Genomic DNA, 72089 nt, shown 5'->3' with positions numbered 1-72089 from the left:
AATTTTTGGGATCTTACAATGAAAGAGTGAAAAAGAATGTTTTAGAAAATGCTCCAAAAAATGCTAAGTATACTTCAAATGATGTCCAAAAAGAAATTCTACATATTCTTGCTACTAAGGTGAGAAATTCAATTAGAGAAGAGATTGGAGATGCCAAATTTTGTATTATTGTTGATGAAGCTAGAGATGAATCTAAAAAGGAGCAAATGGCCATTGTTTTGAGATTTGTTACTCTAGATAATTTTGTTAAAGAGAGATTCTTTGATCTTGTGCATGTCACTGATACTTGTGCAACAACTTTAAAGAAAGAATTGAGTTCTGTCCTTTCTCATTATAATCTCCAAGTAGAAAATATTAGGAGTCAAGGGTATGATGGTGCTAGCAACATGCGGGGTGAGTGGAATGGTTTGCAAGCTTTGTTTCTTAAAGATTCTCCACAAGCATACTATGTGCATTGTTTTGCTCATAGGTTATAATTAGCATTGGTAGCAGCTTCAAGAGAGGTACTTTAAATTCATGAATTTTTTACTCAATTAAACTCTATTATCACTATTGTTAGTGCTTCTTCAAAAAGACATGATCAATTACAAGAAGCTCAAGCAATTGAAAATGCAAACTTGGTTGCTCAAAATGAATTAGAAACAGGCAAAGGTGTGAATCAAATATGCACTTTATAAAGAGCTGGGAATACTCGATGGAGCTCTCACTTTAATTCTATTTGCAGTTTGGTAAAAATGTTTACTACTACTGTTCGTACCCTGGGTCGAGGTGTCCGACCCGAGATGTTCGACAGACAAAGCGACCGACCTCTTCAGGTCAGGACAACCCGACCTCTAACCAAAGAGCTCGGTCAAGTCCCCAGGAAAGCCCAAAGAAGGGCCCAAATAAAGGAACACGCCCCAAATCCTAAGGCAGCCCAAGCCTACAGAGAGAAGGGCGGTTCCCTTGAAGATAAGATGACCTCACTTAAAGATAAGATAACTAACTTATCTTATGCACAGAAGGCCATATCTCACCATTATAAATACACTGGAGCACCCAGGTATAACTCATACTCTGATTCTACTCAATACCTGCTTAATACCCTTGCTAACTTAAGCATCGGAGTCCCTTGCAGGTACCCCCCACCCTCCGGGGATGAAGGATCAGCACCACCAACAAGTCCAACAAGTCGGACACGGCGGCCCCAGCCACCATCATCAAGTTGGACACAACAGTTCTGACCAGCACAGAAGATCTCGTCCGAGATCGACCTACAGTTTCAGGTAACCCTCGGGACATTGGCGCCGTTGTCGTGGAGCCTGGAAGTCATCACAACACCATGGCGGACAACCATGACAACGACCATGACTCAGGTTTGGAGGATAGAACGCCACACAAGAACACGGATCCTATACTTAAAGATACTCCGGAACCCAATGGAGACAAAAATTCATCAAATCCAGGGGTGATAGAAGCACTTCAAAATCGATTAAAGCAACTTGAGAAAGAAGCCCAACATCAACGCGAAAAAGAAGAGGATCTACATCGGGAGATAAGGCGGTGCCGAGAATTAGAAGATAAGCTTATGAAACTCGAAGCCGATCTCAAAACTAAAGCTACACGACCCTCCACAGAGGATAGCTTTTAGAAAGATCAAGATCCATTCACCAGGGAAATTATGAAGACCAAAATCCCAAAAGATTTCAAACTTCCGAATATGACTCTATATGACGGCACCTCGGACCCCAACCACCATCTCAGCAACTTCAGAAGTAGAATGTACCTCACTGACGCCTCAGATGCAGTTCACTGCAAAGCCTTTCCAACAACTCTTACCAAGACAGCCATTAGATGGTTCGACAACCTACCTCCAAAATCCATCTCGAGTTTCGACGACCTGGCCAAAAAGTTCCTGACCTGATTTTCCATACAAAAGGACAAAGCCAAACACGCACCCAGCCTACTAGGGATCAAGCAAGGAGATCGGGAGAGTCTTCGCAACTACATGGAAAGATTCAACAAAACATGCATGGATATAAAAAATCTACCAACAGAAGTTGCTATCATGGGTCTCATAAATGGCCTACGAGAAGGACCATTTAACCAATCTATATCAAAGAGGTACCCGACATCCCTAGACGAAGTACAAGAACGGGCACAGAAGTACATCAACATGGAGGAGAATTCTCGACTTGGGAAAGCCTCGAGGTTCGGCTCTGCCTACCGAGATAAAGATAAAGAATCCAGGAAAAAAGAAGATCACTTCGGAGAGAAAATCAAAAAATATCATAACTACACCTCTCTTAGGGTATCCCTGGTAGATATTTACAAAGAAGTCTGCTATACGGAAAAAATACCCCCAGCTCGGCTACTTAAAGGCAAAAGGGAAGGAGGAAATCGGAACGAATACTGTGACTACCATCGAGTCCGAGGACATTCCACCAACAAATACTTTGACTTGAAAAACGTCATAGAGAAATTAGTTAGGGAAGGAAAACTAGATCGGTTCCTGGCCAACCGGGACGAAGAACCAAGAAAAAGAAGAAGGGATGAAGATGTCAGACGATCTGAACGATCACCCCGCACACCGGAAAGACATATCCACGTGATACACGGTGGATTTGCTGGAGGAGGAATCTCCAAATCATCCCGCAAGCGACACCTCAAAGAAGTGTATCATGTCGAAGGCAAGAAAGAGGTGCCAGACATCCCAGCAATCACGTTTACCAAAGAAGATGCATCCGAAATCATCTCAGGACACGATAACCCCATGGTCATCACAATCATATTGGCAAATGCCAACCTCCACCGCACATTAATTGACCAAGGAAGCTCCGCCAACATCTTATTCAAAACTGCCTTCGACAAGCTCGGCTTAGAAGAAAAAGAGCTAAGAGCATACCCGAACAGCCTGTTCGGACTTGGGGATATCCCAGTACAGCCACTGGGATACGTATCGTTACATACAACCTTCGGAAAGGGGAACCAATCCAGAACACTTAAGATAGATTATATCGTGGTTGACGTAAGCTCCGCCTACAATGCCTTAACAGGTCGGACAACGTTAAATCAACTCGGAGCAATAGTTTCAACTCCACATCTATGTATGAAATTCCCAACTACAGAAGGGATAGCTACAATAAAAGCAGATCAAAAGATGGCGCGTCGCTGTTATAACGAAACTCTAAATCTCCGAGGCGAAGGAAGAGAGTTCCACACAGTCGAACTTGGCGGAAATCATAGACGAGAAGAACTCCGCCCACGACCCGAAGGGGAAATAGAAAGAGTCCAGATCAGAGATACCTCGGACAAAACAACTAATATTGGCACGATCCTGAAAGGAGACGCAAAAGAATCGCTAATACGGTTTCTATGAGATAATATTGATCTCTTCGCATGGAAAGCTACCGACATGCCAGGCATAGATCCCGAACTAATGAGTCACAAGCTGGCAGTCTACCCGGGATCCCGGCCGGTACAACAAAGACGAAGAAAACTCGGGCCAGACCGGTCTCAAGTTGTAGAAGAACAAGTACAAGCACTACTAGAGGCAGGGTTCATAAGAGAAGTTAAATACCCACTATGGCTAGCAAACATCGTCTTGGTGAAAAAGTCAAATGGGAAGTGGCGAATGTGCACCGACTACACCGACCTCAACAAAGCCTGCCCAAAAGACCCTTATCCACTCCCAAGCATCGATGCTCTAGTCGATGCCTCATCAGGATATAGGTATCTCTCGTTCATGGACGCATACTCAGGCTACAACCAGATTCCAATGTATCCACCGGATCAAGAAAAGACCTCGTTTCTCACACCAAAAGCAAATTATTGCTATATCGTAATGCCTTTCGGCCTTAAGAATACGGGAGCCACTTATCAAAGGCTAATGAATAAAGTCTTTTCAGACCACATCAGAAAAAACATGGAGGTCTATGTGGACGACATGTTGATAAAGACACAAAGTGAAGAAACATTACTAACCGACTTGGTTCAAGTGTTCAACACCATACAGAAGCACGACATGCGACTCAACCCGGCTAAATGCACCTTCGCAGTAGAGGTAGGAAAATTCCTGGGCTTCATGCTCACACAAAGAGGAATTGAGGCAAATCCAGATAAATGTCAGGCCATACTCAACATGAAAAGCCCGACCTGCGTCAAAGAAGTCCAACAACTCAATGGGAGACTGGCGGCCTTGTCCAGATTCCTAGCAAGGTCAGCAATAAGATCCCTCCCCTTTTACGCTACCTTAAGGAAGGGAAAAAACTTCGAGTGGACAACGGAATGTGAACAAGCCTTCCGAGACTTTAAAGAATTCCTGGGACAGCCCCCCATCCTATCTCGACCACGAGAGGGAGAACCACTCATACTATACCTCACCGTAGGAAGTCGGGCAATAGCCTCAGCACTAATTAGAGAAGATGAAGGGGGACAACAACCCGTCTACTTCATTAGTAAAGCACTACAAGGGTCAGAGCTTAACTACCAAAAAATAGAGAAGTTTGCCTACGCTTTGATACTCACATCCCGACGACTTCGCGCATACTTCCAAGCGCACACCATCAAAGTTCGGACCAACCAGCCCATAAAAGGGACACTGCAGAAAACAGATCTAGCAGGAAGAATCCTATAGTGGACAATCGAGTTGTCCGAGTTCGACCTCCAATACGAGGCACGGACAGCCATCAAATCACAATACCTAGCCGACTTCATTGCAGAATTCACAGACACCACAGAAATCCCCATAGAGTGGAACATATACGTGGACAGTTCCTCAAATAAAGCCGGAAGCGGTGCAGGTGTGATAATCGAAAGCAACCAAGGAACCCAACTTGAGCTTTTCCTGAAATTCGGATTCCCAGCCTCAAACAACCAGGCGGAATATGAAGCGTTATTAGCTGGTTTGAAGCTGGCTAGGGAAGTTAAAGCTCAGAAACTCAACATCTACAGTGAATTACAAGTTGTTACCTCGCAAATAACGGGAAGCTACCAAACCAAAGATCCTACCATGAAAAAATATTTGGATAAAACCAAAGAACAGCTCGGACAACTTGGAGAATATAGGATCTGCCACATACCCCGCGAGCAAAAAATGCCCGAGCTGACGCGCTCTTAAAGCTAGCCAGCACCAAACTAGGGGGCAACAATAGAAGCCTCATCCAGGAAATACTGCAGAACCCATCAATATCGAAAGAAGAAAAAATCCTAGCCATAACAGGTCGGGATCAAGGATGGATGACCCCCATAATTAACTACCTCAAAACAGAAGTGCTTCCCACAGATGAAAAAGGAGGCAAAAAGGTTAAAAAGGGAGGCATAGTACTACACTATCATAAACAACATCATATACAAAAGAGGGATCTCAACACCATTGTTAAAATGCGTCCCGACATCCAATACAAAGGAAGTCTTGGAAGAAGTACACAGCGGCATTTGTGGCAATCATCTCGGAGCACAAGCTCTCACCAAAAAGGTACTCCGGGCAGGATTCTATTGGCCAACTCTATGAAAGGAAGCTATAGAATTTGTAAAGACATGTCCACCATGTCAGAAGCATGCCAACTTTCACATCGCCCCGCCAGAAAAACTCATTAGCGTGACCTCACCCTAGCCATTTGCAAAATGGGGACTCGATCTTCTCAGACCCTTCCCACAGGGATCGGGACAAGTAAAATTCCTCATAGTAGGAGTAGACTATTTCACGAAATGGATCGAGGCAGAACCCCTAGCCAATGCCACTGCTCAAAGAAGCCAAAAATTCCTATATAGGAACATCGTTACAAGGTTTGGGGTCCCATACTCCATTACCACAGACAATGGCACCCAATTCACAGATGCAGGCTTCAGAAAGTTAGTGGCCGACTTGAATATAAAACACCAGTTCACCTCCGTCGAACATCCCCAAGCCAATGGACAAGCCGAAACGGCCAACAAAGTCATATTGGTCGGGTTAAAGCGTAGACTGCAAGAAGCAAATGGGGGCTTGGGCCGAGGAACTTCCACAAGTCCTATGGGCGTATCGGACGACCCCCCATTCTACCACGAACGAATCACCATTCCGACTAGCATACAGAGTGGAGGCAATGATTCCAATAGAGGTCGAGGAAGGATCTCCCTGAGTAGTCCACTACAATGAACAAACCAATTCTCAACTCCAAAGAGAAGAGCTCGACCTACTTCCAAAAATCCAAGAAAGAGCTCGGAACAGAGAAGAAGCACTAAAGTGGCGAATGGCTTCCAGGTATAATCAGAGGGTAGTGCCAAGAGATTTTTCACGGAGAACGATCTCATCTTAATCCGAAATGATATTGGAACAACTCGACCTGGAGAAGGAAAGCTGGCAGCTAATTGGAAAGGACCCTACCGAGTCACAGAAGTACTTGGGAAGGGCTACTACAGACTGTCCGAACTCGAGGGATGAGAACTCCCCAGATCATGGCACGCCTGTAACCTAAGAAGGTACTATAGTTAGATAAAGGTCTCATCCCAAGACGCACTCTTTTTCCTGAAAAGGTTTTTTAACGAGGCGTCAAGATTGAGATTTAATCTGACTTAAGGGTATGAAAAACTCCCGCCTGTATATATTTGCACTTTCTTTAAATAAAAATACATTTCAAATATTCTACAAGTGCTCAAGACGCTTTAATCTGAAGCATTCATCGTCCGATTATAAAGCAACAGATTGAACAAGAAGTAAAGAATAGATTCACTATACGATCTTGATAGGAATAATCGACCGACAAAGGTGAAAACGTGATTCACCTAAAGGTCGATTAAACCCGGACAGAAACCACAATCTACAAATCGGCAAAAGATGAACACAGAATAATGCAAGAAGTTATCGAAAGTGATCCCAAAAAAGAACCTGACGAGGTCTTATGGATTGCTATATAATAACTTAAAAAAGACTGGCCGAACATTAAAAAGTCGGACCAAGCCAGTCCAAGTTATCAGCAAATCCCTGGAAAGAGGTCTGGCCAACCCTATTAAAGAAGAATTGCTATAACTTAGAAGAGACCGACCTATCGAAGTTGGTTTCCTACAAAACAAGTTGTAAAAGTAATCCTTGAAAGAGACCTAACAAAGGTCCAAGAAAGAGGATTACAAAAATAACTTAGAAGAGATCGACCTAACGAAGTCAGTTTCCTACAAAACAAGTTGTAAAATTAATCCCTGAAAGAGACCTAACAAAGGTCCAATAAAGAGGATTACAAAAACAACTTAGAAGAGATCGACCTAACGAAGTCGGTTTCCTACAAAACATGTTGTAAAAGTAATCCCTGAAAGAGACCTAACAAAGGTCCAAGAAAGAGGATTATAAAAACAACTTAGAAGAGATCGACCTAACGAAGTCGGTTTCCTACAAAACAAGTTGTAAAAGTAATCCCTGAAAGAGACCTAACAAAGGTCCAAGAAAGAGGATTACAAAAACAACTAGGAAAAGATCAACCTAACGAAGTCGGTCTCCTACAAAGATAAGTTATAAAAGTAATCCCTTAAAGAGACCTGGCAAAGGCCCAGAAAAGAGGATTGCAAAAATAACTTAGAAGGAGACCAACATAAAGAAATCGGTTATAAGGCGCTAAAAATACAAAACAAAAGCGAGGAAACCGAAAAACAAGTTGGACCCCCCACAAGTCACGACCTCAAAAGGATCCTAGCTACAAACAAAAGTACGAAAGCAATCTAAAGAGGTCAAGCAGCAAGATTCCAACAAACACCCTGCTAAAGCACGATGAAAGCATAGTATGATAAAGCTTCAAAGAGGCCACCGAAATCAACCTCAGAGAAACCATTTTGTTTTCAAAATAAAGTTGCTAAAAATTAGCAACTAGAGTATCAATAGTCAATAAAACATCATTCACTAAAACAAGTTCAAAAGCCCACAAATCGGGCTATATACACAAATATTCAGAAAAAATATCAGCTAAGATCGGGAGCCTTCCCGGCAGCATCAGTACGGGGAGAAGGAGGGCGAGTCTGAAGGGGCACAGCATCTATAGTTCCATCATCCCGGTTCAGAATCTGGCAATCCAGATCAGGCGTAACGGGAGGAACTGAGGAGGTCGACACCTTAAGAGAAGGCACTGGGGGAGGGTCAGCATCATCATCATCCTGGTCATCAGGGACAATTTTACCATCCCTCACAACATTGTCCAGGCTGACAAGAGTCAAGTCGGCATCAGGGACAACAATTCAGAACTGCTCCATTAGGTTCTCGGAGGCAGCAGTTACGATGCCCACAAGGTGACCCTGAAGCTCGCCATAATTAGCCCGAGCAGTTTCCAACTCATCCCGGAGGCGCATTAATTCCCTATAAGCTGAGACATAGCTATCCTTATGCTCCAGGGCCATGTCCTCAGCCAACTTCAAAGAAGCAACCAGGGCAATAGAGCTTGCCTTCTCACCCTCCAGCTCCTTCTCTACCTTCGCCAACTTCACCTCCAACTCCTCCTTCAGACCCTTGATTCGATCAAATTCCGACTTGGCCTCCTTCATGAAGGATTTTGTGGCATGAATCGAAATCCCCTGAACTGTTCGAAAAATAGCCGCACCCATATAAGCCATCTTCACACTACTTTTGGTGATAAAATCCAGATGCTGAAGAAGAGACACGTCGTCCATGGAAAGCCCACGATAAGGGGCAATTTGTTGGTCAACAAACTCGATAGCATCAAAGTCCGGGGCATCCAGGTTGAAGGGCTCGGATATCTTTTGCTTTTTTAAGGGAGGGACACCAGAAGCAACGGCAGAAGTCTGAGGAGGATCGACCTGATGAAACCGAGGAGTAGGAATTACTTTCCTCGGCCCAAGGGAACTCGGCACAGGAGGCTTGACTGGGACCTGTGAAGATCCCTCGCCGGCCACCTTGGCCGAGATGTTCAGAGCAGCAGCTGCCTTCTTTGCCCTTTTGAAGGCCTTCATGGAGTCGTTGTTCTTTGACATCTCTACAAATACAGAATTAGCCACAGCAAAGCGTTACGGTCACAAACAAGAGGAGAAAAAATTAAGAAGCAAAGATAAAAGACAAGTCAGACAAATACCCAAAACAGTCCGAACCAAAGATGGGTCATTCAAAAACCTTTTGGTATCAAGATGGGGTGGTTTCCCCCACAGATCCTCAAGAACAACAACAAAAGCACGCTCAACATCATCAAGCATCTCCCAGGTATAGCGAGACACTCTCACATCCCTCTGCCACTCCAGAGGGAAAGAAGGTTCATCATTTTCATCAAGAAAAAAAGGGCGGGCCCCCTCGACAGCACGAACCTTAAAGAAGTAATTCTTGAAGTTCTTAAAGGACTCATCATACATAGCAAAAACTTTGTGGCCCTGGGCGGACCTGAAGGAAACCCAAGAAGCTTTCTTTTTTGAAGAACCGCCAGGCTTGGCGGAAACAAACAAATAAAGGAAAAGAGTCTGGGAAGGTGTTACATCTAATTCACGGCAGAGAAGTTGAAAAATTTTAATAAAACCCCAGGAATTGGGGTGAAGCTAGGATGGAGCAATATTACACGACCACAACAGGTCGGTCTCAAAAGCAGTAAAAGGAAAGGTAACGTTCAACTGGCTGAAGAAGTATTCATAGGCATAGAAGAAGGGACGCTCCCTCTCAATGGAAGTTGGAAAACAAACCCTCTCATCAGAATCAGGAGCAATAAGCTCGTAATCCTCCTCACGGGCATTGATACCACAAATCCTATGGCGCTTCCTCAGCTCTGTGCAAAACTCAGCATCCACAACAAAAACACACAACAAAACAAGGGAGTCCAGCCAATCGGACATCCCCTCGGAAACTCTGGAAGACATCTCTACAATGTTATTGCGAGAAGACATGAGGCCAACTAATCCTACAAGTAAGAAAAGAAGATGGGGTTACTAAAAACATCTCGGACAAGGGAGAAAACAACTCAATACGATACAGGCGAAATGAACAGAAAAGGAAAACCCCAAGACTCAAACCAAAAGCCTTGGGGTATCCTTTGGAGGCAATAATCAAGTAAGGTTTCTAGGAAAATCTACAGCTCCTACCCCAGCATTTCTCAAACAAGAGAAAGACTTCAAATAAGCAAGCATTTTCAGAAGCATAAGTCATCACAGTTTACCAAGCAAAAAGTATTCCCAAACGACAAAACGCGCCAAGTAGAAATCATTAAAGGTACAAACTTTCTCAAAATCAGAAAATAAAAGCAACCAAGCAAAGTGAGGAACAAATGCAGATTCTCTATCAGAAGCAATAACAAAACCCTAGAAAGCCTCGACGGAAATGCCAAAAGAACGCAAGTAAGCCAAGGAAAATACATTTACAGCGACAAACAAACGCAAGATCACGAAAAGGTTCAAACTTTCAAACATGCAAAATCAAAGCTTCACCAAAAAACTAAAAGTGAAGCCGCGAAAGAAACAAGAAAGTTAGTACCAACCTGGAAAAAGCAGCAAGCTTCAAAAGAAAACTGAAGATAGAAGACGGAATCTGGGAATGCCTCCTCACAAGAAAAGGAAAGAACGCGAACAAAGAGTAATGTCGCAGGGAGAAACGCGAAACTCCAGGCAAAAATAGAAGCTCCAGAAACGCCAAATGACGCCACAAAAATAGAAGAGTGGAGAGAGCGGAGAAAAGAAGTTATGAAAAAGGCGAAAGAAGAGAAACCGTTTCTGGGATTTCAAAATCAAAATAAAGAGCCAAAAGGGAAACGGGGCAATTAATGCTAAAATTAAGGAAAGCATTAAACCCTCACACGTTCCCAAAAGCGCCGATATAAAAGCGCGCGCTTTTTAGAGGAAACGTTCTACATTCAAAAGCTGCTACAAAGGAATCGACAAAATGCTTGAGTTCGGCTTCACCAAAAAAGGACCGAAGTCAAGGACTCAACCTCAAAAAGAAGACCGAGCTCAAGCAGGGGCACTGTTCATACCCTGGGTCGGCGTGTCCGACCCGGGATGTTCGACAAACAAAGCGACCGACCTCTTCAGGTCAGGACAACCCGACCTCTTCCCAAAGAGCTCGGTCAAGTCCCCAGGAAAGCCCAGAAAAGGGCCTAAATAAAGGAACACGCCCCAAATCCTAAGGCGGCCCAAGCCTACAGAGAGAAAGGCGGTTCCCTTGAAGATAAGATGACCTCACTTAAAGATAAGATAACTAACTTATCTTATCCACAGAAGGCCACATCTCACCATTATAAATACACTGGAGCACCCAGGTATAACTCATACTCTGATTCTACTCAATACCTGCTTAATACCCTTGCTAACTTAAGCATCGAAGTCCCTTGCAGGTACCCCCCACCCTCCGGGGACGAAGGATCAGCACCACCAACAAGTCCAACAAGTCGGACACGGCGGCTCCAGCCACCATCATCAAGTCGGACACAACAGCTCCGACCAGCACAGAAGATCTCGTCCGAGATCAACCTACAGTTTCAGGTAACCCCCAGAACAGCTTCCAATATTGTTCTCAATAATATCATTGAAGACGGGACAACTTATGCACAAAGAGGTGAGGCTTATGGTGTTAGTAAAATATTATTGTCATTTGAATTTGTTTTAACTTTGCACTTGATGAAAGAGATTATGGAAATCACTAATGTTCTTTGCCAAGCACTGCAACAACAATCTCAAGATATTCTTAATGCAATGCATATTGTTTCTACATCAAAGTTACTTCTTCAACAATTAAGAGATGGTGGATGGTGCAATTTTCTTGCAAATGTTAAAGATTTTTGTGAAAAACATGAAATTGAAGTCCCTAATATGAGTGCACAATATGTTTTTGGAAGAGGTCGATCTCGTCAACCAAGTGTGACAGTTGAGCATCATTATCGAATAGATGTATTATTGGCAACAATTGACTCTCAAATACAAGAGTTGAATAGTAGATTTAATGAGCAAACAATAGAGCTTTTGACTTTGAGTTGTGCTTTGGATCTTAAGGACAATTTCAAATCATTTAATATTGAAGAAATTAGCAAGTTAGCAGAGAAGTTTTATCCCCTTGACTTTCCTTCTAATGAGCTAAATATTTTGAAATCTCAGTTGCAACATTATCAGCATGATATACCAAATCATTTGAAAGGCATTGGTACACTTTCTGAATTGTGCAACAAGTTGTATGAAACGGGAAAATCAAGAACTTATCACATGGTTGATAGATTAATACGTCTTGTTTTGACTCTACCAGTGTCTACAGCAACAATAAAAAGAACTTTTTCAGCAATGAAAATTGTTAAGACAAGACTCCAAAGTAAGATGGCTGATGAATTTCTTGCAGACAATTTGGTCATCTATATAGAAAAAGAATTAGCAGCTATTTTCGACACAAATTCAATTATAAATGATTTTGAAAATAGAAAAAAACGTCGAATAGCCTTTTCATGATACAAAACTGTAAGTAGTAATTTTTATATATTATTGTCTTACTTTGATTGAGATTATATATATATTTTTTTTAATTTTATCAATAAAAATAGTAATATAAAATATAACACCGCCCCCCTCCCCCCAAATAGTTAGCCTAACTCCGCCCCTGTAATTTCTGGTGTTCTTCATCAGCTTCAAATCATCTCAAGTAATCTCAAGCATCAATCCAAAAAATTAATAATACCTAAAAGACTTAAAATAAAAAAAAAAGTTGATCATCCGAAATTTTATTTTGTTAATTATCTCAACCGTTTTAATTATATAAATTATTATTATTAAACTTTTTAATTTAGTAAAAATAAAAATAATGTGATATATAAAATTGTTAGAAATGTATTTGTTTATTTAGTTAATGAATGTGATGTTACTGATGTTAAGAGATATATTCATTGGTTAGTTAGTGTTATGTGAATTTTTTTAAAATAAATTTTGAATATTTTTTGAGCAATTAATATGTTAATTGTTATTATATGAATATATTAGTTAGGTATTTTAATAATTAGTTAATTGTTGTTAGATATTTAATTAGTAAGTAATTAATTGTTGTTAGATAGTTTATTAATACACTTATGGTAATTGTAATTGTAATTTTATTTTTTTTGGATATAATAATTATTGTTATCATTATAATAATAGTAGTTAAGTAGTTAATATATGTTATTGGTAGCCGTACGTGTGTTGTTAAGGAATAATTGAATTTAGTGTAAATTATTTAGTTAATTAATAATTATTAACACTAAATTTGGTATTTTTAATAAGTTATTCATTATTATTAACAAATTTAATATTAAATATTATTATAATGATATTAAAGTTATTTAAATAGTTTTTAATATTTTTAGATTTTAATAATTAATTAATTGTTGTTAAATATTTATTAATATATTTAATGTATTATAATTAAGTTTTTTAAATTTTGAATATATTGTTATAATAATAATAATAATAGTTAAGTAATTAACATATATTATTGGTCTATGTACGTGTGTTGTTAAGGAATAATTAAATTTAGTGTAAATAAATCATTTAGTTAATTAATAGTTATTAATAGGGATAAGTATTTTTTTTGTCCCTAACGTTGAGGGTCATAATCGAAATCGTCTCTATCATAATTTCAGATTTAAAATCATCAAAAATTATATTGGGGATGATTTCGATTTTGACCCGCAACGTTGGGGACTAAAACAATACTTATCCCTTATTAATACTAATTTAGTATTATTTTAATAAGTTATTATTAATAATAATAAATTTATTATAGTGATATTAGAGTTATTCCGATAGATTTTAATATTTCTAATTATATAATTAGTTAATTTTTAAATTTTATTAGTTAATTAATTATGGTCAAACATATAATATATATAAAAAATATATTTATTATAATTAAGTTTTTATGAATATTTTTGTTTGATGTAAAATTTGGCTACATTTTGTAGGGTTTATGAATATTGACGTACAACCACTTATTGTCGTCCGATCCACACAGTTCTATTGTGGAAGGATATTTACGGAAAACTAATTTTTATCACGTTTTTTATATTGGAGTAATTCAATGTCAATCAGCAATAGTTAACGTCCTGATAAAAAGATGGCACCCTGATACGCATACATTTTACTTTCTGGTTGGTGAGTGTGCCGTCACATCGAAAGATGTGGCTATAATATTTGGTCTTCCGACTAATAGTCTTCCAGTGACATGAGTGACCATTAGTAGTTTCAATACCTTAGAAGCTAAATCTTTGGATCAGTTTGGGGTGGCACCTAAGAAGGTAAATTGCAGAAAAAATTTTATAAAGTTTACGTGGCTACAAACTCTGAAAGACCATTTAGTCTTGAATGATGAAATTGGGATTCAGAGGTACGTAAAGTACCACATCATGTTATTATTCGGGATGATCCTTTTTGGAGACAAGTCTGGGGCGGTGATGCATTGAAAATTTTTGCTTTTATTACGCGACTTCGCCAGTATCGCTAAATTTAGTTGGAGATTGGCATACTTAACGCACTTGTACAGAGCCCTTTGTAGGACATTTTGTTTCGACTGCAAGGAGGTCGATGGTCCACTAACATTTTTGCTGCTTAGGCTTGAATCCGTCTACCATTTTTTGCGCCGATTCCTGGCTATCCCCGACTTTTTCTTGCATATTTGGTATGAAATTGAACGAATCCACCAAATACTGATATATGATACTTGTACAAAATACATGACACTCTTCTTGATATTTGATAATTTATCTTCTCACAAATTACACCTTTTATTTCTTCAAATGAGCGTGTGAATAGAATAACAATATCTAACGGATTCTCACATACAAATTTCACTCCTTTAGATGTTTGTACCAAAATCTAACCGTAATAATATACTTTTAACACAATTATATCATCCATTTTTTACTCACATCAAAATGATCTTCACTATAATTTTTTAAAATACAAAGGAGAATATAACGAGAGGAGGAGAGTTCTCCAGAATTAAGTGAAGAAGAAGAGAGATCTGCCAACTGGGGTACGCATCGTATATATATAGACATACAAATTAGTTGGTTCGATTTCTATTTGGGTATTATTTTTTTAAAGCAAATCAGACGGTTCGATTTATTTTTTCTCGAAATAAAAAATAAAAATACTGAAATCGGACCTACCAATTAACGTCATATAGGTTTAAAAAATTTTTTCTCACACAAATTGGACTGTCCAATTTATGTATCAATTTTTACCAACAAAAAATATCAAACAGTCCAATTTTTCCTCCATGAACTTAAACAACGCAGCCATCACATCACCGGCTAACACACTCAAATTCTATAACAATGCACAATACACATACAATCTTCATATCGAAAAAAAAGAGCCAAGAAAAAGAAAAGCTTTAGAAAAGCAAAATTGATTGCAATTTTGTGAGGACTAATGAGAATACTTTTGTTTAGTGATTTAAGGCTACGTTTAATTCTGAGAATAAGAGAAGATAAGATTGAGAACAAGACACAAAAGGCATAGGCACTAAAATTAGTGTTTTTATATTTTGTTTGGTAATAAACTAAAATAAATCATGAAAGTTTAATTTGTTCTCATTTTTTTTATTCAAAAAATTTAGAAAAAAAATATAATAATGAAAAATATAATTATAAAAATTAGCAAGAATAATAAAAAAATAAATAATAAGTTGTATCTCTTGTTAGTGTTTTTTATTGTTTCTATTAGAATAAACGTAAAATACACTAATTCAATGTCTTTAGATATAATATTTCTGTCTATGTCTCATCTGCCAAATACGATTTTATATTTTTGTATCTCTATCGGTCTATTCTAATACTTTGTATCTGTAAATAAACACAGCTTATGAATATGTAAAAGGAAAAAAAAAACTATGTATCACTGTATCCATATACTTAGATTTCATATCGACTTTTGGTGAAACAATAAAGAGAAAATTTTTACTTTTTTTTCCTGTGAGATGCTAAAATGACACTCCCTCTCCTCTATTTGTAAATGTACATTTTTCTCCTTTATAACTTTTAAAAAAATCTCCTCTTTAATCTATTTTAAATTTTTTGTGTTAACTAATATTAACTTTATCCATTTTTTAAGCAAAAAAAGAAATTATTTTTTACAAAAATACCTTGTCATTAAATTTTACTTACCAAAATACTTTTTAATAAATTATTTTTTATTGATTAAATTGTATTTTTTATCAGAATATTTTAAAAAATTTAATAATTAAACTATTTTTTTAAGATACCCTTCAAGAATTTTTAATATTAAATTATGATTTTACCAAAATTTTCATTAACAATTATTTTTATATTTTACTATTATTTTTCTGATATCAATATATATTATTTTAACATTAAATAAAAAATCTTACCACTGTTAATATGTATAACAATTAATATATGAATTATTCTCCACATATAAGCATTTTTTCCATACAAGTCTTTACAAGTCATTTATATTCACGCGTTTCGTACCGTTACTACACATTCTTCTTCTTCTTTATTGTCGTCATGAACACCACCTCTTCCTCCTCCTCCTTTTCCTCCTCATTTTTTTATTGGAATTTCTTTTCCTTCTTTTATTGTTTTGAATCCAATCAAGTGGCTGAGGTGTGGTTCAATTCAGACGAAAAAAATGTAGCATTAGAGGAAATATTTTCCATATTTGCAGCAAATTTGAGTGTGACACGGAGATATTTGGATGTAACACGAATATATTTGGGTTTATTTTAAGAATTTTGGGTGTATTTTTATTCTGATAAGTTCTGTATCAAAACTTTTTCTCTTCCTCCTCTTTATTTTCTACTGCTTCTTTTTTTATCATCATCACCATCTTCTTCTTTTTTTTCTTATTCATCTTTTCTTTTTTGTTTTACCTTCTCAAGTTTCTTCTTATTTTACTCTCTTAACAATAATAAAAATAAAAAATCAAACAAAGAAGAAGAAGAAACGCATAATGCTACAAAATTACTTGGAAGATGATGAACTTATGAAAGAGTATTATTCTCGATTAGGAATTTTCACAAAATAATTCCGTTGCAAGTATAGTTCCTAACCAACAAACAATACTCAATCGAAGTTTCAATATGGTTGTCACAAGTTCAGTAACCGAGAGTATTAGTCCTGGATCGTCTTCTCAAATGAATTGTAGTGAGGTATGCGTGCTATTGGTTATGGTATCCAAAGAGTGGATTGATAAAGAGGCAAGAAAATAAATCAAGCAACTAAAGATAACAACTACTAAAAAGAGGCATTCATGTGACAAGGATTGAGAATTTAGGCTTTCTATCCTAGTGATAAATCATAACACAATAATTATCAAGAATTTATCCTATTTAGTCATCTCCAATGGGAGAAGGTACAATGTCATTTCTAACACTCGAAGAAAGTCAAATAAGACTAGTCAATTTCAATCCAAAAGTCCTAGTCAACTTACTAATTGAATTAGCAAAAGACTAGCGACAATGGAAACAATATTAACTAACAACTCTAGATCATCAATCCAAATTGGATATTCATGACTCAAGATCACCTAATTTCTCTTTTCAAGCCAAGAATGATAAAAAATATACTCTAACATCCAACCAAGCATTTTGTCAAATACTTGGAAGGCATAAAAGAAAAGCATCATAAAAGTGCAAGAAAAGATGAATTCTACAACTACCAATTGCAAGAAAATAACAATAACAACTCAAATCGACAATAAAAGAACATCAAACATGAATTGCATTAAAAAAAATCCAAATCCAACAATAGTTCATAAACATAAAAAGAGACATAAAAAGGAAAATTAACAAGAAGAAACAAGGAAATTAAACTACTAGAGCATGAAAATGTAAAAGAAACAAGATGAAAACAAGAAATTAAACCTAGATCTAAGAGAAAAATAAACCTAAGAACCCTAATTCTAGAGAGAAGAGGGAGCTTCTCTCTCTAGAAAACTACCTAAAGCATGATCCTATGCTAAACTAATTGCTCCCCCTTGTCCCATCTTGAATTCTGCATGAAATAGCCTCAGAAATGAGTTGGATTTGGGCTTGGGAAGCTCAGAAATTGCCCCCAGCAAATTCACTTTAATGAGGTCACGTGATCAGCGTCACGTGTGCGCATGGTCGATGCGTGCACGTCACTGGCAAATTTCCTCCTCACGCGTACACGTGGGTGACGCGTGCGCGTGGCCTTCAATCCTCCAAATGCTCATTTCTTCATGAATTCTCCACTTTACATGCTTTTCTCTTCACCTCTTCCATCCAATACTTGCCTTATAAATCTGAAATCACTCAACAAACATATCAAGGCATCAAATGGAATTAAAGTGAATTAAATTTAGCTATTTTAAGGCCTAAAAAGTATGTTTTCACACTTAATCACAAATTTAGGGAGAATTATAAAACCATGCTATTTCATTGAATAAATGTGAGATAAATTGATAAAATTCCCTAAATTAAGTACAAGATAAACCACAAAATTGGGGTTTATCAAACCTTCCCACACTTAAACTAAGCATTTTCTCATGCTAAACTCAAGAAAGAAACAAAAGGGTATCAATATTTATTCAATGCAAGTAAACTACATATATGCACTCTATCTACAAGCATGCAATTACTTGGTCAAAATAAATCAATTTCTAAGAAAGCATATATGCCAATGAGGGCTAAAGGTATTAACAATCAAGTCAAATCCATAATTGAATTGAGTTAATAAAAATAGTTTACAAACTTGCAAGATGAGAGATGATATTAGGTGAAAACATGTAATTGAACAGTCGAACCCTCATTGGATGTGTATCCGCTCTAGACACTCAAGTGTATAGTATTGATTCACTCAATTCTCTTCTAATCATGCTTTCCAAGATTTATTTTTTATCTAACAATCAACAATCATTCCATGCATGCATACAAATATCATGAGGACTTATACATAAGTTGTAATGGGACTAGGGTCAAAGTAGGATTGTATTTGGTCAAGTGGACTAGAATTTGAATCTTTGATTAACTTAAACTTCCCACCTAACCTATGACAACCTATACAATTTAAATGCTAACCTAACTACCCATTTTTTACTTTTCCACACACACATGCATTCTCTTTTTTTATCACAACCCATATACATTGATTATTATTATTGAATTTCACTTTGGGACATTTTGTCCCCTTTTTATTGCTTTCTTTTTTTCTTCCTTTTTTTCTATTTTTTCTTTATATATATATATATATATATATATATATATATGTTTTTTTTATTTGTCTTTTATTATTTTTTTCTTTTCAAACTATAATATATACAAGAGCATCAATGCATATGATTTAAATATTTAATGCATGAGTATGTACCCAATTTCTAATATTTTTAATAGAAATACAAAAATATGCTTTTATCTCTACCCAATATTCCCAAATCTTCTCAAATTTTCCACAATTGAATGATAAACACTCTCACTAGTCTAAACTAATCAAAGATCCAAATAAGGGACATTTACTTGTTTTTCACTTAGGCTTGTAATGTGCTAAAATTAAGACCAAATAGGTTTAGCATAAGTTCAAAATTGGCTAATAATGCACTACTAGAAAACTAGTTATTACAAACGGATATTTCTGACGGATTTTATCCCACGGAAATACAAAGAGAATTTCAGAGGGATTTTTTGTCGGAAAACAAAAAAAATGAATTAGCATAAATTACAGACGGAAAAGAGAATCTGTCAATAATTCTGTCAGAAAATTTAACTTTTTTTCCATGGAAAAAGGTTACAGACGGAAAATCCATCTGTAATTCAATAGGCAAAACGCTACGTTTTATTAAATTATTACAGATGAAAAATTCATCTGTAATTTAAAATATTCCGTCGGAAAATGTTCATTTAAACCTAACTCTATCTCCCCTCTCTCGAGCTCCATTCACATTATACACAACTAAAATCATCTTCTTCCTCTCTCCGTCCATGAGCTTCTTCCTCTCTCCGTCCACGAGCTTCTTCCGCCACTGCCGTCATTGCTGATGTCGCAGATCTCTCTCTGTCATCCCTTGCGTCGCACGAGCCCCCTCCTTGTGATTCTGTTGCTTAGGGTTCAATTTTTCTGTGCCAATTTTAGGTTTATTAATTTTTCTTTGCAGTTTCTATCTTCTTTTTGTTGTTGATGCTGATTGAGTTTCTTCTTCCTGTTGCAGTTTCTATCACATGCTGGTATCTCGAACCGATGGTAATTTTGTCTTTTCCATTCTCTTTCTTCTGTTTAAATGTTTCTAATTTTTAGCTTAGGGATTCGATCACCTGTTCTGAGCTTGTTTCACGATTATATTCTATTTGTGATTTTTTTGTGTGGATAAATGCATTGATTTCAATCATTCATCTTAGTATTTTTCGTTCTTATACAATGTGCGAAACACTTGGATTTATATAGCTTGAAGAGGCTACTGAAACTTTTTCAGTTTCACCATTGTAACGCTGGTTTAATCTATTTCTTCTCATATTGTATACATGTTTGTTTATTCTATTTGGTTGATTGTTTTTGGAACCCTAGAATTGCACATTCTTAATTAATCAGTGTTCAATTTCTATGTTTATGTATGGTGTATTTTTCAGGTGATTGATGTATTAGTTAGTCTCTTCTGTTGTTCTATTATATCTGCAGAGACGCTGTGGGATGGTGGTTAGCTTCTATGCCAGTTGCTTTCTTATAGTGAGTCAGAGTTCAACAGCAACCACCTTAAGATAGTGTTTTGCTCTTAATAGGTAGATCAGTGTTTTGCTCTTAATACGCCAGTTGCTCTTTATAGATTTGGGTTCCATGTTTCTTATTTATTTGTTTCTTTATTTACTTATTTGAAGTTTGAAATTGGATATTGCAAGACAAGGAGGATGTTTGAGGAAAAAGGGTGTTACATGATGCTAATATAATTCAATATGCTCTTATTGTCAATTATCTATGTTTCCATCTCAATATGTTCCTATCCTAAATAACATTGTTCATCTTTTGTTATTTAGGAAGCTTGCAGACAAGATTGCAGCTTCTGGTTACTATGTGGTTGTTTCGGACTTCTTTTATGGTGAACCCTATGATCCTCAGAATACTAATAGACCTTTAGGAATTGAGAGTTAGTGATGGCGTGGATGTAAAGTCTTTAATGCAACTCGTGTTAGTGATTAGATAAATAAAATAAAATAGAATAGAAGTTACTCACATAAATGTTTGATAAGCAATAAGCAATAAGCTACTTTGGACCTGTCTCAGCTGCCAATAAGGTTAGAAATCAGTATCGTTTGTCCATATATGTATTTGTTGCTGCAAATCAATGGCTTATTGAATTCGGTTTTTTGCTGCAGTTTTTCTCATCAAATGGTTTTCCTTGCCCAAGTCTCTAGAATCCTCCTGATTACTTTGTAAAAATTATTAACAAGGATTTTGAATAGGTAGGTAGAATATGAATCACTCTAAGATCTTTACTGAACAACAATTTATTTTAAAGGTTACAATGATAGGTAGAATAAAAATCACTCTAATATCTTTCTTGTTTTGCTTGATGGATTAAGTCTAGGTATAGCTTGCCACTTATTTTATGCCTTCAACTTTCTCTGATTTCTCATTCATATGAAGGTAAACAAAAACAACCCTCCTACCCCCAAAACACACATTCATTCATATGAATGAAATTTATGGAATGAAAACATGAGGTGGAGATGCTTTGATGTAAAATACTTGCTATATAAGTAGACAAGCATTTGATTTTAAATAACTACATTATTATTGATCATGATAGTTTAGGTAAGTTAGTTTTAGTTTTAGGCCTGTAATATTTTATATGTACTCAAATTGATTCTTAACATATTAAAATAACTTGCTGGAGGTGAAGGGTTGGATCAAAAAATTAAAAAGAAGAGATCTGTTAGAGCTGTAGGAAACAGAGTCATGACTGGTGAAAAAGATGTGAAACGATCTGCTCTTCCAAAGGCAAATGCTGGTTCGAAGATGTGTTTTTATGATACACAGGGTTTCAGGTAGTTTGTCTTGTTATAGATTTCAGGACTTCGGTTTTAGTTGTCATGCTAATACTGACCAAATAGTTTTTTCGAGGATTTATTAGATTTTCCATCAATGATGATATATATGGAGTAATTTCACACACTGGTTTTCATCCAACAGAATTTGTTAATGGTAGAAAATATCATATGAATGATTCTATGCTTTTTTGTGTATGTTAAAACTGAATGGATTATGGTAATGGTATTGAATCAACGTCACTGTTATAGGGTTGAGTTTGCTTTTTTGTGTTGTTATTGTTGTTGGAGGAACATGCTTGAGAGATTGTCTCGCTTCAGTATTGTTATGCTTGCCATGTATTTGATGAATTTTCTGAGAGAGATGGAAAAGAGCGGAACTTATTTTCTGTGTTTCCTTTTCCCAATTCACAAGATTTAGGTACTTTCCTCTTGGATTGCTTATGAAATTGGGTGTAAATTTTCTCATGTTTTGCATTTGTGATTGGTAGTATTTTTCCTTGCTTGAAGTTGTTAGTTATTATTAAACCACTATTTTATGCCTAATATAATTGATGAGTACTACTTGTATGTACTACTTCATGACCAATAAACTTTCTTATATTAGATGACCAATTCTGCCTTTTGTTACTGCTGAGGACCAGAAAACTGCCATGGCCAAGGCTTCTAAGGCATGTGCCTTTCTTAGGAGATGTCCTTCACTAACACTGCTGATGTCCTTTTTCTGCCTCCCTTATCAGCTTATACATTGGCATATATATTGCCCTTGTTGAATTGCTATATGCTATCTTATTTAGTGACCAACTACTATTTTACTGACCAATAATATTCAATAGGATTAGCTGACATTAGCAATCCTTCCAAACATGGCTAAGACTTAAAAGTACATAGATTACAGTTAACTTAAAATCTCTACTGTTTTACTGAAAAGGATAATTGATGCTACAATTTGACTTTTCCCCCTCTAACCAGGGGAAGCTATTTTCAAATTCTGAATCAATACAAAAGAGAGCTGAAGCTGCAGTGCTCTTTAAGAAGCTGGAATATCCAGTTTTACTGCATTGCATATGTTTGATGCTTACTGCTCTATTCAGAACTTGTATGAGGATAAAAATTTCTGACTTGATCATTTGATGAACTTGATGTTATGTAGCAGTAATTATTTATCTTCGTATTTGCAGCTGCTATAGAGGATAGTTCAATTGATTTTGGAGACTTCTTTAAAGGTCCATTACCAGGAAAGTTTCTTAAGCTTTTAGGTTTCTTGCCTTGTCACGTCTTGGTGTGTATATTCCTCTAGGTGGGGTTAATAGGGAGGCTTTTGTTGGAAATTTAGATCAGAATAGTTTATTAAGCACTCTGGACTCATTTTCTGGACTCATCAATGCACAAATTGTTTTCCAGCTTCTTGCACAGGTATATCCGAAGTTGCAAGATCTTCAGAAAAGAGAAGGCGAGGCTGGAAGAAAGAAAGTTCTTTAATACACTCGATATGCGTCAGTTGGATTTGCAATTGTACAGGTCAGGAAATTTGTGATCTATGTGAACACTGCATTTTCTCTTAACTCATGTTTAGATTTAAAATTCTCATCTTTTTAAAACTCATATCTTCTTTATTCTAACTTAAAATACTCTCTTTTTTAATTTTTAAAATGTCTATTTTTCTGATGAAGTTGTTATAACCATCACTCCTGTTTTTTCATTTCAGACAATTGGTCAAGTCCTCTTTTTACGTCCTTATGGGAATGACTTTAGTACCGAGTGGGTTCTTTCATCTATTATCTTGTTAACTCTTGTTATAATCAGAAGAATATTCTTGATTAGACAAACCTGTTAGTGCTTTAAGAGTATAATTATTAGCTTTGAGTGTGTATATTGGCTGTTTAACTTTTAACGCCATTAATGCATGTGCTTTCCATTGAGAACTCTATGCTGCTCATTATCTTATTTCTACGGTCTCTAACGGGGTGTTTTCTTCATTTTAGCTGAAGCAGACATGCAGAAAATGAGTCATGCATGAAAATTTCACCGAAGATTGCTAGTGGTTTTGTCACTGCCTTATCTTTCTGCACTGGTAAGTGTGTGATATTTTGCATAATAAATCAAATATGGAGCTGCCTCTATTCTTCAGACTTTTAGTGCCTTTCGGTGTTTTGTGTTGATTTTGTTGGTGGATTATTTTATCTGGCTTAGATGTGGATTTATTTATTTATTTTATGCTTGCTCAAATGTGGATTTTGCATTTTCTCCCTGCAAGCGTTGTTAGCATGTATATTTTCTTTTCCTCTCTATATTGGCATTTTCTGTGTATTAATTTCATCAATTGGTTTCCCCATATATAACATGTTTATGGTGTTTGCAATGCGTTTCTTTGATAGGATCATCATATACCAAGTGTGCATCTAACCTTGTAAAATCATTTGAAGAACTGAGGGTTCACTGATCTTTTTAGATCTTAGTTAAACTAGTACAAATTTATTATAAAAGAATGTGTGAGCATTAGCTTGTATTTTGAGTTAGTAAGTGTAAACTTGTGAAAGCTCAGAGATAATAAATAGTTTAACAATTGAATTTTGGTGAAACTACAAGGACTTACTGAGTAATTTTACATAATTTTAGTGCTCCATACATTTTGGTTAAGGATAATTTCCAAGTATGTTCATTATTCCCATCTTTTTATGAATTGAAAATCATTGATCAAATTTTAAAACTTTTCCTACATCAGAATTTCAAGTTTAGATGCTTTGTCCTGCGTCTTATTTGAAAGAACTCTATTCTTGCCCATATGTTTTGTCTACTGTATTTGATGATGGATTCCAAACACATTTCACTGTCATTTAGATAAACTTGTGAAAGTCATATTTGTGTTGAAAAGAATAAAATTCACATTTTATTCTCTGCAATAAGTTCATTTAAGAAAAATGAAGTTATTTTGTGTAGAGCATTTTATATTCTTTTTGTCTCCCCGCTAGTTATCCTTGCAAAAGAAGTGACATCTCTTTCATGGTACAGTTCATTCGTTTTCCACGAAGAACCGAAGGTGTTGAAGCAGCCCGGAAGTACTTTCTGGATGCACGCAAATCTCCAAGATGCACATATCATGTTTATGTTGCTTATGCTACAATGGCCTTTTGTCTTGACAAAGACCCAAAGGTCCTACCTGTTTCCTTTTATTTATGTCTTTTGCTTTGTGTATTTATAAAGTTAGTATATTATTATATGTATTGCATACATTCATGTGCTTTACAATAACTATTCTTCTGGATGAATGCCTTCTAGCGAAGAAGATGAGACTCATTAGTTAAAGGCTATATGATAATATGATTACTTTTCCGGCTTTTCCATGCAGATGGCACATAATATTTTTGAAGCTGGACTAAAACGCTTTATGCATGAGCCTGTTTACATTCTTGAGTGAGTTATATTCCCTCCTATCATTGAGTCAACCTAATCATAAACAACAATCTAATCATAGTGATTAAATCAACCTAAGATCAAATTAAATCAACATACCTAGATATTACATCACTTCAACATATCCTTAGTATGTTCTACTAGCTTGCTCTCTTAATATTTGGATCTCTGTAAACATACATCCACTAATGTTGGTTTATGTGCCTCTTATTGTTATGTCTTTGCTGTCTCTGAATAAAAATTGTACTAGTTCTTTTGATCTTGTACTACCTCTTTTTCCCTGAGTTAGATGATATCTTATTGTCTCACTGGTTGTGCATGTCATCATTTCTATTTAAAATATTTCCTTTCATATTCAAAATATTATTGACTGAGTATTAAGAATGTTTTCATGATGCTTTAGATATGCTGATTTCTTGACATGTTTGAATGATGACCAAAACGTCTCTGAATTACAGTGGGGAATCCAGCCTTAAAGGCATGTGTATAAGTATATAAATTGAAATGTGAGAAAAGTTGGGATGATGAAGAAGAAGCAGCAGCAGCAGAAAGAGCAAGTAAATTGAATTTTGCAGATGAGATAAGTGGAATTAATACAGGATCTCCTTCACCAACTTCATCTAATGAATCCTCTATTACAAGTTAATTATTAGAGCAACGAAAATTGTTCAAATAAGTTAGGAAATTGAATAGGAGTTGCTTGCAGCATAGTTCTTTTAATTTACTAGTATGAGGAAAATTATTTAGAGCCCTTTGGATACCATTAACAACTTTTAATTTACTCAATACAATTTGTTGATGTATGGTTATTTATTATTATGGTTGATATATCAATACACTTTGTTTATGTTTTAAATTATATTGACTTGTTTGTTTACGATGAATTTGTTTATTTTTAGAAATATTATAAATATTCGAATGCAAATTAGATAAAAATTTGTATTTATTAAATTTATATTTATTTTGTAATAAAAAATTAAAAAAATTATTTTACTTTACCGACGAATTTACAAACGGATTTTCTGTCTGTATTTAGAGTATAGAATGGCTTTCCAAAGTTCTAATTACAGACGAAAAATCCGTCTGTAATTACAGACAGAAAATCCGTCAGAAAATCCGTCTGTAATTACAGATAGAAAATCTGTCAGAAAGTTCGTCGCCTTCGAAAAAATGGATGCAGAATTTACAGAGGGAAAATCCGTCGGTAACTGGTAAAAATTTGTCTGTAATTTTCTGACGGAAAAAAATCCGTCGGTAAATAATTTCCGACGGGGCTTTTACAGAGGGACAAAATCCGTCGGTAATTTCGTCGGTAACCAAAAATCCGTCTGTAATAAAAACTAAATCCGTCTGTAAATCTGTCTGTATTAATCCATTTTCTAGTTATGATGGAAGATAAAAGGTAAGGCTATTTTGGTAAGTGAGCTATTTGAAACGATGACCTCAATCATATAAATGCATGTATACACAAAATAATGGACATAGAGAATCAAACAAATCAAAGATTGCAATTATAGAAAGAGAATAATACACACAAGAATGAAAATAAGTGGTTATATGATGTAACCACACAATTAGGCTCAAAACTCACATGCTTATGTGTTCTTAGCTCAAAACATGCTCTACAATGTATAATTCAAGCAAGTTATTAAAAAAATTTTCAAATCAATTGGGGTGCCCTATAGATAAAATTCCTTGAAAATTTTCATTATTTTGACTAAATTTATTATATATGTGCAAACTAAGAAAATACAACTAAAAATTCTAGAAGGCCTAAAAAAATGAAATGCGAAAGTGTTGGGATTAGAAATTTGTCACCCAAAAATGCCGAGTGGTTGGATGACCTCCCCACACTTAAAAGTTTGCACCATCCTCGATGCATTTAAAGATGAGCATGGGGGTACGGCGACTTTCCAGATTGCCACCTTCAGCTGGTGGGTCAACCGGTTGCTGCATGTTCTTTATTTCGGTTCCATTTTTGCTTATGGTGCACCCTCCATGAAAAAGAGAAAACCAGATAAGAAAACAAGTAAATGCAAAAGTAAGAAAGCATATATTGTTAGAATGAGGTAAGAACCACTAGAATGGAGTGAGTAGATTAGTGTGACATTAAGAAAGAGTAGTGTGTGAGTTCTAAGTTGAGTTTAGAACACACACACTAGCATAGAGAGCTATGTCACAACTACACAAAAGAAAGCATACATTTCACTCATTCTAGTGTGCTTGAAATACTTCAAAGGAAACTTGTAGATTAGGACAACCAAACAAGCAATGAAGAAGTATAAAAGCATTCAAACAAAAATCAAGCAATTGTGAAATTGGATAATGAATGGACATTGATTGATGTGCAAGTAAACTTAGTGAACCAATTGAAATGTAAAGCTCATGCATCAAACAATGACACATATTGAAGTTTGTTTATAACACCTAAGTGACATAGAGGTGGAACACATGGGTGCTATGGAACTTAGGAAAAAGAAGATAGAAGTAAAAAATCAATTACATAGCACGCATGGTCCACAAAGTTTAGAAGGCTAAAAAATATGTCACTAGGTAAACGTACGATCCAAATTTACAATTCCAAGATCTCAATGCATGAACTAGGTGATGTAAGTAAAGATCAATCAACAACAAGTATCACCTAACAAAAAATGCATTGACTATGTACAATTGCCTAATAATGGATAACGAAATCAAATCACATGGTGGCCAAACATGTAATTCAAAAGATTTAAAGTGCTTGAAGGCAATGTCAAAAGTACTTGATATGTACAAAATTAAGCATGAAGAGTTCAAAATCAAGTAACAATAATAGCTTCAATAAAAAGATCCATTAATGGACATTAATCACATAAGAACAGCAAAAACAAATCAATCATCCAACACTTATCACTTAAAATAAAAAATTAAACAAAAATGAAACTAACTAAATAGCTAACCAACTAAACTAACTAATGGTTGATGGTGGTAAATGGTGCTTATGGATGATTTGTGGAAGAAGGGAAGGGAAAAGGAAAGAAGAGAAGAAAAAAAAGTGGTGAAACAAGGCAGGGTCACACATACGCATCAGGTCATGCATACGCGTGAATGGCAGAAGTGGCGTGCGACGCGTGCGCATCGGCGAGGCGTGCACATGATTAAAGAAAGAGATAAGTGATGCGTATGCATGGGTCAAAATTCTGTGCCAAAAGCACAATTTCAGCATACTACATACGCAACTCTCTAGTTTTTGTACTGGACGTGAAAAATTTGATGGTCACGGATTCACATTAGCGAAGCGTACGCGTGAGGGGTTGAAAAGAGTAGTGCTTAATGATGACCAAAATTTTTTATGTTGCTCTTTCAATTTTTCTTTTTCTTTGTTGTTGTTTTTTTTTTCCTTTCTTCTTTTTTTTTCTTTTTTGAAAAAAAATAGAAAAATAAAAGAAATAAAAAACAAAAATAAAATTTTTGTATTTTTATCTAAAAATTTATGTTTTCCTTCAGAGTTTTTGTATTTATGTCTAAATATTTTTTTTATATTTCTTATAAGAAATGTTTGTGTTTAGTTTCATAAAATTTTTAGAATAATATTATACATCCAATTTTTTTTGTTAACCAAATTTAATTAAGTTAATCTAATATAACAAAAATTAATTATGACTATCATTATTCTAAATTTTATTTGTTTAACTTGGTTAAACTTATTTCATAAAATAACTTAAATTTATAGTATTACTCTAAAATTTTATATTTTATTATTTAAAAAAGGTATCAATAATTTAAACAAAAATATTTTTTTAAATATTATTAAAATATAATTAAAAAATATTACTCATGCATCATTAAAAAAAAGGACCTCTTCCATAAACATTATCGAATTCACCCAACACAATTGCACAAGTGTGTAGTTGATTCAATAGAAAAAGAGAGAAAATAAAGTTAAAGAAGATAAAAATGATGAGAAAAAGATTATATTGTTTGATTATACAAAATTACAAAAAAAAAAATAAAAAAAAAAGTATATAAAGCCAACCTAAAAGTTTTGTCAGCTCTCTTGTTAAAATAAATGATATTGTAAAATTAAAAGTAATTGAAATACTATTTATATTTTTTAATATATATTTTTAAAATAATTATTTAATGACTTTTGTTTCGAGAGTTACTTAAAATTAAGTTGTGTTTAGGTTTAAACGTGAGGTCCAGACTTCTTCTATGACAGCGTCCGATTTGTATTGGAGTTGAGGTGTCGCCGTCCGAATTTTTCGTGATCGAAGAGGTAAGGGTGGTACCTGCAAAAGTCTCCGATACTTATGTTAGTAAGTGTCTCAGTATATTTATAATAGAATATATAACCACTTTTTAAAGTAATTTCACCTTTGATAGTGGATATTTATTCCCTTTTTCTAAAAAAATTGTTGAGATTTTCTTTCTAGATAAATGAAAAATATCTTAAAAATTAATTACTTATTTAAATAAATATAATTGTACATATAGTTATCGTACTCAACTTCTATGAAGTCGAGTAGATATAGAAGATAGCCTGATATTCTTATGTGATCTTCTATTTTTTTTTTGGATTTAGCTGAATTTTTAGACCCAAATATAAATAATTACTATAGTAATAATAAAATAAATAAATAAGTTGTTGAAATAAATATTAAATTCAGGAAAGTAATAATAATAATTAAAAAGTGGCTAGTATTTATTATGAAGTTAATTTATATATTTTGAAATTAAATTAAAATATAAACATTTATATTTATCATGCAATAAAGTTATATACGTTATTATACATATTTTTGTTTTTTTCATATTTTTTTCTCTTCATTTAAATACATAAAAAGATATATATATATATATATATATATATATATATATATATATATATATATATATCTTTTCATCCAAACAAAAACATAAGACTAAGGACGAGCTCACAAGTCATCCGTCCCCTCATTCCATCCTATCATCCTATCATTATCCTTAAAGAAAGAAAAATAGGGATTTCCTAATGGTCTTACCGTCTTATAGACTAAAGTTCAGGTTGAATAAATAATTTAATTAATTTTTTAAAATAAATAATTTAAACAATAAATAATTATATTAAAAATAATTTATAAATAAATTATTTTATATTTAAACTTTTAATTTTAAAAATATTTATTTTATAAAAATGTAATAAAAAATAATAGTATTATAAAAAAAATTATTTTTTGGATTAAATACGATTTTAGTCTCTAATATAGATGTCAAAAATTTATTTTGTTTTTATCTTTTTTTCACTACAAAATGGTTCTAAAAATTTCAGTTTGTTTTTAAATCGTTATTTTCATCAAATTTTTTATTTTTATTACCATTCTACCCCTAATTAAAAAAATATAAAAGAAAATTAAAAAAGAAAAGAAAGAAAGGAAACAAAAAGGGAAGAAAGAGAATGGGGGGAGAAAGAATGTCGCAGGAGGGGATGTGGGAAAGGTGGCCGTCGCGCCGCCGCCTGTGAATTGTGATGTAGAGTGGAAAATTTCCACGTCGCTGCCACTGCTGCTTTTTCGCCGCTGCTTCCTTGCCGTTCTCGTTGCAATTCGCGGCGTCGCCACCACTGCCGCAGTCCTTTCCACACGATCCGCCACCACTACCGCATCTCTCCTCTCCTCATGATTTGCAATTCACCGCCGCAGCCTCTCCTCTCTCACCACCACTGCAACCCCTCCTCTCCTCTCTTTCTAATTTTGCTTTTATTGTTACTTTGATTTCATTATCTATTGTTGTTGTTAGTGTTGTTCTTCTAATTGTTGTTGTTTTACTGTTTTTGCATGTTGTTTTTGCACTCTGTTTCTATTTCTGCATTTTGGGAAAGATGAGAGAAGTGCATTTTCGTTCGAAAGACGATTTTTAAACAAATTGAAATCTTATGGACTATTTTGTAGCAAAAAAAGATCAAAAACGAAATAAATTTTTTACCTCTACGTTAAGGACCAAAATCGTACTTAATCCTTATTTTTTTAACTTTTCTATAAACTCCTAAATAACTTTTTAAAAAACTATAATTTGATTTTAAAATTATACTAAATATTAATATAATTTTAAAATTATACCAAATATTAATACTATTACTTTTTATAAATCAAAAATTTTAAAATAATTATTTTTAAAGCTTTTCAAACGAATTCTAAACCCTTTTTTTTCTTTATTCTAGGAAGTAGGAATCACTGAATTGATTAGCAATTGATAAGTGGATCCTAATTGGATTAAGGAAATAATAAACGACAATCGTGGCGCCTACCACCCTTGACCCAATGAGAAAGGAAAATAGATAAAGCGGACAGTCGGACACAATTATTCTTACCCCACAAACATTTTGCTAGGCCTATCAAAACCTTTGAATTTTGTCTATTACGTAATTATATATTAAAATTAATGATCAAAATAAAATATATATTAAAAATTAATTAAATTATACGTCTATTTATATATAAATATATAATTAATTTTAGTATGTGAATAATATTTTTATAACTCTTAATTTCACCACATAAATATAGTCTATTACTTCATCACTAGATCTCTTAACTAAGAAATCAAGAATTTAATAAATCTTATATTAGATAAAAAGAGTATCTCATAACCAATTCTTTGCACTTAATAAATATAGAGTAATTATTTAAATTAATTTTTAAAATTTTGAATATTAAACACTTTGATTTTTTAATTTTAAAATATAAAAAACAATTTCCAACAAATAATACACGCTTCTTTTAAATTAATCTAAAAAATAAAGTACGAAATAATTTTGAAGAATTTAAAACAATTTTGATTAAACATATTAAATTAGAGAAAGAGTATATTTTCTAACAAAAATAAATATTAGAGACTATTTTATATATTTTAAAACTTAAAAGACTAAAATATCTAATATTACAATTTTATTTAGAGATTAATTTAGATAATTATTCATTAATATATAATCCGCAACAAAAGAATTAAGTGTTTACTTTTAATTTGTACGATGATTAATTTATACGTACTGAAATGATAAAAAAATAAACAAGTAAAAATTTGTCACATAGATTATATTTACTTAGTCATCATTTATTTTTTTATTTTAAATATTATATCAATATATACCAAAATACTTTTATAAATAATTACAAACAGACATATATACCCTTATGAATAATTTTGTTAAAAGATTCAATGACGCTTTTTTTTATTATTGTGACCAAATATATTTTTAAAATAAAAAAAATTATAATAAAATCTTAACCTAAAAATCTCAAAAAAAAAAGAAAATCAAAATAAAATTTTTAGAAAACAAGTAACACATCAGATCATGATTCCAATATAAACAAAATTGAAGAGATCATGATTTTCTAGGAAATTTTCATCTCTTGACACTATCTAAGACTGAAATTCATCAGTTCCATTGAATTTAATTCATTGAAATTTGGAATTTTTGTAGGATGGTTAATTTCATTTGTTGATGTACATACATAATATTCAGATCTCGTTAGTTAATTCATAGAAATACGGTAACTTGATATTGTCAATTAAATTTAATTCAATTTGTTCAATTTTATTTTCTTTGAATTTATCTAATATTTGTGGTGTTGTTCATTGATATAATCATACATGCTTTGTCGTGGAATTGCCATGATGAAATAACAGAGCAAGTTTCTTTTTTCTTTTCTTTGTGAAGTGATGATTTATACTATTCTATCCATTGCCTTTGGTGCAAAAGAAAAAAAATTTCATGCCAAAGCAACATCGGCTCTATACAAAAGTGTGTTTTCAAGGTGAGGGGTGAATCGGATTCAATGGAAGTGAGGGATTTGAAACTTAGCTTTCAAGAGATGGAGAAATTTCATGCTCTCTTCAATTGTAGAAGTAGCAAATTGAGAGAGAAGATAAACAAATTCCTAATTTATTCTCTAAAAAATTGATTTTGATTTTTTTTTTTTTTGAGATTATTAAGTTAAGATTTGGTTTTATTTTTTTTTTTTGTTATAAAAGTTATTTTGATCAAAAGAATAAAAAATATTATTGAATATTTTAACAAATTAATCATAAAGATATATATATATATATTATTATTTATAAGGATATTTTAATTTATATATCAATGTAATATTTTAAAAATAACAAAAATATAAATGATGACTAAGAAAATATAATCTATGTTAAAAAAATTTATTCGTTTGTTTCTTTATATATATAAATTGAAAAAGTCTAGTAGGTTAACACTTTTATTAAAATTTGAACAATATTTAACTGATAAAAAAGAGTGAGTAATCTCACACTATTAGATATAATTTCACACAATTAAAAATATTAATGATAATTAATTAATAGTTACAAATCACAAAACTTACTTACTCCTAACACCTCTCATATAAATTAGTCACCGTAACATAACAAACACCAAAAAATTAAGGAAAAGTATAGGAAGCCAATGGAATATTTGTACAATGTGTACAATGGAGGTTTAGAGAGTATTAGAGATATAACCATTAGTGTTACCTTTTTTCTTTAGCGTAAGTTTTTGGGATGAGTGGTATCATGATATAGTATTAGAGCTCTAAATCCGAAAGGTCAAGAGTTCGATCCTTGTTGAACCCCAAAATCAGCTTAAACTTTATCAAAAATTAAAGAGTTCTCACATTCTTCCTCTCTTTTTCTCTATCTCGCTTATTTTATCACACACACTCTATATTTTTTATATATCATTATCAATAATTAATCACAAATCATCTTTATCTTTATATTATTCTACAGTTGGTAGTATTCTGACGTCAAAAATGCCGATGAAATGTGTTATGGTGCCAGTATGCATACTTCTCTCTTCTTAATTTATTTTAGAAAATTATATTTTATAATTATATATAAAAAATCAACATTTAATATATAATTAGACCAATTATCAATTATTAATATTTTTAATCATTCTAACTATATTAATTATCAACCATTATAATTGTTAATCATTATAATATATTTTTAATTAAACATAATCGGTGGCAAATTGATATTAATATCAACAATAATAAATTAAACGAATAAAAAACATCCTAACCTATTTTTACTTTTATCTTTTACCTTCAACATTACCTATTTTCACCCACACCAAACCCTAAACCATATTTTCACCGCAGCCTCCTTCCGCCGCCTCCTCTGAAACGCCGTCCACCGTCGTCGGTCAAGATGCGGTGTGCCACTGTCGCCACCTCACCCAAAATGAAGACGATGTTCTGTCGCTACTCCACGTCATAGTGCTGCCTCTCCTCCACGCTGCACCACTACCTCTCCTCCATGCTGCATCGTCACCTTTTCTCCACGTTGCACCGTCGCATCTCCATCTCTCCTGAAGCCCGTGAATTACCGTCGCTACCTCTACTCCCTGCTCCCCACAGTGGCACCATACCTTTGTTCCCAACAGATGCGCGTTCTTGACGAGTGAGAAGGCCGTCCATCGCCCCCACTGTGCTACGTACAGCTGCACCGTCCTACTGCTCTCCTGCGACACGCATTCTTGCAGAGGAAGAAGGCCGCCCATCCTACAATCTCACCGCAATGATGCGATGCGTCTCTACCTTGTCCTCGTCTTAATTCACCAAAATGGTATGACCCAAATAAACATCCACATCTTAGTGGAAAGAACTATCCGCATACATAGTAAAATGAACATCCTGCGAAGTATGTGCATGCAGAATTCAAACAAATCAAATAAAATACTAATGGTAAACCCAATTAAACTTCAACTTTAGAATGAAAAGAACAATCTGCATACATAGTAAAATGAGCATCCGACTTAGTTGATAAGAAACAAGTAATGAGACGGCAGCAGTGGAGACACTAGGGTCGCGATATAGCTGCGGTGGCACAGGATTGCGAGAGATTGGTTGCAGAAAAGATAAAAAAGATTCAAAATTATTATTAAGGCTAATTAATTCAAAATTTGATTTTTGAAATTAAAATTAACTTTTTTTAACCTATTGTTTACATTGTTCAGAAAAAACGTTGTTCTCCGCTAGATAGACAACGGGGGGTGTGAGCAACATGAAAAACGGGCTGTACTCCCAGGCCCAATAACTATGAAAAAACACCCCAATCTAATTTCATTTTCACCTTTCACCTTCTTCATAACCTATTTTCACCCACACCAAACCTTAAACCCTATCAACGCCACCTCCTCTGAAATGCTGTCCACTATCTCGGTCAAGAAGCTGTGGCGCGCCGTCGTCGCCACCTCACTCAGAACGAAGACGCTGTTCTGTCGCTGCTCCATGCTGCACCGCTGCCTCTCCTCCATGTCGCACCATTGCCTCTCCTCTATGTCGCATCGTCACATCTCTATCTCCCTTAATGCCCGCGAAGTGCCGTCGCTACCTCCGCCCCTGTTCCCTACAGCGGCACCATGCCTCTGTTCCAACAGCAACGCATTCTCAATGAGTGAGAACGCCGCCCATCATCCCACTATGTCGTGAACAGCTGCACCACCCTACTGCTCCCCTGCTATGCGCATTCCTGCTGAGGAAGAAGGACGTTTGTCATACAGCCGCACCGCGATGACGCGACGCATCTTTACTTCATCCTTGTCTTAGTTTACTCAAATGGTATGACCCAAATAAACATCTACATCTTAGTGAAAAGAACCATCCAATTATATAGTAAAATGACCATCCTGTGGTGCATGTGCATGCATGCACAATCAAACAAATCAAGTAAAATACTAATGGTATACCCAAATAAGCATCCACTTTAGAATAAAAAGTACCATCTACATATATAATAAAATAAACATTTGACTTAGTTGATAAAAAACATGTAATGAGACAACAGTTGCAGGAGATACCAGGATCGCGATACAACAGCGACGCCGATGGCATAAGCTTGCGAGAAAGTGATTGCGACAAAAATAAAAAAAATTAAAATTATGATTAAATTTAATTAATTTAAAATTTAATTTTTTTAAATTAAAATTAACTTTTATTTTTTAATCTATTATTTACATTGTTAAAAAAAAAACATTGTTCCCTGTACTTTCACTTAATCACAAAACGCGATGACTATTGATGTTTGTACAAGTGATGAAAGTCTTCTGCATCCATTGTATTTGTATGTTAATATTATGGCCCTGACTCATCACAATATATATATTTTTTAAATGGTATAAAAAAGATTTTTTTTTGTGTGTGAAAAATCTGATGAGTTGGATTAATATATTTTTCAAATATTATATAGTTAAAATATTAACTTTGGTTAAATTTTGATAGTCCAAATGAGCAGTGCAGTTAATATAACCAAATCAAAAAATCAAACAATCATTAGTTAACATATCATAAAAAATAAATTATATGTTAATTATAAAAGAATGGATTAAAAAATACTATTTCAAATACAAGAGAATTTAAATATTATAATTAAATTCCCTTCGGTTTTAAATTTTTCGTTTAATTGAAGTAATTATTAGTTGTACTTTTAAATAGTTTGTCTTTCAGTGACATATTTTTAAAATAGATTATTTTGTCATTTAGTAGTTTTAAATATTAATTAATGTATATAAATACATTTTGAAATAAGTAGAAAAAAAATTGAAATTCTATTTGTTTTGAATATTAAAACTTTCCACTTCAATACCAAAAATTTTTAATTAAATTTTTTTAAAAAAAAATATATAAAAAATATTATTTTATCGATAAAAATATTTAAATATTCTCAAAAATTATTCTTTTTCTCTTGTAAGTATCTCATCCAAATACACTCTGAATAGTATTTAAACTTTTTTTCCTTCGATTTTTTTTCTTTTCTCATCCGTATGTCTTCCCCTTTCTCTATTATACAAACCTACTCAATGAATAATAAAAATGTTATGGCACGTTAAAATTAGTTATTAAAATTATATATATATATATAATATGTATGTATGAATATATATTAATAGGTAATTTTGATAATTAATTTTAGAATTAAATTTTAAAACAATTTTTAAATTTATATTCGATAACAAAATGATCTTTAAAATTAATAATTATTTAAATTTATCTTCGAAATTATTTTCTAAGACTCATAATAATTCCTAAAATAATTTTTGTTCATTCTTGCAATTGGAAATAACTGAAATGACATCGTTTTATATTTATTAAAAAAAAGTATGCTCTCCTTCCTCAACCCTTCCCTAATTCTCTTTTTTCTTTTTCTTCCACACTTTTCTTTCTCAACCTATCCCCAATTCTCTTTTTTCTTTTTCTTCTCCTTTTCTAATCTCAGATAATTTCTCTTTTTCTTTTTCTCTTGCTTTCTTAACTTAAGGCCTTTTTCCAAACACATACCATAAACAGAACAAGAAAAGATTCAATTTAATTTGTCATAGCATATTAAGAATAATAATAAAATGAATTACATTAACATACAATTTTTTACTACAAAAGAATAATAAGTAGAGCAACAATAAAACAAGCAACATCTATTTTAGCAGTAAAAAACTTTGTTGATGCAATTATCTAAATTATCTCCCAAAATGATGAACCAAGATCGGGATGGATTTCATTCTCACTAAATTAAAATGCAATAATTAACAAGAAAAAAAAGAGAGAGAATGAGAGAAAAAATGAAGCAATAAATGCCTCCACGAATTTGGGTTGTTCCACCTTCATCAGCATGAATCTAGATTCTTTCTACCTGGTGGCACACAATGAGAAATGCGATAAGCTTATTGAATGATTGAAATCTTGATTACTAATAATAAAGAGTGTGACATATATGACTGCATGTAAATTTACAAGCAACGGCGTGGTTTGTCTCATGAAAAAAGACGATAACAAGCTTAAACGATGTGAGTAGCAAGGTTCTCTAGAGTACAAGTATAAGCACAGTGCAGACAGTAACAGTAACAAGAATAAATTGGAGAAGCGACAGCATGCGGTGTGGCACGATACCGTGACGGAGGCCAACAACAAACAGCAACCGAGAGAAAGAAAAAAGAAAGGAGAAGAGACTCGGGTTAAAAAAAGGGGAGACTTGGATTTTCTTTTTTTTTTTAATAAATATAAAATGACGTTATTTCAGTCGTTTTCAATAGTAAAGATGAATGAAAATTGTTTTAGAAATTACTATAAGTTATGAAGGACAATTTTAAAAATAAATTTAAATAATTATTAATTTTAAAAATTATTTTGATGTTAAAATATAAATTTAAAAATTATTTTAAAATTTAATCCTTAATTTTAATATACATTTAATATGATTGTATTAATAATAATGATGATTGATCAACGATTTGTTAATTTGCTTAGTACTCTTTTTCCTTGTCTCTCCATGTGCCTGTCAATATTTAATTTGAAGCAATCAAGAATAGGAGTATAGTACGCTGGTTTTTTGTCGATTCAGGCAGTTATTGTACCAATTTTTAACATGAAGATTTAAAGTATCAACCAAACTAGATAGATGGATTCTATTGAATCAATCGATTTGTCCGATTCTCATGTAATTATTGAGTTATTATAGTTCGAATAATACTCTTTTTATAGGGTTTAATAATATATATATATATATATATATATATATATATATATATATATATATATGTTTCTTTTATATCTTCTCTTAATTTTTATTGATCAATTTTAATAATAGAAAAGTGTTCAAATATATAAAAAAATGCATATAATGTTAGAAAAAAGGAACAAAGGTAGAGTTGTATACGCTACAAAGCAATGACAATTACACATATCATATTTAAGAGTGACAACATGTATCCTACCTGCAAGTATTCAATCCGATTTTATCCGATCGGATAAGTTTGTCAATCTTCCGCAGTAAATAGGATAAGGTGCGGGTTGAGTTTTTGTGCGGGTTGGATAAGATGCGGGTTGAGTCTCAACTTTATCCGACCAACCCGCACCCTATATATGGATATGTTATATATTTATATAAAAATATGTTTTAAGTCGATATTGAACTAAAAACCTCTCACTAAATATAAAAGATCCTTAGCCACTAAAAGAAAATCATTAATTGATAATTTAATATTTTTTTATATAAAAATTAATTTTATTTTAAATTATCATGAAATTATATAATAATTTTGCATCTTTTTTGTAATCCGCAGGTATGGTCAGATATCCGCGGATTGAAAACGGATAGGATTAGGATTAAGATATTCTTAACCCGCGAGTAAAATAGAGTTGAATTTATATAAAAATCTCCATTCACAAGTAGGGTTAGGATTGACTTCAAACCCTACCCTATTATGCTCAATGCCACCCTTAAGGCCTTAACCATATTCCACCCTCACAGTGCTCCCTAAATATTAAATTTTTATATATAAAAAATTTTTTAACAACAAAAATGTCGACACAAATTTTTTTTAGAGATTTATTTAATTAAGTAAATACTATGATGTCTAAAAAATAGTGTCTATTTATTAAAAAAATAAAAATAATAATATTTAATTTAAAAATATAACAATAAATAATTTTTAAAAAATTAAAACTTATTACAAAAAATAAATTAGATAAAATTTAGACACTAACGCATAGACACCATAAAATTAGTCATTTAATATATACTCATCCATCATTTATTCATGCGTCAAGATGTACGAAACCTACCTTCCATGATTAATCCGACCAAATTAAGATCTGCGGCACAAAAATTTTTCCACTTTCAATACAAAAGTGATAGACTTATATAAAATCAACAAAAGCTTAAAGGAGAAAAACGTTATAGGAAATTAAATTAACTTTTCTAATTAATAATCATTTATTAAAACAATAAAAAATATTAAAAATTTATATTTTAATAAAAGAGCAATGCTAGGGAGCCAATAATTTTTGTGATTGTTAGCCATCAACTAGCCATCAATGATGATTTGATGGTGTGAGATTGGTATGAGATTTCATCAAATGGTTCACCTTTCTCTGCTGGTTACATGCTGGCCAAAATTCAATAAAACTGCTGGCCCCTAAACTTTTCCTTAATAAAAAGATAAAAAAAACAATTAATGTTGATCATTTAAATAAAATAAATAAAAAAATTATTAATTTCTTAATATTTTTAAATAAAATAAAAATTAAATATAAAAGTTCAAATTGCTACCTAATATAATTAATTACTTTTGTATAAAATTAATAATTAAAAAATATTAAATAATAATTTAACTAAATCTATTAAATTATATAACAGTTTTCAAATATTAACTCTCCCTATATAATTGTATATAAATTTTTACTTCAATTAATTATTAGTTAAAGACATAAAGTTAACCTGCATGCTTCCTCCAATCACCAAAATACATCATCATGCGTCACCATTTCACCGTTATCGGAGAACAAACCGGAACGATCATTACTGTAAACCTGTGGTGGTTGTGATGGTGGTTCAGGTGGTCCAGTACAACCCTCGTTCACACCAGATTGTTGCTCCTGCTGCGGCTCCACCTGCACCCGCATCACTTCATCTTCTTCCTGATCATCTTCTTCTTCTTCTTCTTCCTCAAACGGTAGCCTTTCATACGTGGCATTAGCAAACGTTGCTGCAACCACCATCACTGGTCCACAAGCCACCAGCGGTCCTACCACCCTACCGCCAACCACCTCCCCTTGAACTCCGGCGAGGTAAACCGTTAGTCCGGTGGCGCTCGGCGGGGATGGCGGGGGAAGAATCGCACCGGAAAGGGAAAGGATCTGGAAAGTTCCTTGGAGTGAAACGACGCCTCCGGGCGCCGCAGGCTGCCCGAGATTGACGTCAGTGACAGTGCCGGTTCCGCTTAGCACGGCGACGCCACGGTGACGACGGGTTGCGAAAGTGGAAAGGGAATCAGCCACGTCTGCTCCGTCGCTGATCTCTAGAATATGACTTTGAAGGGCGTTTGGGAGCTCCTCCTTAATCACTAGCGGTTGTTTTGGCTTGTTCTTTGACCCCGGTGGCCGGCCTCGTGGCCTGCGGCCTCTTCCTCCTCTTCGCTCCGCCGCGCTGGAGTTGTTATTGTCATCGCCGCCATCGTTGTTGTCTTGGTCGCCGTTGGTGCTGCTTGTTGGAGTGTTGTGGGGTGGTTCTTCATCCCACCAACGCTTTGCCATGTTTTACGCTTAAAATAATAGCTATAAAAATAAATAAATAAAAGGTTATTGAGTGACGTGTAAACTATTTGTATATATGTATCAAAATCGGAGAAATTGGGATCTCTCTATGCATGTATTAATGAAATCCATAAGCTAAAAGAGTTGAGAAGCGAGAATCAACGAACCTAGCAAAGTATTATTTTAAAGGGAACGATGATAGCTTCTTTTCTTTGAAGAAAAATTAACGCGGAAAAAAGGGAAAATGGGGGAACGACTTGGACATAGCTAGAAATTAAGAGAGGAAAATGCTGGCTCAATAAGCACGTGATGTTCTTTCTCATAAGGAGTGTTCATATAATGACATGATGTTTTCATAATAAGAAGCAATGGCTCAAGCCCTCGTGGGCAACGAGGTTGTTTTGGCTGTCATGTATGTCCTTTGATTTTGTGAGAAAATTAGAAAGGTAAATGTATGTATGTAAAATGAGATAAATTCAAATTTAATGTATGTAATTTATATAAATGTGGGTAAAGTATATTTTTTTATCTTAAGTTTATTAAAAATTTAAAAAATATTCTTAAATTTTAATTTATCTCAATTTTGTCTTAAAATTTTTTTATTTGTATCAATTCTATCTTTTTAGTTAACAACGTTTAAATTATTAATAGATTTAGTGGACACAGAGAAATCAAAGAGAAAATAGATTCAAATGAACATACTTGAAGGGAGGAAAATGTCGCGCCATTCTCTTCAATCTGCTGCGGCAACATTGCAAAAGGACGTTGGTGGTGACGCCGTCGACGCCGAGCGGCGATTCTGGGCAAAATGACAAAGCAATCGTGACGCAATTCAACCTTCAACGAGGGGAGCAGAGACCTTCGTCACTGGCAAGGAGCAGATAACGAGAAAAATAAGTAGAAAGACGCTTTCAAGACGAGGGAGACAAGTGCGTTGAAACCTACGCAGCCACATCCACTAATCGTCAATGAGGCAGTCACAGTGAGACATTGAGGTAGCGTTGTTCTGAGTAAGAAGTTCTAATGAGGTAGGCTACCATTTTCATTTTGAAAATGCAATGTTCGAATGATTAAGGTTTCGAGTTTTTTATTTCTCTTGGTTGCAGTTTAAAATTTTATTGCAGTGAGGGATTGAGGGTTTTAGTTAATAATGCTCTGTTTTTGTGAAACTGTCATGCTTGCATACTCTGTTTTATTGAATGATTAGTTACTCTATTCTAAAAAGTTTTTTTATAATGGCAGAAATAGATTATTTTAGTGTTAGAATTCATCATAGGAATATGTTTTGTAATGATAAGAATAAAAATGAATATATTGATGGTAAGGTGACAATAATTGATTGATGTTGTAGAGAATAATAGAGTATTATAGAGACTTATGATGTGATTAAAAAATTTGAGTACATTTTAAGAATATTGGGGTACTATGGTATAAAGATGCTGAGTTAAAGTTAGAAGGGTTGAAGATATTAAGGGGTGATGGAGAAGTAATAGAAATGGTAAATATAGGAGTTGAAAAAAAGGTGGTTGATTTGTATGTAGTGCATAACACTTCGGTCCCTGATGATTTCTGTTATGACATTGGTTATTTAGATGTTGGTGGTGGGAGCAAAATTGTTGAGAAAGAATATGTGGAACCTGATTGCAGGCCAAGTAATGAGACCAAAATATTTCAGTGGAAGTCAAAAGTGGGGAGCTAAAGACGAAGGCCCAAATTTATGGAATGCTCGATGTCCATTTAAATATTGAAAAAGGGATCTAGAATATTATTGATGGATAAGAGGGAGAGGAAAACAATGATGAAAAGAATAGTAAAAAAGAGGGTGACAGTAATGACCTGGATTATGAGGTTAATTTTGATTTCCATTTTAGTGATAATGAAGATGATTATTATGGAGATAATGAGCTATTTGATGTTGATATAACTATTGAGGAGATGCATCAGGACATAAAGAAGTCTAAAAAAATTAATACTGCAATGGAGAAACTAAAAAAAATAAGGAGGCTATTGAAAAGAGAATGAGGTATGGTTTAAGCGATGACAAAGGGTTGAACAGTGATGAATTAGAGAAGATATCAAGTGAAGATCATGAAGACAGCAAAAAGAGAAAATTTTCTGTTTACAAGGAATTGAAGAATATAAGCAATTATAAGTGGGAGATTGGAACTCTCTATGCGATAAGAGAGGAGTTCAAAAAAATTGTGACATCATATGCTATGCACACTGGGAGAAACATAAAATTTTCAGTGGTGGACAATGTCCGGGTGAGAGCTAAGTGTGGTGATGAATGTGAATGATTTGCATATGCGGTGAAATTGGTAAATGAAGATAGTTAGCAGCTAAGAATGGTTAATGATCATCACTCTTATAACACTGTATTTGACATAAAAGTGATAAAGTCAAAGTGGCTAGCTAAGGTTTTCAAGCGAAAGGTGGAAGAGAATTCCAAACTAAAGCTAGACACTATACAAGGCAGGACTCTTAACAAGTGGAATATGCAGATTTCAAGAGCAAAGACATTCTAGGTGAAACAAATTGCACTGGTTGACATTAATGAAACTTTCAAAGAGCAGTGATAAACCGATATTTTACGATTTTTCTTATGCTTAATTCAGTAGATTTTATCCATCATTCTCACATTTATTCATAGAAATCGCATGTTTTACATTTTCCTTCCTAATTTTGTGCTATGATTGAAAACATGCTTCTTTGGCCTTAAATTTGCTATGTTTAATCCTCTCTTATTACCATTCAATGCCGTGATATGTCTGTTAAGTGTTTTCAGAGTTTATAGGGCAGGAATGGCTTAGAGGATGGAAAGGAAGCATGCAAAAGTGGAAGAAGTACAAGAAATTGAAGGAATTGCAAAGCTGTCAAGCTTGACCTCTTCGCACTAAATCAGACATAACTTGAGCTACAAAGGTTCGAATGAGGCGGTTCTAGTTGTGTTGGAAAGCTAACATCTGGAGCTTCGCAATGATATACGATTTGTCATAGTTGCCTTGCTGTTAGGTGACGCGTACGCGTGCATGACGCGTACGCATGGATGGTGCGGCAGACAAGCGATGCGTACGCGTGGGCGACGCGTACCCGTGACGGGGCCACGTGCTGTACGTATCAGAAATCGTTGGAAGCGATTTTTGGGCTATTTTGGCCCAGTTTCAAGCCCGAAAACATTGATTAGAGGCTGCAGAGTGGAGGAATCAAACAGACACTTCTCATTCACATAATTTTAGGTTTTAGATGTAGTTTCTAGAGAGAGGGGCTCTCTCCTCTCTCTAGGTTTTAGGGTTTATCTTAGTTTTAGATTTATTTCTTCTCAAATCCAGGTTCAATGTTCCTTTAATTTAATTTCTCTTCTATTTTTATTTATTCTAGTATTTCAGTTCATCTATTCCTCTTATTGATTTCTCTATTTTTCCAATTTAGTTTATGAATTCTCTATGTTAGATTCAATTTCCTTATTAATGCAATTTGAGGTATTTCATGTTTATTGCTTGCTTCTTCATTTGTTGTTATTGAATCCTTGCTATTGGTTGCTTAGATTTAATATTCTCTTGTTAGTTTTCTATACTTTTATTTTGTGCCTACCAAGTGTTTGACAAAATGCTTGGTTGGATTCTAGATTAGACTTATCTCCTCTTGGCTTTGGTTGAGTAATTGGTGACACTTGAGTTATCAAACTCTTTTGTTAATTGATAATTGAAAGTTGCTAGTTGTTTTGGATTCCACTAAAGCTAGTATTTCCTTAGGAGTTGACTAGGACTTGAGGAATCAAATTGATTCATCCACTTGACTTTCCTTCATAATTAGAGGGTTAACTAAGTGGGAGCAATAAACAATTCTCATCACTATTGAGGACGATAATAAAGATATGACTTCCAATTCTCATTCCTTGCCAAAAGCTTTTATAGTTATTAGTTTGTTTCCTTTGCAATTTACTTTTCTTATTTCTTATTCAAAAACCCCAAAAAGATACAATCTCATAACTAATAATAAATACACTTCCCTACAATTCCTTTGAGAGACGACCCGAGGTTTGAATACTTCGGTTATTATTTTTGGGGTTTGTTACTTGTGACAACCAAATTTTTGTATGAAAGGATTATTGTTGGTTTAGAAACTATACTTACAACGAGAATTTATTGTAAAATTCTAGACCACACAAAATTTCGATCATCAAGCAATATAGAATACTTCATTACTATTGCCATGAGTTACCGAGGACCAAACCTGGTTCATTTGTGAAGCTGCAAGTTCAATTACTTCCAACAGCCCAAACTGAATATCCCAATACATCAATGGACTTAAGACCACAATTTTATAGGATTTACATCTGTTTAAAGGCTTTTAAGGAGAGTTTCATAAAGTGTAGGTTCATGATAGGGCTTGATGACTATTTTTTTAATACCAAGTATAGAGGGTGGCTATTAGTTGTCATAGGATGGGATCTGAATGATCAAATGCTGCCTATTGCATATACAGACGTGGAAGCTGAGATAAAAGATTCATGAAAATGATTCTTTTCAAACGTGATTGAAGACATAAGAGAGGATAAATTATTACGAAACACATTTATGTCTGACAAAAAAAAGTAATCTAAAAACTAGTTGCCTTTGTCTGTACTTTATATTAATATTAGTATAAAATAATTCTACTCCTTATTCTTTAGCGAATTTTAAATTTTGTACTTTATGTTAATATGAGATTTAAATTTGGCACCTTATATTGTTGTGAAATTAAATTCTGCACCTTGTACGGTAGTGAATTTAAGATTCTAAATTTATATTGTTGTCTATTTATCTGTATATACAGGGCCTAGTCCCCAACTTTTGATGAATTATTTTCAAGTGTTGATAATAAATTCTGTGTGAAACATCTTTATACCAACTTCAAAAATAATTTTCATGCCTAAACCTTAAGAAAAGGATGTGGAAAGCTACTAAATGTGCATATCTAGTAATATGAGAGAAGGAGTTGACGGATATTCGAAAAATCAGTGAGTGTGCATATCGACACTTGATAGGAATTCGTATGAAGTATTAGACTAAATCAAAGTTTGAATTTTATCTTAAGTGTGATGTTGTTGTCAATAACATGTGTGAAAGCTTCAATTATGTAATTGTTGAGTCTAGGAAAAAACTAATATTCACAATGCTAGAAGATATTAAAGTTTATTTGATGAAGAGATAAACTGAAAATAGAAAATTAATTGAGAAGTATAAGGATGACATTATTCCTAAAATTAAGCTTAAGTTACAAAAAAAAAATTGATGCTTCTAGGTGGTGGTTTCTAGTAGCTACTGGAATTTTAAAGTTTGAGATGACAAGAGGTAAGGACAAGTTTGTTGTAGATCTTCTGAAGAAAGAATGTTCTTGTAGAAAGTTTTAGATGACTGATTTGTCTTGTCCACATGCAGTCAGTACAATTAATTATGCTAAAGATGATATTAGAAAGTATGTTGCAAGCTACTATACAAAAGCTGTTTACGTGGCTTGTTATACCCCATGATTAACCCTTGTATTGGACACACTATGTGGGAAAAAATTTCTTGTCCAGATGTGATACTTCCACCACACAGAGTGTCTATTGGGAGGTCCAAAAAGAAAAGAGTAAGAGGGAAGGGTGAAAAACCACAAAGTCCAAGCAAATCTAGACTCGATTTACAATAAAAATGCTCTCATTATTTAAAATTGGGTCACAATAAGGGAGGCTGCCCCCTTAGAAGACCAAGCGTGTGAGTAATTAACATTAAAATTTTTCTATATTTAGTATTCTATGTTGTGTTGTGTAGCTCATACTAATTGTGATTGTTACTTTTTTGTTGATGTCCATGGTAGAAAATAACTAATGCAACACCATTAGCATCGTCAGCCCAGAATAACACAGCTGAAAATGCTGGATCTGTTTGGTCAGCGCATAGGGGGATCAAATTGGGCAATGCTGCTACAAGGCCTAACATCCAACATAAAGGACACAAAAAATTTCAGCCACCAAAACCAATTAAGATGCTTAGGAGTAACTCAACTTCAAGTGCACAAAGTCAACCTTCATCACAAGAAAATTAGACTCAAAGTGCTCTCACTGGATCATAGTTGCGCCCCAATTATATTTAGTGTTTGTTTTTTAAGAACAAAAAATGTTGGTGTTTTATATTAAATTATTTAGACCAACTACTATGTTGCAACTGAATTATTTTGATAATAAATTATGTTATTTATGGATCATTTTGGTTATAACTTATATTATTTAGTGATATTTTTATAATAACTTATGTTATTTTGATAATAACTTATGTAATGGATTATTTTATACATTTTTTATTAGTACACTATTGAAATTGTGTCTTATTATATTTATTTGTATTATCTAAGATGATTGACGGTAACAAAGTATTAATGTCAATTTTAAATCAAAATTATTTTAATTATTTTATAGATATTTTTGAAACATAAAACAAAATTCAGGGACAATTTCATTAAAAAAATTTTGCATTGAGTACACTTTTGAAACTTGTTACACGTGTCCATACAACTATTACTTCTGCTAATTGCAGTAGTTCCATATGCATCAATACTCCAACCTCAAATGGATTCCATCCTTCTTCCACAAATAAAACATAAAAGTCATCATAAACCAACCCACAATAGATTGCATTTAGTATAAGTTAATTTAGTTTTCATAGTGAAAATCTTCTTCTTTAATCTTATAATCGCAGCCTTTTGTATTGTTGCTTCTCTATCTGCCCAAGCAAAGAAAGTACATTTCTTCCAAATTTGCAACATAAACTACAAATATTTGAGAAAATCTATGAAGACATATCAAAATAAAATCACTGAAATTGACATCAAAGTATACACAACTTCAAAATTTTTGGTCGAGATTCTCTGATGTCTTCGACCATCTCAACATAAGGAGTTCACTAGAATTGTATGTAAGTTTTTGTCATCGCTTACTGCTTTTATGTGATGATATAGAGTTTTGAAAAATCATGTGTTATAGTTTTTTTCTTGTTTTCACAGAAAATGAAAAAAAAGTAGCAGTAGTAGTAGACTAAGTAAAAATAAATTATAAGATTTAGCTAGATTGAAATTTTTACTTTTTAATTTTTTATGACTCATATACCTAATTGCCACATCAGATATCTTGTTTTGCCATGCCACTTGTTAATGATTTGACCGTTTTAACGTCCAGGAGTAAAATTGATGTAAATAAAATATTTTTGATATAAAATTGAGACAAATTAAAATTTAGGAATATTTTTGAAATTTTTAATAAATTTTAGGATCAAAAAGTATATTTTACCCAGCAAATTTTATGTGTGTATCTAATTACTAATAATATATTAGGTATACACTAAAATTAGCTACATACTAAAATAAGTTATCAATATAAAATATATAATAGATTATAAATATATACTAAAATTGAATTAAACAATACATGTATTTATACATAAATATATTAGTAGTTGATTTTGGTAGTTAGTTTTAGTGTACAAATAACATTATTATTGAATGAAAAATGCTAGATGCCCATCAGAATTTATTATTTTTTGTCATTACTTTTAGCCATCAACTCAATTCCTTTAGTCTAATAATCCAACAATTTACTTTAACTCATATTTTTAGCTCAATTCCTCTTCTTATTCCTTCTTCTTCATTATTGTTATATCGTCGTCTTTTTCTTCTTATTCTTTTGGGCGCTTCCTTTTTTCAATTTTAACATCGTCATTACTGCCGTTATTGTCATTGCTGCTTCTTCTTTTGCGCGCTTCTTTCTTCAATATTAACGTCATTGTCGTTGCTGCATTATCCTCCTTCATTGTCATCATTATTGTCGTCATCCTCTTCTCCTATCTATGTTTAGAAAATTAGAGTACATAAATTTTTATTCATATAACATAAATTTTGGTGTATATCATATAAATTTTAGTGTATAACACAAAAAATTTTAAAAATATCACATGCCCAAAATATTAACACCTAACCAACATCGTATGCATAGTATGAAAATTTTGGTGCGTAATACATAAATTTTGATTTATAGCACAAAAATTTTAGTGTACAGCACATAATTTTTTTAAGGACCAATGTCTAAAATATTGACACCCAACCAACAAAATACGCACCACACATAAATTTTAGTACACAACATAGAATTTTTGAAGAACCACATATTGAGAACATTGACTCACCCAACTAACAAAATACATTCATAGCAAAATTTATGTGCTATGTGCAAATATTTATGTGTTATGTGCCAAAATTTGTGCTATATACAAAAATTTCTGTAGTATATCAATAAAATTTTATACTCTAATAAAAATTTGTGCTATATACAAAAATTTGTAGTATACAACATATAATTTAAAATTTTTTTAAATAGTACATGACAATAATATTTATTTGTCCCATTAAATTATTTTGACTCATACTAATTTTTTATTCAATTTTCGGTACTTAACATTCAATTTAAGAATTTTATATTAGATGTTTGTTAGAAAAATCAATTTTTAAATTTAAACGAGATTGGTGTTCTTTCTTAAAAGTCGGTTCAAACGAATATTATTTATCTTTTTTTTAAATTAGTTTTAGTTTTTTCGTAGCACCTGTATTAATTGAAATAACTTTTTTTAACTATGAATATCAATAAGAGTCGGCTTATATATATATATATACATATATATATATAAAGAGAAAAATTTTGATTGTTCCGTAAAAAAATGACTTAATTTCTTTAAGAGTATATATTTAAATTGGTCCATGAAAAATTTCGCATAGAATATTTTTGTCCCAACAAAAATTATTACATTGAGGTCCTGAATTTTACAAAAGTAAGGCATATAAGTTCCTACTTTAGTTAAATTTGTTGTTTTTATTTTGACAAATAAGTCTTTAAAAATGTGACGCAAGGACCTATATATATTATTTTTTTAAAATTCAAGGAGCTCAACGCAATAAAATTTTTTTGGAGACAAATATATTTGATGTAAAATTTTTCAGGAACCTATTTAAATATATACTTTTTTAATATAAAATCTAAAAAAATAAAAATTTAAATTATATATTATTATTTAAATTACTATTTTAATATTTTAATTTATAAATTAAATATTTTAAATTTAATTATATTTTATAATAACAAAATATCTATAACAATATATAATGCCAATACTGAGCTTTTGGTGTCAAACTTTATGTTCCAATATTGCCCTTAATGATAAAAGTTCTCCGTACATGCATGCGTCAGTTACTTTAAATAAAAAAATTTTCACCCTTAACAACACATATTCTTCTATCTCATTTTCATGCTGTGTTTTCACTAATAACCGTAGAAACGCATAACCTCTTCTTTAATTCTTCATTTCAATAATTTATCTTTTTCAATTTTTCTTAATTCTCTTCTCCATTCTGAATGTGCTTCTCTGTGTATAACAATTATTTGGATGAATTTTTGTGGTTTTCTAAACTAAATAACGACGATGCCAAATGTTACTTTTTGATGCCATGTATGAAAGGAGGAAAAGAATAATTAGCAGTGGTAAATAATTTTTTATAGATATTATCATTTTATTTTGAGTATATTCTTTATGTGAGTACTTTATACCATGAATTTGATATCATTCTTCTGTTATTAATTTTTTTTATCTCATTATTGGATTTATAGTACTTTTTTTCTCACCACTAGTTGCGCTTTTCTGCATTTTTACTATTGTCATCTTTCTCTTTTTTTTTAACATTGTGATTGTATCGTCTCCATTCACTATAATTAAAAATTATTACCTTTTAGTTAAATCTCATTTTTTTAAATTATTTTGTATTCGATGATATTATTTTTTTTATTTTTTTAAATTATTAATTATGTAAAGTATTGTAATTAAAATTTAAGTATATAAATATTTATTTTTAAATTAAATTAAATAAATTATATAACAAAAAATTTAATGATTTTATATTTCACAATATTGTTTGGTATATAATCCTAATTATTTGATGAGTTTAATTTTGATAGCGTTGCATAATTAGATGCATGTGAAATTATTTTACACTAATAGAACATTAAAATTAAATTCTTATTTGATTAACATAGAAAAGACGCAACAAAAAATTGCACCTACCAATGATTTGTTAAAATATTGATATGTTTATTTCTTAAACAATTAATGATGTAGAGTGTTGATATTCAAGTACATGCAAATTCGTTCATAATTAAATTAAAATAAATAACTTATATTGCAAAAAAAAAATTATTAATTTAATATTATTCATTTGACATATGATACTAATTATTTGATTAGCATATAAAAGATGCAAAAAAATCTGTGCCTATCAATGGTAAAATAAAAAAAAATTCATGGATATTTTGCTAATTCCTTTTTGAATTTTTAATCAATTCTCTGTTGATTAATATTTTTTTTTACGAAATATTAGATAACATATAACATTGAAGATGTGGTAGGATAAAAATATTTATTAATTAATTTTTTAAATAACCTGATAACACAATAAATATCTAAATTTTTTATTATATATTTTTAACATTTCAATTTTCACGTTATTATACAGCCTAATTTAGATAGTCAAAACACATTATGTGGTACAAAGATGATATAATAATATAATAAATTGTAATAAAAAAAGTAAAATAAATAAAAACAACAAGATATAAAATTTTACTTTTTGTTCTGTGGTACAAAGGTAAAATAATAATATAATAAACTGTAATATTCTAGTACAAAAGAACTTATCAAGAGTCTTCTATCTTTTTATTTTAATTTTGTTAAAAATACTAATATCATTTACTTTTAACTTTTAACTTTTAAGATAAATGCAAAGATGTGACTTTTTATGCATTAGATAATTTAAAAAATTTACTATAGAAGAAGTTAAGAATATGAGTGAGTGAGAGACATAGAGAATTTTTTAACATATTAAATTTGAGTTATATCAAGTGATGATTAAAAAACAAATTAAAACTCTAAATTCAAAAAAAAAGTCTCTCTTTTTGCGGTGTTTCACTTTAAGTAATTATTTTTTTATAGATAATATTTAAGTGACAAACAAAATAATAAGAAAGTCCATATTAGATTATGAAAACTAATGTCATCTTTACAGTAGAATCGCATTATTTCAAAACATGCAAAATAAAATAATAAAATATAGTTTAATTAATTTACCCAATAAAACAAACCTACAACTTATATAAAAGTAGTCAAATATAAGAAACAATAACCGTCTTTTATTCTAAAGGCCTATATTAAATTACAACTTAAATTTATAATTATTAGTTAAAAACTTACAATAATGTACTATTTTTATTAAATTAGTTAAAAATAATATATTTTGATCTTATTTTTATGGATTATTGACATCAAATTTTGATAATTTGAGCAAAAATTTTGAATACTTTATGTTGTACATCTTTTTTAATAGAATAATAAGACAACTTAAAATGCACATTAAGAATAAACTATTATTTTTATACATTTAGATATTCAAAAGATACAAAAACTCATTCTTTTAACAACACTTCAACGACTCATAAAAGTTAACACAATAAATAATTATAAATTAAAGTGATAGACAATATTAAAAATTGCGATAATAGTACTTGATAATCATTAATTACGATCCGGTGAAGAGAAGGTGGGAGGAGAAGAAGAAAATGAGAAGGAGAACAAGGCAATAATAGTGTGGAGTAGAAAATAATAGTAAGAAAAAATAATAGTGTGTGATACAATAAGAAGATATAATAAAAGTATAAATTAATAATTTAAAAAAGTAATAAATTTAAAGATAATTTAATAAATTGAAAATAAAATTTAAAAATAAAATATTTTTTTATCTATTAGAATTATGAATATAAAATTTAAAAAATACTTTGAATATAAATTTTTATCTTTGCTTTAAATTAAACATTTTTAAAAAAAATAAATAAATAAATTTTGGCCTCACTTAAAAAAGATGAAGACAAATATAAATATCTATAAAATTTAAATAAAAATGATCTTTTATAAATGGCTAATATGTATTTTAGTTTATATATAATCTTTTTTAATAGGATAATATTATTATCTGTATTTGTTTTTTCTAATAATATATATATACTTTTTATTGTGTGTTTTTATAATTTAACATTTTAAAAATTTTTTATAATAATATTAATTTTAACAAAATATAATATAAATAAAGTCACATTAATATTAAAATAATAAAAAAATATTTATTTAATAAATTTTAAAAATAATAATATATTAACAAAAAAATAAAAAAAAAATTTTAAAAAATAATAGAAAAATGGCTGATAGTGCCTGTTGAGCTGCTAGTAATTATAACAACAATCATATTATATGTATATAAAAATAACTACTTATATAAAAATATATATTAAAATATAAAATATAAATTAAAAATAAGTTAAATAATTTATATATATTTATATATAAATATATAATAATTAATAAATAATTTAATAATTTATTTTTGTTATATATAAATTTTTATTATAAAAATTAATATTATATTATATAAATTTTATCCACATTATTAAAATTTTTTAGATTCGTCGCGGTTGATACAATAAGTCATCTTCGCATCAGCTATGAAATTGTCTCAAGAATACATAAACCGATTCTCTTGGTCTCTCTTTCAATAGGTTGCAGAGGTTAGATATACCCTTTCTGGGTATCCCGTTTTCAGTGTTTTGCTGTCCAATTGGACCCTCATTTGTATTCAATTATTATTTAAAAAATGAATAAATTATTACTTTTGAAAAATAATTAAACTTAAATGAAATAAGGAACAAGATTGAAAGAAAATCCGTGTCTTTACATACTTCTCCAGTTTGAATGTAAGCAAATTTTATATATTGGCGTATGTGTATTTCGATGTTTTTATTGTTTCTTTTAATTTATGTACGAGGTGGTAGAGAATCAATAAATTTTATAATTTATAATTATTAATTATTTATTATTATTATTTTTAATAATATAAAATTATATCTAATGGTATGAAATTATATATTTTTTTATTAATTAAATTTTAATAAAAATACTAATCTTTTATATTTTTTTGTATTATAGTTTAAAAATAATTTTATGCCCGTGTATTTTAGCAGGTGAGAGGTTTACGTATAACCATATGCTATTTAAGAGAAGGGATATGATTTAGATTTGGGTCAAAAATAAAACACCGTATGTAATAATTGCACAGTTCATATTGCTTAAGTCCATACCAATAATAATCTTAGAATAATATATATTAAATTTGTTTAAAATATTTAAAATATTAGAAATTAAATTAAAATTTAATTTTAAAATTAAAATATTAAAATAATATTTTATTATGTATTATACTATTCAGATAATTATTATATACTACTGAATGAATATTATACTATTGAATAATTTTTATTCGGATAATTTTTAAAAAAATTAATTATTGGATTAGAAATTTATATGCTGTAAGAGCATTTATAAAAAATTTCACATCAATCCAAAGTTGTTTGTATATTTTATTGTATTAAAAACTAACGTAACATATTTGTACGAAGAATATTTCAGTTTCATGTTTATTAATGCTCAAATTTAATAAAGCTTAGTATACTAGATCTCCAATATATGTTATTTTATATTGTGGTTCAATAGTTGGATCGTTTAAATATCTTACGAAAAGTTATATATGAATATAATTTGCTCTGGATAAAAAGTAGCCCCAAAAAACAGATTACTTTTGAGTCAAACTTAATATTTTCTCTTGCTCCTAATTTTGTGTTGACAGATGCCACACAGGCAAGGATTAAGAAAATGTTATTAGGGCATTAGTAATTTTTCACTTCACCCGGCCTATTATATTCACTGGATAAAAAAACTTAATTTGTTGCAAAAATTATTTTTGTTGATAATAACATTATAAAAATATAAATTTTTTAAAATTATATCAGTTTTATTTTGACATTATAGATGATGATATAAAAAATTTATAAAACTAAACTATTTTCACAAAAAAATCATAAAAGATAAAAAATTCATTAACTAAAAAAATCAAAGTCTCTGTAGATAAAAAAAACTAATAAAATTTTTAGTTATTATTTTTATGTAAAAAGTTTTATTTTTACTAATAATTAATTTTAACATTATTTATTATCTAAAATTTAAAATAATTTAATGTATATATTTTTATATTTAATTAAGTGTTAATGTACAAATAAAAATAATTAATTTTTATGTTTGTTATTTAAAAATAATATTTTTTTCTATATATAAAAAAATATAATTAGATATTAGTATAAAAAAATTATATTGATAGTTATAAACTTTACTCAAAATCAATTTTTTTTAAAACAATTGAATCTTGATTCGAATTATTAATCATCACATTAGTATTTTCTCAAAATTATATGTAATAAATATTTAAAGAAAGAGAAGTGAGAATATATATTAAAAAAATAAGCGGTAAAAATTTAAAACTAAAATAAAAAATTAAAAAATATGCATATAATAATAATAATATTTTTTATGTGAATAATATTACGAAATTATTTTTTAATTATATTTAATTATAATTTAATGTAATCCTTAATTTATAAAATTATTTGAATTATATTATTTTATTAATTTTATTTTTATAGAATAAAATGATAGAGAGATAAAGAATGAGAGAGAGAAAAGAGAAAGATAAAGGATGGAGGGAGTTTGTTAATTTTGGAGAGAAAAAATTATTTTAATTGTAATAAAAGAATATCTCATGTCACGTTTTAGTTTATCAAATTAATTAATAATATAAAATATAAATTATAAGTTATATATAGAATGAGAAATTACAAGTTGAGAGAAATAGAGAAGGGGCGAAAGATACATAGAGAATTATGGAGGACAGGAGATTATTAATTTTAGAAGAAAATATTTTATTTTAATTTTTATGAAAGAGTGTCATGTAACATATTTTAGTTGTTAAATTAGTAATATACAATATAGCTATATTTTAATTTTAATTCTAATTTAATTTTAATTATAATTAAAAAATATTATATTACACATTTTGATTGTCAAATTTATAATTAGTTATTGATAAATAATATATAAGAGATACATAGTAGATGAAGGAATGAGAGATTGAGAAAGGAAGAGAGAGAAAGAGACAACTTTTTAATTTTAGAAAAAAATATTTGATTTTAATTATAATAAAAAAAAGTGACATATGATAATTTTAGTTATAAAATTAATAAAATATAATAGATAGATATATTCGATCTTTGTTGTATATTATGAGCCATAACTAATCAAAATTATTTATTTTAATTCTAACTTTATAATCAACGAATTTAATGACTATAATTACTTATTTAATGACTAAAAATTATAACATCAATTTTATTCATCAATTTTTTACTTATAAAAATACTTTTTATGTCTTAAAAAATATAGACTCACATAATTAACTTTATAATTATAATTTGTATGTGTCTATAAATTATTCATTAATATTCTATATTTAAAAGATTTTTATATTTTTTAAATATTTATTGATTTCAGCGTTAGAGTATTTTCTTGTAAATATTTATCATTTATATTCTTTTTTGCTGAAATATATCTCTTTTGAAAAAGAAGAGACAATCAAATTCAATTCTTTTTTTAAGATGAAATGTATGTATCTCGAAATTATTATTGCACAAAAATAGAATAAGATAATACACTAGAACAAAAAAATAAAAGCTTACCATGTATTTGAGATTAAAGGGAGTAATATTCTTTGTACATGTATTCATGAAGAATATAAGTAATAAGACATATTAAAATATTTTTAAATTAATCAAATGACGATTTAAATTATTTAAGTTGAATAAAAAATGACGTATATTATTTAAATAAAGAGAGTATGCAACTATGTGTGTAGGATAATTTAAAAACAATGAGGTGATAAGGAATAGGATCGGAAATGAAAAAATATAGTAGTAATTTGTAATAATTCTTCTAAATATTTTTTTTACTTGTTAAATTAAAAAATAATATAATTAATATGTTACAAGTTTTTAAAAAATTTATTATGTTCAGACCTATTTAATAGTTAAAAGATGCCAAAACATAAAACCCGATTAGAGAGAATAAATTATTTTTCAGGAAAAAAATGTCACGCCAAAGAGGAAATTAAAAGAGACCAATTAAAGAAGAGAGGATATGTGAATCAGGATGGGAAATATTTCTAAATATATTAAAAAGTGAAAACTCTTAATAATAAAATAATTTTAATTTTTAATGAATTCAATATATTTAAATCATCAAAACTTTTATTATATTCTTTATCTACTTAACGAGGAGAAATACTTATGTGTAATATGTGTTGTATATGTACCCAAAAAACATTGACATATATATACAATCACTTTGATATATAATATTTATAAATGTCATATAAAAGATAAGAATTAACTGATATCAATGTTTTGGAGATAAATAATTAAATACGTTTTACAAACATAAAGAATAGGGCAATTTATATAAATAAAATAGGAAAATATTATTTGTATATCAAAATTAGCCACTAAAATTATTTATTAATATATTTATGTATAAATATATGTGTGGTCGTTTAATTTATTTTTAATGTATATTTATATTCTAACATGTATTTTATACTAGTTGCTGATTTTGGTGGCTGATTTTAGTATACACGTAGCATAATCCAATAAAATAAATGGAAGAAAGCATTACGCAAATACAATAATTCAGAAAATCAAACGCAAATGCAACAAACCTAACTATACGTAATCCACGACACTAACACAGTTTCTGATTACACATAATCTGCTAGATCCTGTCGCGGATTACGTTCAAATGCTGCAAACACATAAACTGCTACACCCTGTAGCGGTTTATGAAGAGATAGGCCCAAAGTGTATTCTACGAGACCTTGTAGCGGATTATGAAGGGAGCGATTCACTATAAAAATCATGTAACGGTGTAGCAGATTTCGTTTTATGAGTGTTGATAGTGACTTAGAGAGAGAAAGTAGAGAGAAGTTAGAAGAAAAATGTTAGGTTTAGGGTGAGTTTCTTGGAGCAGTTCTATTAAGCGGAACCATGGAAGATGAAAGGCACTTATACTGGCTCAACGGCGTTGCTCACGTAGCCGGAACCATCAATAAAGAGGTAAGTCTCTTTATTCTCTTTCAATTAGATAATATCTGTATATTTTATTTAATCTTAAGTAAGTTATTTATTAATTAGGAAAATAGAACCTTAGTTTAGTTTAGGTTTCGAAAATTAAAATTTAAAATTTAAAATTTAAATTTAAATGTAGAGAATTTAAAGTTAGATATTTAGAAATTAAGATTGGAATTTGAAATGTGAGATTTATGGCTTGTTAGTTTTTGCAATAATTATCTAAAGTTGAAAATTTGAAACCTAATTTTTTGGAGGTGTAGAATTTACTAATAGAAATTTAAGATTCACAGTTTGATTTAAATTTGTGGCGTTTGTTGTCCTAAAGTTGAAATTTAAATTGTAGATGGTAAATTTGTAATTTTAAAATTTAGGTGGTTTATGTATTGAAACATAAATTAGGGTTTGGTGATATCAGTGTTATAAATTAATCATGTCGCTGGGTTTGTTGAAATATCATCATCGCTGTCCCCACCAATGTCAGCAGGCTCTTCATCCGAATCATCCTCTCGCATCGCATTTTCAACCCGATCTGGTTCCCCCTCACGACTAACATCTAGAATCGGATGGGCTGACGTAACTACCTCAACTGCACCAGCTGGACGGTTAGCCAACAAACAACCAGGTGCAACGATAGGCATCGAGGTATTAGAAGTACCCCATCGTGGTTGACTGAGAATTCGGCACCGATGTCCCAGAACTATCCATACCTTGTTCCAACTTCACAAACAACTCGTGTATCTTCACTTCTGGAAAATTCCGGAAACAGTGAAACAACACCTGCATATCTTCATCGGATCGTATCACAAATGTGTCATATTTCACGCCGGTTGACACAACGGCAATAGGAATCTTGTAGAACAAATTCTTCACTCATTTTGTGCCGCACACGCCCAACTTCTGCAATATACTGGTCTTCAGATCTAACTGTGTACTACTAGATGACTTGACAAAAACACTCAGTAGTTCTCTGTCGGTAAACTTCACACCGTGACTCTTATTCTTTTTTATTTTTCAGAGGAATGCACTAACATTAAAAAGCTTTTTTCACTCTCCATTCTAAAATTTGGAATGAAAATGACACTCTACATAATTTGGTGGGTATATATAGGCATTTTTCGAACTGCCACGTCTTTCATAATCCGCTATAAGATCTTACAAAATGCATTTTGAATCTATCTCTTCATAAACCGTTATAAAATATAACAATTTATGTGTTTGCAGCATTTGAACATAATCTACAATAGAATCTAACAAATTACGTATAATCAGAAACTGCATTAGAATGTCATAAATTACGTATAGTTAAATTTATTACATTTACGTTTGATTTTCTAAATTGTTATATTTACATAACACCTTTTTCTATTTATTTTATTTATATAAATTACCCTAAAGAATATCTCTCGTTGACAAGAATCCTAAAACTCCTTATTAGGAAAAATTTATCCATATTCACAAAACATATATACATGAAGAATATTCGCCTTATTTTTTATCCTCTATATCAATTTCTTCGGCTATTTTTTCCCAAAATATTTATATATTTTAATTTAATTTATATTTATAAAATATCATTTAATTGAGGCAGACAGGATCATGTACAAACCTAAAGTGCATGCTGCCACCCTGAGTATACGGGCCACGCTTCTCTGCATGTGAAATACAATATCATAACATTATTGTACAATATTTGTGAAAGAGCTCTCTATAATGGTGAAAGTATCTCTAAGATTTTAAAGGATTTGAGTATAGAAAAGAATTAGAAAAAACTAAAGGGATTAATTCATAGATATGTTATTTTATCACAAGATTCTAAAATTCAAAAACAGTATTATATAAAAAATCTGATCTATTACTATATCGATATATCTTATTATTATTATTTATCTATTTTTCAGTTATATTGATATTATTACTACTAATATTATTATTACATTTTCATTATTATTATTATTATTATTATTATTATTATTATTATTATTATTATTATTATTATTATTATTATTATTATCCTAATCTAATTTATTAAAAATTTGTCTATTATAATATAAAATAAAGATTTTTTTTAACTCACTGCTTTAAAAATACGTGTATATTTTTTTACAAGACTAAAATAATTTATTAACTACTTCGACCACAAAAAAATTTAATTATTAATTGCTACTTATTTATCATTACTAAAGATTTACTAAATTATAACAATTAAATACTATTTAATTTAAATTAATATGAACAATTCTAAATATAAATAATTAAAGCATCATAGTTAATAATCATAAATGTATTTTAATTCCAAATGTCAGTTCTTTTAATTTGTCAATTAATTTTATTTTAAAAAATTCATTAAATTTACATGATTGAATAAAAAAAATTTAAAATTTAGATTACTCATTATTAGTTGTAACTATTAATACAAATATACAATAAAAACTTTTAAATTTTATAAAAATATTTATAACAATTATAAATACACAACAGAATCTTGATTATCAATAAGATTAAAATAATAATTACAACTAAATATCTATTAATTTGTTTATAAAATTTAAAAATTTTTCTTGTACTCGTTATTTTCAATCTTATTTGTTATTCTAGTTGTATCTATTGCAAAATGTAACAAATGCAATACAAATTTTCAAACTTTATACAAATAAGTATAATAGTTATAAAAAAATTCTTATATAAAAAAATTTAAAATTTTATAAAAATGTTTATGGTGATCGTTCTTTACAATGTTTTCAACTCGTTTTAACTTAAACAAAATTTCATTCATCTATGATATTAAATTAGGCTAAATCTAACTAGAAATGTCAACAGGACAAGGCGGAGTAGAGAATACCTCCCTGCTCTCCATTCTTGTCCCCAAATTTACTCTCCATTCCCGTTTTTAACTGTAGAAAAATATTGCTTTCCATTCCTATTCTCCATAGAACTCCATTTTCTGTGAGGACCCTATTATCCATCTATCTGATAGTTCTAATTAATTATTAATTTTTATATGAATAGAGCTGCTGTAAATATCCATCTTATACAAAAACAGCAAGATTTTATACAAAAAGTCTAAACGACAAGATGGTGACTTCTTTCGAAATGATGCAATGGAGGAATGCAACAGCGAGCCAAAGGATAGAGCAGTGGACGAGGTGGGAGACGCGAGAACAAAGAGAAAATTGGACACGACGATAGACTTACGAAAAAGAACACCGCAAATAGAGGGCACGACACAGTAAGGGTGATGGCACGGTGGGGTGTGACGATGCGGTGAGAAGAGAGAGTGACGAAGGGGTAGCTGCAGAGAGGTTGGATGGAGTATGGACAACGTTAGGGATCTCTGAATTGAAAAAGGATTATGCAAATAAGGATTAGGATAATTCAACTATTAAAGACAATTTAATAAATTTATGAATTTCGAGGATTAACAAAGCGAGGTGGAGATCCCTGCTCGGATTCCCGCACTTGCCTCGGAAGAATTTTGTTTTCCGTTCCCATCCCCGCAGAAAATATTTTCTACAGTCGGATCTCTATTCGAGACAATCCCCACAGAAATCCACGCATCTCGGAGAGTTTTGCCATCCCTAAATCTAACGCCATTTACTTGAAATTCATCATACATATAGGGCCAAATTTTCAATTATCATATTTATGACATGGACTCATATAAGCCACTAATATGGAATCTGAAGCGTTTGTTTTATAAAGGTCCAGTCTCTACTTTTTCTATCAAAGATAAAACTAATTTTAAAATTATTACATAAAGAATATTTTGATATTTTTATGTTTAATATAAAAAAATATTTACTTTTTAAAAATAACTCCAGAGTTTCAATATTTTAAAATTAAAAATCAAATTTTAATTTGTAATACAATTAAACAATTTTATGGGTAAAAGGACATTTTTTATTTTTTTATATTTTATAATATCAAATATTATTTATTTATGATTAACAAATTAAATTACTAACTGTTTAACTTATCTAAGTTATAAAAAAAATTACTAACTTAATGGCACTAAGTATTTGTATGTAAAAGAAGAAATTTTAAATTTAAATCTTGATTTTTCATCATATGTACATATATTTTTACGAAAATACAAATTTTATATTATTAAGACTATAGGTATAGGTTTTGCTAATATATTATTTTTTATTAATTTAAAAAGAATTAAAATTAGACCATAATCAATATATGTGTAATCTCTTTGTCTTTAATTACTATATTAATTTAAAATCAAAGAAAGATTAAAATTTTTTTCGTTTTAAATATATAAAAAAATTAAAAGATTGACTATATTACTTAATTAATAGAATTATATGAATAATAAATTAAATAATATCATCGTATTATTAATAATTGTATTACTCATGACATATCTAGTTATTAATATTTATCTACTAATTAGTTTGAATATATAAAAATTATATAGTTTGTAAATAATAATTTGGGTAAAGTATTAAATTGGTCCCTATATTTGAGCGTAATTCTATTTTAATCCTTAAGATTCAAAGTGTCCTAGCTATTTGAATTCAAAAAATTTCATTTAGCTTCAATATATTCCACCGTAAGGTTAAAGTTAAATAATTAACCGAATGTCCTACATAACAGCAATACAAGAACAAGATCGATAATTTGGAGAACAAGTACAAGGTTTAAAGGCACAAAATCAACCGTGGATACATCAATATATTTATATTCTCTATAGAACTAATAAGGATAATAATAATAAATAAATGTATTGATTTATCCACGGTTGATTTTGTGTCTCTAGAGCTTGTACTTGTTCTCCTGATTATCAATCTTATTCTTGTACTGCTGTCATCATGTAGGACATTCCGTTAATTATTTAACTTTGACCGACCTCATAGTGGGACAACATTAATATTGAAGCTAAATGAAACTTTTTTTTTTATTCAAATAGGACATTTTAAACTTTAAAGACCAAAACAGGATTATGCCCAAACGTAAAGGACCAATTTAATACTTTACCCTAACAATTTCAAATTTGGAATTTACTTTCGGTGATAATTTTGTTAAAAGATATGAATTAATTATATATTTTTTGGTAACAATAAAACAAAGTAAACAAAATTAATACCATTTTTTTATCAATATAAAAATAGAAATAACTGATTTTTTATTTAAAATTGATATTTACTTTTATATATATATATATATATATATATATATATAATAACTGATTTTTTATTTAAAATTGATATTTACTTTTATATATATATATAAGGTTGGGCTATTATAGGTTGATGGGTTTCTAGTAAAGGTTGAGGTTCTTGTAAAGGTTGAGGTTCTAGGTCTTGTACAGGTACTGTAGGTTAGGGATTGTCATCCATTCTTTGAACGTTATATACATGTATTCTTGATTCTATCTCTAAAAGTTGTCTCATGCTTTGAACATGTAAGTAATGCATCCTTCTAACATAATGGATGCGTTTATTCTTAATAGTTTGTCTAGCGGTTTTTACTGATTTTTTGGTTTTAATTTGTTGTAGAAGCTTTTTGGTTCTGATTATTTTCTTGTCCTTTTTTTTATTTCTACTTTTAATTCCGAAGATTCAATTATTAGTTTTCTTATTTTTCTATCTATTGCCATTACTCTTGTTTTCATATTTCTTCTAATTAATTTTAAGCCTTTTATAAAACTCTTTCATGGTATAAGAACAATAACTGAGAAAATAAATAAAAGAAAGATAGTAAGTTTACAAAGATGAACTTGTACTTTTATTGCTTGCAGAGTTGATACACTTCTTGAAGATGATTACAAATACTTGGAAAATTTATAAAGTAAGAAGATATAAGAGTAGAGAGATTTCTTGAGCTTTCAAGTTTTTGATGATCTTGAATGAGTGAGGCCTTTAGTATTTATAGACCCCAAATGATGACTATTTGGGTACTGTTTGCCGACAGTACTGTTTGCTTTTGCCGACATTCACTGTTTGCCTTTTACTGTTTGCCGACATTCACTGTTTGCTTTTACTTTTTACTGTTACTTTTTTTTACTTTTTACTCTTCCCTTTTTTTTTAATTGGGCTTTTACATTGATTGCATATACAGTACTTGTTACATCTCAAATGGGTCTTGAGAGTCTTGATAGTAATGAGCTGGACTGGACTGAACCTCTTCGTCTTCTCCAAGAGGTACGGTCTGTATTGCTTGTAGAGAGTTTTGGATATCTTCCTTTGAGGTTGCTGCAGCTAGGGCTGCCATAATTTGTCTCTTTTGTGCTAAGAATTGGGTCTCTTTTTTATAAGCTATTTGTTCATTGGTGGTGCTTGAGGCTGTTATTGCTGGACGCTTTTGTGATGTTGTTAACCATTGATCAATAGCTGCTCTTCTTAGTAAATTTATATCATATTTGTTCCACCATTTAATTTTTATTACTCTTACTAGATATTGTATGCTTGGAGATTCTTCATATGCTACTGAATCATATTCCCATGTCATAATCCAGCTTATTTCTATGGCTGCTATGAATGAAATGAACTTATATTCTTGTAGGAATGATGACTTGCTTTTAAAGTATTCATACGCCATACTGGCTTCTTTTGGGAAGAAAGCTTCCATTGGTCCAAAGTTCTGGAACCATGCTTGAAACCATTTGGGAAATTGTAATGATATCCCCTTTCTGAATCAAATGAACCAAGAATGGGGGTTTGGTGATAGAAATAAAATATGATTCCAGGCTTCTTGGTAATCATAGTAGGTATAGTTCTGAGGTTCAAATTTTAATGAGAAGCTTTTAGACTAATATGAGGGTATTTCCCAATCTTGTAAGGATAATATTTTTATAATTTTTATTTTTGAATAAATAGGCTACTTGGTGTTGGAATCTCTGTAATGTGTTAACTCAACGGATCCGGTGTCTACTAATATGAATTCATAAAATTTTTGAGTTTTTTGTGGGTTAATAGGAATATAAATAGAAAGTATTTGGAAAAATGGTATTATATAGAGTTTTCTGTCTTTTTTGAACCACTCTTTTTCAATGGTTAATATCTTTATAGGATTGGGTTTTTCATAGTAAGGAAATTGTTCTTTCAAGGGTTGAGTATTATAGAGGTCAGACGGTTGTAATAATGTGAATTTATTATTAGTAGTAATTAAAGGGCTCTTAGAAGGTGATGATGATGATGGTGCGGTTTTTACAACCTGTGACATTGTCATAGGTCTTACTGATAATTGTTTTGCTGGTACAACAGTAATAGGTAATTTTGGTTCTTTTATTTGGTCAAAAGGTTGACCAAATCTTCACTGGAGGCTGCTTTTTGCTCCATTCTTTCCCTGCAAAAATTCTCTAGTAAGAAAGTCTAGTTCTCCTTTTATATGTTCAATAGTAAAATTGAAACATGATAAAATAGTTTGCCATCTTGCAAATATTTGTTTTGAAACCAAATTTTTTACATCATTCTCTAAAACATTTGGAGCTACTTTACAATCAGTTCTTATTAAGAAGGTTTTATTAAATAAATCTTCTTGAAATTTTGAAACACATAATACTATGGCAAGTATTTCTTTTTTGACTGTGGGGTAGTTCTTTTGAGCTTGGTTCCAAATTCCTGAATGATATTTTACTATTTGTTCTTTTGAGTTATTAGGAGGTATTTGTTTAAGAATTCCTCCATATCCTAATTCTGACGCATCTGTTTCTACAATTAATTTAGCCGATGGGTCTAGTATACTTATGCAAGGTATTTCTTTTACTGCATTTTTTATTTTTATTATTGTAGAAGTCATTTCTTTTGTCCATGGAGGTGGATTTTTTCTTAGTCTCTTATAAAGAGGTTCTCATGTAATTCTTATTCCAGGTAAGAATTCTGCTACATAATTTAAACATCCCAAAAGTCTTTGTAGTTATTTTTTGTCAGTTATTTTCAGGTAAGAATTCTGCTACATAATTCTGCAAATTCAATGGCTCGTTTAATTGGAACTATGGTTCCTTGATAAATTTCATATCCTAAGAACCTTACTTTAGTTGTAAAAATTTTCATTTTCTTTTCTGATAAAACTAATCCTTATTCTTTTATAATATTCATGAATTTTTCTAAATGATATATATGCTGCTTTATTCCTTTTGAGTATACTAATACGTCATCAAGATATACTATAGTAAATTCTATATGAGGATAAAATATATTATTCATTATTTCTTGGAATTTGTTTGGGGCATTTTTTAATCCTTGAGGTATTACATTCCATTCGTAATGTCCAAAGGGTACTATAAAAGCTGTTTTATATCTATCTTCCTCTTTTACTGAAATTTGATAATAACCTGATTTTAAATCAAATTTTGAAAAGATATTTGCTTTATTTAATCTTTTAATTAAATCACTTTTATTTGGTAAAGGATATCTAATCCATTTTAATACCTTGTTTAGAGGTTTATAATTGATAACTAATCTTGGAGCACCTCTTTCTATTTCAGATGCTTTCATCACATAGAAGCCTGTACAACTCCAGGGTGATTTTGAAGGCCTTATTAGTCCCTTATCTAGATATTCTTGTATTTCTTTTTTACAGTATTCTAGATACTCTTTGTTCATATGTATCGGTTTTGCTTTTGTTGGTATATCTTTTTCATTAAACCCATCTTCATATGGTAAAACTATTTCATGTAATTTTCTATGTTGAAAAGTTGTGGGATTTAAACTACATAATTCTTTTTTAATTTTTTCTTCAATTGCTTTTATTTTATCTTGTATTTCTGGAGTTTGTAATTGTTCTTCTATTCTTTTATGTGTAACTTCTTGGTTTAAGTAGTTAATTTGTCTTGTCTTCCTTTCTATAATATTAACTTGACGCAGTAAGTGTTGTAAAATTTTCTCTAGACTCAAACAATTAATTTGTCTTACTTCTGTTTCCATTACACTAACCTGTGTAGATAGGTGTTATAACATATTGAGTTCATGCTGTTTTGGTCTTGTGAGAAATTCAAAATGGACAGGATGATTGGGGATTCTTGTACAAGTTATTCCGTCGATGTCGACATTAAAGGGATATAATAATAAAGTAAAAAGATTTCCTAATATAACTTGATGAGATATATTTCTTGCTAAAAAGAATGTAGTGGCAAAACATACCCTATTTTTACAAATTTTTGCTTTGGATAACTTATAGTCTATAGTCATTTTGTCATTTTCTGCCATTAAGACTCTTTCTGTAGTTTTCTCATAATATTTTGTGGGTATTAATCCTTCTTGTATACAATTAACATCAGTTCCTAAATCTACCATAGCTATTAAATCAAATTTTTCTTCTCCTACTATTAAAGTTATCGTAGTAAACCATTTTTGACTTACTAATAATGTTAAAATATTTATATAATTTTCTGTACCTAGGTTAATATAATTCTCGGGAATTGTTATATTACTAGTCCCTTCATTATTTTACAAAGATTGTTTTTGGATTTTTATTATGTTTTCTCCTTCTATTTTTAGTAATCTGTAGTCCATATTAATGTTTTGTTGTTTTAATTCTGAAACTTCTCTTTTTAACCTTTTTATCTCTTCTTTGAGAGAATTAAGGGAAACTTCTTCTTGTGGGTTTTTAAAACGATTATAAATTTCTTTTATTTCTATTGGTCTTATTTCTTGCTTACTTTCTTCTTCTTTTTTAACTAATTCAGCTAATTGTCTTATAAACTCATCCCTTAATGGTGTATCTTCTAACTTGTCAATTATTTTAACTAGTGTAAAAGTTTGTTCTTTAGTTAAAACATTTACAGTTTTTTCACAGTTTCTACAGTTACATAATCCTATTCCTAAACAATTATTATTATCCTGTTCCTCCTTTCCACTATTTCCTCCTGAGTTCTCTTCTTCTGACATAAAGTCTAATTGTTGTATAAAATAGTCTTCAGTTTCATAAGAACCCTCATAACTTGATTCTTCTTCTAACTCTGAATTGATTAGTATAGCTGTCAAAGCATGCTTAATTTCTTTATTTTCTATTTTATTTATTTTTTGTTCTGTCGTACACTTATTAGCATAATGTCCTTGTTTTTTACAGTTCCAACATGTTACTTGTTTTTTCTTATTAGAAAATTTAGGTTTTCCTTTAGGGGTTTTATGTAATTTTTTATGATATTCCTGTTCATAATAAAGGGGTTTGTCTATATTATATTTAGGTTTTTTATAAAAAAATTTTCTTTTAACTTTATGCTGTCCACTAGGTGCTTTTTCAAGAGTTATTCTATATTGGTAGCAGAAAATGTCTAGCTCTCTTTTTCCCGTGATACTTTCTTGTTTTATTTTCTGTTGTATCTTGGTATCTGTGCATACTTCTATGCCTGTTTGTACTATTATATTATGCAATTGTCCAAAGGTTAATGAATTATAGGGAATCTGGGTCCCAAACTGTGTTTGTAGTTTTTGTAATACTTTTTCAGAGAATAATTTTGGTAAGACTGCTACGAATCTTTCTTTCCAGAAAGGCGCATGTGCATCATCTCTTATCATAACTTTTGACATAAAAACATCTTTATACCATCTATAATCAGACATAGTTGGACATCTCAAATTCATTAATTGAGTATGTATCCTATCTTTAGAAATACTGGGATCTCCTACAAAATTTTTAATAATGGTATATATTAACGTGGATGTAGCGTCTGGTGACTGATCTTCTTGTTTAATACTATTAATAATTAATTCTTTTTCTTGGAGGCTGAAAAAATTATCCCACCAATCTTTTAATTGTCATCCTACCTTAGTCTATCCGCATCCTAAATATATTATATAATATATATTTAAAAATTATATGTGTAGAAAAGGAAGTGGATATTGAAACCTCCTTCTTGTAAAAACTCAAAGTAACTACTAAACTAATTATTTAAATTATTAATTTAGTATTTTTTTAAATAAAGTTAACCTAAAATAAATAACTAATTTATTTTTGTTTGTGTTATTTTAATACAAAAAATAGATGAAATAAAGAATAAATTGGAGCTATAGCTTACTGGAATCCCAAAATGTTTTACTATTTTATTAAGAATTTGATGATCATATTATTTATAATTTTATGTTAGATTTTTTTAAGATTTTATTATTTTTAATATTAATTTAGACTTAGTATTTTATTTTTTATTTTATTAATATGTGTGAAATATGAAATGATTGAATTTTATATTTGCTTGAAAAATTTTAATTTTTCTGTGAGTAGGATCGGTCGATTAAATAAGGTAGGGTTGAGAACTTTAAGGTATGAGTAGGGTTAGAATTAAAAAAATTTTAATTTATAGATAAAATAAAATAAAATTTTAAAAAAATTTTCAATTTGTAGATAAAACTATAGTAAAATCTAAATCCTATTTTATCTTATTTATTGTCAATCCTAAAATCAGTATCACATAGGGCTGGTAATATATACCCTACTCGCGGGTAACCAACTCGGACCAACCCGTTCGAGTAGGGTTGTCTACCCTACCCGCTGCGGGTAGGGTAGGGTAGGGTGGAAATTTACCTGCGGGCAGGATAGAGTATGGGTTTAAGGTATACTCTGCCCTACCCTACCCGCACCCTTAATATATTATATAATATATATGTAAAAATTATGTATGTAGTGGAAAAAGTGAATCTTGTACTCATAATCTTCTTTTTATAAAAACTTGAAATAATCACTAAACTAGTTGATTATCATATTATTTATAATTTTATATTGAATTTTTTAAAGATTTTATTGTATTTAATTTTAATTTGAACTTAGATTTTTATTTTCTATTATATAAATATGTATGAAATTTGGAATAGTTAAATTTTATATTTATTTAATTTTGTTTTGTTTCTTCGGGTAGGTTAGGGTTTAGAATTTTAGGGTACGGATAGGATTAAGATTGAGAAATTTTCAACCCGCAAATAAAATAGGATAGAATTTTAAAAAAATTTCCAACTCACAGGTAAGACAGGATAAAATTTAAACTCTATCCTGTCCTACCCATTGCCAGCCTTAATATCACACTTCACTATTATGCAGACAAGACTAAATAAAAGGAATTCTAATATGACAGATTATATTAGCCTACCGGAACCTCAAGCACATAACTTTCAAATTTTGCTGACTTTTGAATTGTTTATTGCATTTTATTTGACCATTCCTTATTCGCTAGCCTTGTATAATTAAGTTAAGAAACTTATTCGTTCATGTTGTTTTTTGAACATTTTAAAAATACTTTTGTAAAAGCTCATTAAGTCGAGATCCAACAAAGTAAAGTTTTCACATACTTATAGCTGGCTCAGCTCTGCACCCATTGTATACTCACACATATATGTCTTGCAAAAGAACTACTCTCAAGCCATTTTATCATGTCCTTGCATGTACTTTTTTGTCATTTCACACAGCAAAACAGGACAAAAACGTGAAAACTTTTCTATAATTTAATATCACCATTGTAATTTTAATCAAAATTAAATGTAAATATAAAGAAGAGGGGGCAAAAAGCTTTTTAATTTTCGTATGGAAGTATAGTGTGTGTTGAATGTTATTATGGAGAAGAGGGGTATTTCACCTGAGTGTGGTGTCAGGTAAACCACAAATCGGACCGTGTGTCTTGTATGATGTTACTCGGACGGTCCGTGTTGTAGGTGAGAAAACGGACCCTCCGACTTGTGCTTCCCTACCACTTGTCGCGCTCAGCTGGCTCCCTAATGGTGCCCTATCCAACATTAAGCCCCTACACTCACCATCTGTTTTCACTTTACTCTTTTAACCAAACAACACCCATTACCAATTCATCTTCTTTCTTTCTCCACCCTCCAAGCTTGCATGGTGATAGCAAGCTGAAGATGCCAAAGAAAAAAAAAATTTAGAGATGTTTGATCGTTCTGAACTTCATGTTATACATTATCTTAGTCATACAAAATATGTAAGTTGTTTTTAAAATTTTTTTAAATTTTTTTATATTTCGTAATTATAATTATTATTGTGAGGTGGTTAATTATTATTGTTGTGATTAGAAATTGAATTTAGGAATTATTATCATTTTTACGAGATGTAGGTTTTTTTGAATTTTTTAATATTTTATAATTAAAATTATTATAGTTAGGAAGTTTATTATTGTTGTTGTTATTGTTAGAAGTTGAATAGAAATGTGTATTATTTTTGTATTCTATCATCTAAAATAATACACTTTTAAAATACTCTATCATTCATTTCTCTCACTCTATTAAATAACAACAAAAACCACACTAACAAATTTTTGGGTTATATACCATGAAGGAGAAAAATACAAATGCAAAATTTGAAACTGTTGAACGAGTTGCACATTTTTATATTTTTAATAACTCTAAATTAGACCCACCGTTTATATATATATAAAACGTACTGTGTGTTTTGCATTGTTAAAATTTAAATTTTAGTCATCAATAAATCGTACCCTTCAACTTATTTATTTATTTTTGCTTAATAAAAAACTCGGATTCTACGAGTTCTTTCGCCTAAAAATGATATAAAGCTGTCCCATCTTCTTGTCTATAATTTCTTATTTTCATTTCCGAAAAAAAGCACACTAACAAGTTCTATAACTAAAAAATTGAGCCGGGGCAAAAAGGTAATATTT

At 30.8% G+C, this 72089-nt stretch overlaps 3 protein-coding genes across 30 annotated transcripts in view; 2 read left to right on the top strand and 1 right to left on the bottom strand.

The window, feature by feature from the left end:
- The window catches only part of LOC140174282 (uncharacterized), a 483-nt gene extending 7 nt beyond the window's left edge, over window positions 1–476 (top strand). The window contains exon 1 of the mRNA XM_072198690.1: window positions 1–476. This exon is cut by the window's left edge and continues 7 nt beyond it. Coding sequence (XP_072054791.1) covers window positions 1–476 — 476 coding nt within the window.
- Window positions 477–19760: 19284 nt separating this feature from the next.
- LOC112702481 (uncharacterized) lies at window positions 19761–26165 on the top strand. 26 transcript variants are annotated; one of them, XM_072199135.1, is made up of 10 exons: window positions 19761–19962; window positions 20065–20096; window positions 20882–20943; window positions 23074–23192; window positions 23297–23413; window positions 23601–23653; window positions 23878–23966; window positions 24905–25045; window positions 25242–25306; window positions 25765–26165. In XM_072199135.1, the coding sequence occupies exons 1-4, from the start codon at window positions 19894–19896 to the stop codon at window positions 23190–23192; spliced, it is 282 nt and encodes a 93-aa protein (XP_072055236.1). In that variant the 5' UTR covers window positions 19761–19893; the 3' UTR covers window positions 23297–23413; window positions 23601–23653; window positions 23878–23966; window positions 24905–25045; window positions 25242–25306; window positions 25765–26165. The 26 variants fall into 26 exon arrangements, 7 of the variants coding, with proteins under 7 accessions (XP_072055236.1, XP_072055235.1, XP_072055237.1 ...); XR_011863680.1 differs by having other exon boundaries at window positions 19773–19962; window positions 20529–21307; XR_011863676.1 differs by having other exon boundaries at window positions 19773–19962; window positions 20529–21892.
- Window positions 26166–38930: 12765 nt separating this feature from the next.
- LOC112702480 (AT-hook motif nuclear-localized protein 20) lies at window positions 38931–41719 on the bottom strand. Of its 3 annotated transcripts, none has more exons than XM_025753528.3 (3): window positions 41532–41717; window positions 40550–41385; window positions 38931–39924 (listed from the first exon to the last, which is right to left on the bottom strand). In XM_025753528.3, exon 2 carries the CDS (start codon window positions 41362–41364, stop codon window positions 40567–40569), a length of 798 nt encoding a protein of 265 aa, XP_025609313.1. In that variant the 5' UTR covers window positions 41365–41385; window positions 41532–41717; the 3' UTR covers window positions 38931–39924; window positions 40550–40566. The 3 variants fall into 3 exon arrangements, with proteins under 3 accessions (XP_025609313.1, XP_072055230.1, XP_072055229.1); XM_072199128.1 differs by lacking the exon at window positions 38931–39924 and adding an exon at window positions 39942–40258 and having other exon boundaries at window positions 41532–41718; XM_072199129.1 differs by having other exon boundaries at window positions 40550–41719.
- Between the last annotated feature and the right edge of the window lie 30370 nt (window positions 41720–72089).

Source organism: Arachis hypogaea, chromosome 7, assembly GCF_003086295.3.
Source record: "Arachis hypogaea cultivar Tifrunner chromosome 7, arahy.Tifrunner.gnm2.J5K5, whole genome shotgun sequence".
In the NCBI taxonomy this organism is placed as follows: domain Eukaryota; kingdom Viridiplantae; phylum Streptophyta; class Magnoliopsida; order Fabales; family Fabaceae; genus Arachis; species Arachis hypogaea.
The sequence above is the reverse complement of the archived record's forward strand: the minus strand, read 5'-3'. Positions and strand labels throughout refer to the sequence as shown.

Bases quoted from the DNA above. Each gene is read 5' to 3' on its own strand.
- LOC112702481 (XM_072199131.1), top strand. From the start codon at position 19,894: ATGTCGCAGATCTCTCTCTGTCATCCCTTGCGTCGCACGAGCCCCCTC. The intron at 20,097-23,296 runs GTAATTTTGTCT...ATTGTTTTCCAG, and splicing joins GCTGGTATCTCGAACCGATG to CTTCTTGCACAGGTATATCC. The intron at 23,414-23,886 runs GTCAGGAAATTT...TAGCTGAAGCAG, and splicing joins TTGGATTTGCAATTGTACAG to ACATGCAGAAAATGAGTCAT.
- LOC112702480 (XM_072199129.1), bottom strand. From the start codon at position 41,364: ATGGCAAAGCGTTGGTGGGATGAAGAACCACCCCACAACACTCCAACA.